We start from the raw sequence: 72089 nt of genomic DNA, 5'->3' as shown, positions 1-72089 counted from the left end.
TATCTCAGTATGCGTTTCAGATACTTGTAAATAAGAACAATTAGAAAAACAGACACCATTACAAGTGTTATATGTTATGTATGGCTTATTATAAAATCATAATATAATATGATGTACAAGTAAGTGGGCATATATTTATAATAATATTTAATCTATTGCAAGTAGGTATATATTTGCAGAAAACCTACGTCAGGACGTGTCAACTTCGAAATGTGTCAGATATTTTTTTTTACCTGAAAGTGAGGCACTTCGTTTACATTATAATATTCCGTTACATGACAGGTAGGTTTGATATATTATATGAATGTCATAATATTTTCTGTTGCTATGCAGTCTGAACTAGACAATGAACGTCCAAAAGCCCTAAAACTGTACTGTTGCTAACTCGAATTTTATTGATTAAAATCTTAGTCTACCTGTATTAATTTCACTAAATATTTTATCCGCAAATTATATCGCGCGTTGCATGTATACAGACGTAAAATTCGGCACACGTGTGTTAATAATGATAATATAATATATGATGGATATGATATAATTTTGTAGATAAAATCCATAAAACCTTATTCTAAAAAAATTTTATTCTAAATTCTAAATTTTTTTAATAACGATGCTACCGATCTGAATCATTAATTACACCATTAAATTAATCGTGGTCAGTGGACAATTAATGTACTTACATAATGTAAAAACTATCCGGCTACTTTCAGATATTTTCAAAATTGAAAATATAGTAGGTATGTTCAGATGGCGATGCAAGAAATAGTATGTCACACAAAATGCAACCAGAGTAGCCTGATGTCTCAGTCTTGCATTGGCATGTTGTTTATTAAATTACACTAATTTGTGTTACTGTATGGACTTGAAGTTAATGAGCCCACCAAACCACATCCACTCTGCACCACACCTGATCTCAATTGGGCGTACCACGGGACCCTACGTTTGAATGTGAAGTAATATTTTTCAATGACTGTGATTTGACTGAATTGACATGACTTTATGTTAAGCGTACATAAGTGAAACGGCAAATAATTTTCAAAAGTATGTGGAACGAAATTTCGCAGTCGTCGCCAATCGGAGACTGACAGTCGAGGTGTGAGCACGTCAATTTGTTTTGTGATGGCGTCGGAGAAGTATATTCTTAAATCGTGTAAAGATGACTAAAAAACGTTCCGCATGTACTTGAAAAAGAAAACATGTCAATGAATATACTATTATTATTACGAATATAATAATAAACATAACATTGAAAGGACGCATGTTGAATTTTTATGACAAATTATTTCGTTCGGCTCGCGTCATTTGCACAACCCGCGCATCGCCTAGCCACGATCTTTTTAGACCATGCCTCAGCTGAAGTATAGCCTTAACAATACCCATGGCAGAGAGGATCACTTAAAGGCAAATTTAAAATTGTACTAAGTATCAAAAGCTAAAATTTCTGAACAATCGTATTTTATAACGGCTACCAAATTGGTTACCCAGTGATTTCAATAAAAATACCTTTAAAAACGCGACCAAAGATTAATATCTCTCTATTCTTGATGCCCGTTCAACAAGTCCATGTGGCTACTGCCAATGTGAAGATCTCTTCGAATGTTCGGCAGTTTTGTACTAGCTTTCGCTGCTTACATTTTTTTTTATTTTTTTAACATAAATTGATGTAAATTCAATCAAAGCACATTTGAGTGCATGGCGACCTCAGACTTGCTCCTGAGCATTCCCAACCACATCAAACGTAGGGTCCCGTGATACGTCCGATTAAGAACGGGTGTGGTTGGCAATGATAACTGATTTGTATGTATTTTAAAGTAATCGGTTTTAGTACCTATAACATGGATAGGAAATTCATTAATAAGAACTTATGTCTGACCGTTTGTTTCCACAGGTTTTATGAAAGGCATTTTATTTATTGATTCACAGTTCCGAAAGCTCTGTATCACGCTGGTCTGTTGCTAGGCAGCTTTTAAGGGCGTTTTTATGCCTGTTGCCGTGTCTTAAAATTTCTCATAGCCTGTCACTATGCGGTTTCCAGAATAGCTACCTACACTCAGGTTTCGTGGTACTCTGACAGTTCAACGTCAAATCAATTTAATATTACACCACCGACTTAACAGCAGTAGTTTTTCAAGAAATTGTGTAACACCCTTTTTAAAAAAATATCAATAAGAAATGCTAAATTGTAGTCTTCTATGAGCGCTCTCTGGGCGAGTTTTTTTTGTGATATACTTTATATACTTACCCAATTACTTCAGACAAACATATGGAATGACAGTATTTAGACATCTGCGGGTCTATTCTATACACACGGCGACTATCGACCGCTAAAGTGATAGTATTTATTACATAATTATTTGTGTTGAGGTATTATAATTGTTACAATAAGTTAGCCGTCTAAGCAGTCAGAGCTGTCTATCTTTCTCTAAATTTTATCACAGTATAGAAATATGCTGTTAAAATATAGCACTTATTGCAATAATTACAACCAACTTATTGTAATTGTTACAATAATTGCTCATACTTTGATACAAACCTACCCTAGTTAGGCGTCGTATTTATCACTTTATCACTTTAGCGGTCGATAAGTATAGAATAGACCTACTGATACGTAAAAACATTAACGGAAAAACTAATTTTTACGAAACATGCTGTCAAAAATGGTATTATTATTTTTCCTTACTTTATTTGCTTTTTTTTCCTTACAGTTTGTCTACCGCCGCGGGATGCCACTGCGTTGCTATTGTAAATAATGTATTATTTCCGATAGTTCAATTAGTTAAATTAATTAGTAATATCATACAATGTCCACAGACATCGAAGATCTCGGAAGGCCAATTCTTGAATACTATGCCCAGCGCTCGAAATGGAATATTTTACGAACCGGAGCGTTCAATAATTTAACGAAAATATTAACATAGTTTTTTTTATTTTCTTTTATTTTGTTAACTGTCAATTCATGGTGGAACTGCATTGTATTGTTGTTTTTATTTAATAAAACGCATTTTTTTGTAGTACTTATTCCACTTTTAATCAATAGATTAGGACCGATTTCTTCCGCCTCAGAGGGACATTTTTCTGAGGCGGACGAAACCGGTCGTAATTTATTGATTAAAAGTGGAATAAGTACTACGAAAAAAATGCGTTTTGTTAAATAAAAACAACAATTAACATAGTTATCTAATTGCATGTGTATTTTATAAAAAATAAGTGTGTTAAATTTTTACATTATATGGAAAATCTAGCTGAGACGATCAAATTAATATATCCACGAGACGGAGCGATAATTTTGGAGATTTTACCAGCCGGAACGGCGCTACGGTGCGCTCCGGTCCATTTCGAGCCCTGACCATGCCCAAATCCTATGGAATGGTACAAAACTTTCATTAGTCAGAATTTACGTCATATTAATAAAGCATAAAAACTTCGTAACAAAACAACACAATATATTATTGTTGTATGTAGAAATATGTATGTACGAGCTGTCAAGTTGCTTATTAAATTTTATCAAAAATAATGTAATGATTTTCATGATTTTCGAATCGAAGCGCCATTCGGATTTCGGGAAGCGGGGCTGCGCTGCAACTGCAATGATTTCAGTAGGTATATTGACCGTTTCTAATAAAAGCCAACGACACTATAAATAGTTACAATAATATTCATTTATTTCAGAATGTTGGAAGATTATTATACATTTTTGTTTTCGGAATTTTAAGATATTTGGAACATATTAATTTTCTTTGTCCTTTGGAACGAACTGTGTGAGGAAAATTGTGGAAGTTTCACGGCCACTTTTATTACATCCATGCGGCACATTTATTTGAAACACCATGCCACTTCAAAGATTTGAATGATAGCTCTGCTCATTATTTGCGTTTTGGCGAGCTTTTTAAGGCTCGCTAAACACTTTATGGTGCTACCTCTTGACGACTTTTTCTCGAGTTCATATTGCACCAAAAGACTCGATGCAATTTGAACCCGACTTAAAAAGTCAATATTGAATCGTTCTAACAAATCGTTGTAGTAGGCCCGATCTTATGTTTATTTAATAAACGTAACGAACATGATGTATTCATAGGTACAAGTTGTGTATTGGGTAAATGGCGTATTTTTATTACTACTCCAGACGATAAAATATCTCGCCATCTTCTTTGCATACAAATCATACGATAATCAAGGAATCACCAAGAGGTTACCGAATTTCCTACCAACGCTATTTTTTTATTATATGACGTATTTATTTTATACCTACGTTGCGATTTAATGTTGTTCATCAATCTTCGTTCTCCTGAAAACAATATGCATAATTTATTTTAACAAAGTGTGGAGTGTTTGAGTATGGGGAATACTAGATTTTTTTAACCCTGCCTTCTTCCACCGCCCCAAAAATCAATAAAAGAATATTGTGATTTTTTATGAACCCCCAAACAATTTTTGCCTGTTCGACTAAGATTAATAATATTATTTTATGTCGCCTAAAATACGAGATTATTAACAGTTTTTATAATGTTTTAAATTTGAATTGGTCATATAATATATTATTGTAATAATTAACATTAGATCATCATCACGTTGAGCATCACTTTGTTGTTCTCCCAAAGGTGAACCTCTAACAAAACCTAACCTTCTATTGGTAATGCCAATTGGGTAGGCAATAACTGTGTTCAACCAAATCATAATATGATGTTTGAAATTTTCACGATCATTCATATAATATAATCGGATCTTTCGGTGTAATACATACAGTCTGCATTATATATATATAGCTGATAGCTCATATAGACGAGGTTTCACTTAATAATTCCGATAGCAGTCTGAAAATTTCTTAACTAAATTACCAACGTACATTTAAATTAAAGCGTTAATGATTTCTTTTAACCTGTCATTCACAAAAATAATATACACTATCTCAATTGCGTGATACCTTTCAAACAAAGTGGCAAAGACAGAATACAACATTATTAAAACCATCTGTATATTATTCAGTAATAAAAGATATAAATTTATATATCATAAGTGCAAGAATGTCGGCAATAATTAAATTTGGCTCATGCCGGACGTTTGTTACGATTAAGTTAGTAATGTAATTTACCTTAATCGAACACAATGTGTATTGCCCCCTGATTTGCGAAATATAAAGTACCTACCTCATATAAGACGTACCTATCTACTTATAATAAATAATTTGCATAAAGGCCATAAAACATAGAAGGATCGATAGCTTAAATGCGAGAGAATTCACCCAGAAAGTGAATGATTTTAGTTCGACTCCCACTCGAACCATTTTTTCTAATTAAAGTATATTTCTGAGGTTTTCAAAATATTTTTTTTTCCTAAATATATTATAAGTATGTTTGAACATATTATGGGAGAATTGTGCTCAATATAAAAGAAATGAAACTTCTCCATTAACCACATATGTCAGAAAAATGACACTTTGAATCAGTTTGGACAGTTTAAAGCACGATTTATATTATTCTAAATTTTTATTCTTGCCAGACCCGATTCGACGACTGTAGTCCACGATAGCTTACGAGGATGTTACTACCGCATCCTCACCGCGCGATCTGTCTTCTGACATTTGGCTTGTCGCTCAGGCGTTATTCATTATTTGAACAACGAGAATATAAATATTTCTACCTGACTCAGGATGAAAAATTTCAAAATGACATTTCTCAATCGTATCGGGCCAGTTGTTGTGTCTGCGAATCTGCTAGTAGAGTTTGGGTATATGTGACTCAATTTCCAAGGCGATAACGTCTGATACGACCAGGATAAGGAAATGTATTGAAATTTGGTCATTAGAAGGTCACAGAAGACGGTATCATGATAAAAAAGATTTGATTGTTTGGCATTGATTTCAGATGGAGACGAACATAATAGAGACCGGGATACTTAGACGAGGTACTCTCTATATCTTGCAATATTTGGTTGCTATGCCGGATACTTTCGCGAATATTTCTCTCACTTTACGACATACCGGTAGTATAAAAATGTTCATATGGGTGCAAAAATGAATCCTTATTATAAAAAGGTGCCAAATTTCCGAGAAATACAATAAGTAAAAACCTACCCACCTACCTACAAAATCTAAGCGATATACTTACTAGTAATTCAAGAACATATTTTATGTGATATAAAAATTTGAAATTCAAATTGTGCACGTATTTTTACGAGATTAGAAAACTGGGGTGGTAATTTTTGATGAAGCAAACGAGGTTACTGAAAAATGCGTATTTTTAAAAATCTGAGTATAAAAAATCAATCAAAATTTTTCAAGGAGGCTTGCAACGGTTAAAATCGCAGTTAAAATGAGTCAAAGTGCTATTTCTCATATACTTCATAATATTATGCGTTGCCTAAAGACGGCATATTATAAAGGGCGACATAATATGAAGAAACGTATAGGAATACTACAACTTTTGAGAGTAGTGGCGTCTGGTTTTCCGTGAAGCAGGCGATGCAGTTGTTTCATTAGAAAGTCTTCTTCTTCTTCTTCCACGGCGCTACATCCCGGGGTGGAATTTGGCCTCCTCCACAACCGCTCTCCACTCACTCCGGTCTCTCGCCACACTTCTCCAGTTACCGGGTCTTCCTATATGAAGCCAGTCCACTTCTACGGCGTCAGCCCATCTCCTTCTTGGACGGCCTCTGGGTCTCTTCCGTTGGGGTAGCCACTTTGTCATGATCCTTGGCACTCTAACTTCAGGCATTCTCTCCACATGTCCCGCCCATCGTAGTCTTTGGGACTTACAGTATCTTATGATTGTTTGCTGTTCAATCAGCTCTTCCAACTCATGGTTCATTTTTATTCATGAAAATGGGAACTACAGAATAAAAATGAATAAAAATGAAAGTGTTAAGTTCTTAAAGAGCTTAAAAAATAATGGAAGCATAAAAAATCCTGGATAAAGCGGGCCTCCGAACCTGTCAGCGCCTCAGACCTCCACGTACCTAAAAGCACCGCTGTTTGAGAGTATGTTTCATGGAAATGCTCTAATCCGTAGTAGATGGTGTGTTTGTCATGTCTTAAGGATTGTTGTTCCAATAAGACAGCTTAATAGCTAGATATGAACCTAACAAATTTACATATAATTTGAGACTAAAAATGAAAAGGGGCGGCATTTTGTCTAGGGCGGTCACTGAGTATGCATACTATGAAAGACCCAGTTTCTTTTGTGATTTGTCTACCTAAGACTAAAGTATACACGAAACATTATGATGCCACCTTCGAAAGTGGTCGTGGCTCCTACTCCTCACCTCCGTAACTTGGTACTTCAGGGATACCGCGCACACGCATTGGTTTCGTATAAATGATATGAGAGATGCATATTACACGATTTTCTTTCAACTCTCAGTAAGTATTGTGAGGTCAATCGGAAAACAGTTAGTAGTACTCTACTTAAGTTACCTATCTATGTCGACCTATGTCGCTTCTTACTTATGAAGTTTTATTTTAAATGTTGCCAAATTTACACATTATAACATTATTTAATGTTTAATAAATGGTAAAATATTTTAATTGAAAAAAACTGTTGTATTGCTTGTTGCAAAGAAAATTTTCGGGAGGAAAAATCTGTCTGCTTCCAGACCTCGCTGCCGGCAATCCTTGACTTCTGTAACTTTTCTGTAAAATAAATATGTGACTTTATTTAACCTGAAATACGCATCAACTTTTCTATCTCGACTTACGTCGTTTCCACTTAACTGTTGAATCACCTATGACGTCGGAGTATTGACGTATCAAATGATATCGAAATTGCTAAACCAAATCGTCCTAAGCGACAACTAGTAACGTCACGGGAGAGCGATTTGAAAAAAATACTTTTTTTGATTGGCTTTATAATATATTTTCACTATCTAGAGTCCTACAAAAAAATGTAACTTCGTCACGGAATAATATTATTGTTTGACGCAAAATTGGAACATCAAAGATGTCATTTTACACAATATAACTTCAAAATGTCACTTACGCCCTTTTGACTTAGCAACCTTCTTGATATATTATATTAAAAAAAACTAACTTCATAAAGAAATACGCACGCAAGAGTGATTTATAATAGTAATCAATCGTATGACAAAATACTGAGAAATAAACTCTAATCATGAGAATGAGATAAACTACTAATTCCTTCGAAGTGGTAAATTGTTTCAGCAATTATAATATTAAATGAGGTATCCATGTGTGTATATAATTAGCAGTTATTATTTATATGCAAGAGTTTTCCTCTTCTAGAAGTACCTACCTAACATGATTGTGCTTAATCTCCTTTTTCCATGACACAACGATACAGATAATTACTTATTCTTTGTATTTGACCTGCCAATAACTTTTCTAGTTCACCGACTTTTATATAAACTTACTGTATTATCAATATATTTCTCACTATTTGATGTCATAAAATACACTATTGGTTAGTACTTATCTGTATGATTTTTTTCCCTTAACCCAATGCTTACGGGCCGCACAAAATTGTGTTTTTGCTAATTACTTTTCAAATGCAAATTAACACGTTACTTACAAAATTAATTAAAAGGGCCCGTAAGCATTGTGTTAAATTCCATTTTACAAATCGACTATAGAAAGGAAAAAGGACGTACCTATTCCATACAAATTAAATTTTACAGGATACAAAATAGCTATAACCTTGAAGTGCATGATAATTAATAATTTGGTTTTTATATTTCTAATCTGATATTAATTATTGAGTCAATTAAATAAAAACCAACAAATATGATGGTCAAGTCGTTTTTCCCGTTTCAATTCCTTCTTTTTTTTAAATTGCCAGCTACATTTAGATAATAAATCGACGTTTGCAGCTTATATATCTTTTGGAGACAACAAATATTTAGTCGTGTAGAACGACATTATCCAATAAAACCTATTTTGAAAAAACTGAGGGTTACGTCCTTTTTCCTTTCTAAAGTCGAAATGATAATATAAATTATATTAAACTCTACAGGATATTTTTAATTCGATAACTATTTCGATCGTAACACCGATATCAAGACTAGATTGATCGATAAGACCTTTTTTTGACCATGTTCGATCATAAGAAGATCGTATGGGTCTCCACAGAGTGGAGGTTTGTAACGCAATGCCTGCGACTACGGCACCTCACAATAATACGTCGGTGAACATCCTTAGTTATACCATACCTGCAGGTCAGGTGTTTATCACTAGACTTAAGGTGTGGAGTATCTGGGTATGATGAATGTATCCGTAAGGTGGGGTAAATGTGGACGTCAGTGACACCTGCTAGATTTTGTTAACCCCGCCCTCTCCCCTGCCTTAAAATCAATAAAAAATATTATTGATAATTTTTCACAGCTGGTGTTGGCAAGCTTTTCAGACTTACGTGACACATTCAACTTTCTTTTTTTAATTGGCTCTACAGTCCTATGTAAATCTGGACCGCGAGGTTTCTTAACAGATTTTTGTTTTTACGAGATATGGATGTTAACCACTTGCTCAACGTATTAGGTCCATACTCAGGCCAGGATTCGAACCTGGGACCCACGACATTATAATCCGACACGTTAGCCGCTCGGCCATCGTGAGCAAGACTAGACTTTGCTACTTAATATTAATATTATTATTGATACGATAGCCCGGGTTGTTCTAGTCGCCACCAATATTAATTGTATGTCCACTAATTTGGATAGACGAGTTTATAGACTCTTTTTTTTACTTCCCCCAGCCACCGAAACAAGGCCGGATTAGTACCCTCATTGGCCCTAAACTATTGTTGCCCCCATATATGTATATATAACAACAAAAAAAACGCAAAAAATGTACACATTACGTATTGGTTTATAAATAGATATTTAAAAAAAACCATCTTTATGAAAAATATAGTTGGCATCGTGTCATTATTATCCTGAGTCGGTGCACGGAAAATTTCTGTGGTGCCCATTTCTCGTAGTGCTCTAAGCATGGCCTTATTGTGCTTATAGGTGTCGTCCATTAGTGAGATATTAATTAATAATTATTAATCATAGATATTTCAGGAAAACAAGGCTTCTCTTTTTATGAACGTTAATGCAACATTTAATCAAACAATTGCCTATTCAAATAATTTTTTTTCGGGACCTGGAGCCCCTTTAGAACTACGTTAAATGCAGTTCTGAATCTATCCAAACGTTTTTATGAGTGATTATAATACAGCGTGACAAAAAATATGACAAAAAACATGACAAAAAATCTATAAATAATCTAAGTGACAAAAAATAACAATTCAAAATTGTATTTCGTTACAACGCGGAAACGGCAGTAAATATGATCAATGAAACCGAAGACAATAATTGAAATAAAACGCCATAATTTGACGTTATAATATATTGTAATATTTGAGGCATTTAATGAAATAGATGTAATTAATAATGTAACATTATAATTTAATGTTAATTTGGCATTTTCGGACATGCTGTCTGATTCATTTGATTATTATCTCAGTCGTTCGATTACATATCATATTTTTAATTCACGAACTTGATCACTTTATTATAGCGAACATTCCTGTGGAAAGTTTTTTCATTGCATCAATTGATTGAATATCATTATAATTTAAGAAAAATGGGGAATCCCAAAACTGAAGTAAATATTCCGCTGTTAAAATGATTCATATTATTTTATTTCAAAATCACAAAATTTTCCATTATCAAATAATTTATTTATTATTCGTTAGCAGTGGCGTACCAATGTGTAGTAATAAACGTATCGAATTTTTAGTCACCTCTAATAATTTAATCAACCTTAGGCACTCACACGTGCAAGCCCCTTCCTCGCAACATCTCCACACCCTTTCAGCCGTAAACCATGACATCACAAATGAACAGCTCATTTCAAAATTTTGATGTGAGCTTCCCACGAAGAACTTCACAAGAAAAGAGTGTGTCAGATTCATATTTTGATGTCTATAGTATTCGGCCGAGTCTACTTGACAAGAGAAATTCTCTCTTCCATTTCAACGTATAGAGACATTCCTAGAGGATGTGTTTGCCATTTGGCATATTGACTGCGAAATCACCATGGCCAGTTGATAAATGGAAACTACAATGGTCTGGAGTTCGTTTGGTTATTTCCATGAGCTACCTAATATTTGTGAAGAATAAAACTGTCCGCCTGTCCTTACTGGATACGGCACAATACTTCTGTCAGGCCCGCAGTACGGTGCCATGTATCATTTTATGCATGGTCATCCTTCATTATAATAACCAGACTCAGTCCTCCAGTACACAAGAGTACACAAAGGTCAAAGATCCTCCATGAGATCGATGGGTTGATTAAATAATTAAGTTTTGCGGAAATACGTTACAAGTCCATGGATGAAGGAGAATGGAAAAAATGGAGAAACCTTCATCTAGGAGTAATTTGATAAAGGTTGCTAAATTATTTGTATAAGTACAGCTTCAACGAAAGGTTCCGGGTAACAGATAATAAAACAATGATCGCCCTGATAGTAACCGACCTTATATAAATAAAAATATAATATAAGATTAAATAAGAAAAAAAACTTTTAAATAAATTGAAATGGTCCTGCACTGAATAAACTATGATCTGATGAATATTAAAATTTCGATATGTTATCAATTAATTATTTGAGATGATTATTTATTACATTATATTTATATTAATTTTTGTCATAAATTTTCATTACCTACCTAGGACATTATTTCAGTATAATTTCATGATGAATATGCATTATTTTATAAAAAATTCTATCAAATTTCGTCAATGCATCAATAATTTATTTTTACGTTTCTATGAATGGACTGCTTATGTATTTTTTACATAAGTATTTATTTACCTGGAACATAATTATTAATTTGATATTCATAATTTACATTATACTGAATAAAATTTCAAAAAACATCAATAAAATATATTTATGTTTTTCTTAGTATGTAAATATTACTTAATATGTACACCGGTGGTATTCAAACTAAGCTAGGTATGCGGAGACCTGAGGAGCTGTACATAATCCCCAGGGGCTGTACATAATAGGTATCTCGATACAATCTTAATTCAGTGCACGATCAAAATCATTGTATATTTGTATGCTTTCTGATGGTGTTTTCTTATATAAAATATAATATGCTTTTCCCTCATTACAGCAGTTTACCATTTTGATCTTTGTTTTGGTGGAATGTCTTTTACTGACTGTTTTACAACTACATTATCCTTTATTTTGAAATTCGTATTTCATTTATATTGAATTTTTAAAAATGGAACAGCAATAACAAAAGCTCTCTACGTCAATTCTGGATGATTTTTTTCTAAATTTCTAAGTAAAAAAAATGGCTGGATGATGTCACAAATAACTATGTATGTACGATTTTTTCCTCAACCTGCGTTTCCATCTTTCAGTTTTTTTGCCTGATCTAGCATTTTGAATGCTGCAAACAACTTAAATTTATCAGAAAAACTATAATATTGCACCAGATTTGCTTAGAAAACGTACCTTGTATCAGTAGCGAAGGGTGGAGGTAGGCTGTTAAGATCTGACATAAATAGTCAACAATAAACTTGTCAGTCATACGTATTTGTTTTCATTAAACTAAGTCTACAATTTACAAATGGTGTTGGTGAGTTTTATTATGCCATTAAATCATACATAATTTTGGATATTTCTTTAGAGTTAGAATAATATTTTTCATCTAGGTAGGTACTATGGTTTGGATAGGCAGGGTTTCATGAATTTAAAAAAACTAACCAACATGCGGAATATGCGAATGAAACGCAACGAAAACAAATAATTATGAATAAAAAAGTGTACTTACACTATTTTGTCGAACCGCCCATAACATACAACAATTATTATGGTTTGGTTTAGGCAAGGTTTAATTGATTTAAAAAAACTAACCAACACAGTCTGTAAATTGTAGTCTTAGTTTAATAAAAACAAATACAAATGACTTATGAAGTTTAATGTGTACTATTTATGTCGAATCTTAACAGCCTACCTCCACCCTTCGCCACTGCCTTGTATGATAACATTAAATTAAATATAGCAAACTAGTTTTAAATAATAACCAAATGTTGTATCTACATTGTTTTTTTGTTGTATGATTTATTTTTATCAGTACCTAGCGTAACAAGAGTTTTTTTTCAATGTTAATGTCTCTGAAATTATTGTTTATAAGTATTTTTCTTCGTGTTTTTTTTTTAATTTTGACAAAACCTGTCATTTTTTCTATCTACTAGCTTATTTTTTATCCTGTCTGGAACATTTTGGTCAACGACATTTGGCAACATTATCATCAACTCATCATAACACCGACTGTATCATTAAATATGGACGAATTTATGGAAAACGAAGATCGATAATAATCGATTGTAATTATCGTTGTTATATAATAAATCATTCGCGTAAATTAATATGTCGTCAAGATATGAGCCTAAGCCTTAGGGAGAATATGAATTATTTCTTATGTTCTTTAATTAGTTATCATGTCATCAGATAGCTTTTAATGACAGATTATTACTAAGAACAAATCATTATCTTAGATGTAAGGCGCGTGTCGTGGCACGTAAAAACCCAAGCACCATTATCATTTATTATAATAATTAGTATTTTTAAATAAAATTTTATGTGTGTATCAATTTAGTGTAATAACAATAACTAATAATACTATTAATACATTATGAGTATTTAATTATGAGTATAATATAAAAATTGTAATTGGTGTTTATAATTCAATCAATTTCATATTCTAATAAAATTAAGGTTTTATTAGTGCTTTAAAAGCACTCCACGTTTGTATTTTGATCCCCAATGCGTTACCTGATATTGTACTGTACTAGAATGCATTTAAAAATAATATGCATTTTGTTTAAATAATATTAGTGTCCTACGTACTGGAATTTTTTATCTAAAGAGAAATATTCCTTTAAATTAGAGATAAACCACCCAAAACACGTTTAAAAATAGAATACAATAATATATAATGTAATATTGGATTAGACGATTTGAGAAACCAACAGAGAAAAAATGATCTGCTTTCACTTTGCGATGACTGATTATATCCATTCATCACAGCTTCTTTCAACATGTGTGTAGGTATTAGTTCGAATCATAGTTGTAATTTACTGTTAGAAATATTACTTTTTTTCTCTTTACCATCACCACCATAAGAATTAAAGTTATTTTTTTTACTTGTCTTGTACTAATTTTATCAAACATTTTTGAGATCTTTTTGTTTAATAATTAACGAATATTTATGATCTCGTTCTGACTGTATCAGATTTTATTGTAATATTTTAACAATAAATACCATTTTATGTAGGTATTCATATAAGTATGGTATATAATATATAGGTATCATTATGTAGGTGGGATATTATTATTTATTTATCTCACTTATTTTGGCTATAATTATAGGTAATAAGGGGGATAAAACTAGTAATTATATTTCATTTCTTATTCCTTTAGAGACTCATAAAAAATAATATTAAAAAATATCACCATAAAAATTTACATCGATTTGTTAATACTCATTATTTGAAAATTAGATTACTATTTGACGGTCCCAGCAGAGTTCTTGGATGATATCCTAATCATAGACTGTTTAGAGGTTTAGAGCTACACTGGTTTAATAGCATCGAAAATACTTTGAGTTTGTGAGCAGGTATGTCAGTCCTTTGTTGAAAGATGATATCTTTAAGAGATACAATAAGTAGCTTGTAACGATGCTACAAGAGCAGTGACGTCCCTAGATAAAATGCCGCCCCTAGGCAGCGCCAAAATGCCGCCCCATTTTTTATAAAGTATTTTTATCATCCTTTCATGAGTCCAATATCTAGCAAATGTATTGTATGGATACATTACTAACAAAATATCAGACTGTAATTACTCGCAAATCTTCACGTGTTGTTTTTGGTTACCAAGGACGTAGAAGGGCAACGGAAGTAAACTAGATGTTGCGAACCCGACAAAACCAGTGAGCTGAATTTTTTTATGATATTTTCGTTATTACTAAGTTTAGATAGCTATTTATATACATTCCAAATGATTCTCCTCGATTTGCCGCCCTTCGAGTAACTGCCGCCCCCAAGCGACGCTCAATCTGCCTACCCCCACGGGACGTCACTGTACAAGAGTGATCTACGCAATACAGATATGTGTGATCTTGTGCTTCCCATATTACTTGTAGTTGAAATGCGATATGGCGAAGTATCAAACTATGTAGTTAGTAAGTATTTGATAAACTTACATTTTGTATTTAAATATAAATTTTATAGTATATGCGTGTGTAGATGAAAGGAGCATCTTTTCCTAACCATTGATACCATACTGATTCAATCAGTGTTTCGTTACCAAAAAATAATACGGTTAAATAAATTAAACATTTTTCCTCAAGCTCAAAGCAACACTGTTAAGAGCAGTTATTTCCAACCGGTGTTCTGCGAGGGATTGCAAAATGTAGGTACAATGTGAAACATTTTTGAAACGTAATTTGGTGTTTTAAAGTACTAAACAAATTAAGTTTACCTTGGTTAGGTATCGCATCATAGCTAGTATTTAAATAGAAAGGGTTGTACACGGCAGGGAGAATTCTTGTAGTAAGTAGTAGGAATGAATGAACAAAAATCGATAAATTCAGTTGTCATATAAAATACGGTTTAAATATTAATTAATTATTGTTTAATAATCCTACATGCAGCGACATTTCTTGCCAATAGGCAGGTCGTACGCTAATATTTTTAAGAATAAATATGCTTGCTTTTTATTTTCGATCATTCATGTCATATTTATGAAAAATTTATTAGATTTTTAGCCACTTTCCATCCTATTTACACCGCGTGAATAGGCGTGCGGGCGTCTGCGCTAGTGATTGTAGGAGCAATACTGTGGATTGTGTATTGCGCGGTGTACAGATGGAAGAAAGTGGCTACGACGTGTGGTTCGCCATGGGCGGGCAGCCTTGGGAGGGAAATGTTTGACTAGTTTTGTTTTCCAACAATTTTTGTCTAGAAGGATGACATTCTAGTTTAGATAGTTTTCTATTGACATCCTCTGGGAATGTCTGAATATGTGCTCCGAACGGGAGGAAATGCTCAAGTCGGTCCAACCAGCTGTTGGGCCCATTCAACTTGGTTGCTACTAAGGCCAATTATCTTGCTTTTAAAAACTTCTCTGTCTTACTGCGGCGTGAAGATCTTTTCTTCAGAGACTGAAGGTTTTCTTTGCTGTATACACAACGTAACTTCATTTTCTTTTCGTAATCTCCATGTGCTTTTCTCTTCCTGGCACTTTGCATTAAAATCAACTCATTAAACTCAGTCAGAGCTCACTTTGAGCGTAGCAACCTACGTCTTGGGTATCTTCTCCTAGGACACTCCCAGTCCAATTGTTTCAGATGCTTCACATCACCAATTGTAGGGATACGCTCGATTAAAACAGAGTGTGGTGCGGGGCGGGTTTCGTTGGAGGGCGCTTAACTACAATGTAAAATACTAAGGTAGGTGTTTCAAAATTAAGATTTCTTATGTATAACAATATAATATGATTGTATATTTTATTCACAATAATTTACTGAAAACCCAAGTGTGCCCGCGGGAATGTTGTTGGAAAGTCCTGGTAAGTATAGTATATACGGATACATTTTGTAAAATGTACTCAATGAGGTAAAATTTCTCAGAATATTAATCAATTAATACATTAATTTTATAAACTCTAGAGTAAATTGTTTCACTTTCCTTATTGTAAGTGACATAATTATTTGAAGGGATAAGAGAATGTTCTTCTGATATCATTATTGAGAAAACAAAAGAACTTGATGACGTATGTTGGTAGACAGACATATAAATATTATTTTAATCGACGTGTTCCAATAACACTAATATTTTGTGATTAAAAATTAACAAGTAAGTTTTCCTATGAGATTAATTATTATTGTCCTTATTGAGAAATATTTTTGTAAACATGTTTATTGTTTTTCAGTGACCATATAAATAACGACATTCATTATGTACCTATGTCGGTAGGCATTTGACATAATATATTTTAAGAGGATTATAATAAAATTACAACGTAGCAAAAGCTTTCGCTAAAAAAATATCGTGTCATGAATTAATTATTGCAAGAAAAGGGGTTACAGTAATTCACTCATATTTAATAAGCTTTGAAATTAGATCAGAAACTGATCAATTTAACGTAAATATCTACAGCGTCGCGATGAAGTAGTGGTAAAGACATATCCGTTTATGAAATCATAAGTCGCGGGGTTAAAATCCCACCGCACAGTGCGTCTGAATCCGAAGCGTGGTCCTAAAAGTTTGTGCAAGTGGCCAACATCCACCATTTCGGGTGGTAACCATGAAACAAATTATCCGATAACTTTCTTACAGTTAATAATTATTGGTTTAATCGATTTTAATGAACAAGAATACAATTGCATTTAAGAACGACAGTACTCATATAGATCTGAGTCTGCCAATTTAAATTTCATTCCGCCAAAAACGAATAAATATAAATGAATATGGTTGGAAAATTATCTCTTACTATATTGCAATTAGGGAAATTTTTGCTGATTCATTTTCATATATACAGTGTTGTTATCCCATTCTGATAACGGGTGGGTAATCGCATGTTGTACTGTACAAAGCATAATGTATAAAGTTATAAAATGAACTCTACCTACGATTTTCAGCATTTAATTTCACTGATTCGTGGTAAATCCTTTAAGAACATCGTAGAGATTAAAAACAATTCAATTTTTTCAGTTTCTTCATTCAGTTAAACCTTTTTTTAATAAACCTACATAATCAGTTATCGAAATGTAGTTAAATATACATAATAAGAACGTTAAATAATACTCAATTAGGTATGATTATTTCAACAATATCAAATCGATTAAATCATCTCTATTGACTATTAGAAGCTCTGCACAATATATTAGTAAGTGCCTACTTAGTCACCTAATCAACAGGTGAAAATTGAGCTGGGTTAAGAATTATTTAATAGCATAACTACTTAATGTCACATCAATTGATTAGATTTGACATTTGTCTGTCATGTCAAAAATGTGTACCACGATTGCGTATAATCAAGGTATTAATAATGATCGTAATCAAATTCAATTATTAATCTTAATAACATAATTTTCATATACTTACGTAAAGTAGTATAATTACAAGTAAATACTTGATAAATTGTTAGTACCTACATACTATTAAAACTAGACATTGAAAATGTATTAGATCATTAACTAGTAAGTATAGTTATTTACCTATATTTTTTTCGATTTTTCATATCGAATTCTTTATGTAACTATTTATTTATTTATTAATTTAGAAATATATATATATAGTACTCGTATTATGGCATTACAGAGATTGGCAAATGCGCCATAATACATGATAAATAGGTACAAAATATTAAAATGATTTAATTACAAATAACAACCAATATAACATAAAGTAGAAGAGAAAGTATCTTGTAAATAAGTAAAATGATAAAAACAATTACAAATTTAACCTATTTAACACATTCACGAATATTATATTGTTATAAAAAATTAACTTTTATGGTGCCATCAAACAGGTTAATCGCACGATACACAGCATCATGAAACATCACATCCGTCCTGCAACGGGGTATCATGGAGACCGCAGAGTTACGAGTGATATTGGTGGGAACATGAAAATTAATATTTGCCAGTATATGCGTATTGTAAATGAATCCACTAAGAAGTAAAAATAAATACTTTAAAAGAGCAAACACTCTTCAGGTGGATAAGGATTGCATTGATAGCATACCCAGAAGAAAACGATTAGGAAAATTCTTTTTACTATTATTATCATAAGGAAAGAATCCATATGCCTTTAAGTATAGAAATCTAAGATATCTATTGTGGACTCGATCCAACTTCAAATAATGCTGGCATATTCGAGAATACTCAACACAAGTGATGATATATTATAATATAATATTCGTAGCACTCGGACATTTTTCAATGATCTTGAAACCTTCATAACAAAACCAAATATTTTGCTAGATCTAGTACTGATATTAAGAATATGCTGATTGAAAGTGAACTTTGCAATGCACTGGGAAATGGAAACTTCCCACACATTTTCTTCTGAATATATTTTCAATGTAATCCTCGTCTAGGTACTCAAACTATACATATGATTAAGCTAATGAACCAAATAATATATGAAAATAAAAATATACACACGATATTAGAGACAGTTTCACATATATAGGTACTCGTATTTAAGGGTGTCACAAGCTTTTACGTGCAGTGAAGAAAATGGTTCGTTATTCTACACTGTTATTCTTTTTCCAATAAATATACCGGAACACACTCTATTCCAGTGACGTCCCACGTGGGTAGGCAGGTCGCTTGATATTCTAAATGTTAATAACAAATAGTTGAAAATAAATAAAATAAAATATTTAGGTAATTAATTACAGATGAAAAATAATATATTTCGGATCATTTTAGTTAGCTATGACGTTCCACCACTGTTGCCCAATGCTTATTCAGTGACAAGTAAAAATACAACAAAAATGAGAATATTAAAAAAAAAGTGAATTCGATAATTAAAATTAATCTGTGGTGCATTGACCGATACCATGCAATCTCAACCAATTACTGCAGTGACCTCTTTGTCCATCGTGTAAAACGTCAGAATTTACGTAATGCAATACGTTAAAACGATAAAATTAATGAATTAATTATATTTTATAATCAAGCATGTGACATGACTGATAGGATTGCACGATACAACATTCTACATATTTTTGAATAAATTTAACGATTTTTTTTTAATATTGATTAAACTTTAAATCAATACATTCGAAATTTACAACGACATTCGCCTTGGTCGCCATTATTTTTTACAACGTTTATCTTAGGTCGTATTCTTATTTGTCCGGCGGTTGTTTGTCCGGTACAAGTCTTGCAATCGATTTTTAACTAACTTCCCGACTAGCTAGACATTTGAAACTTTTAGAATATATCAGAACACGATGCCAATGCATTTTTTAATACTTTTAGCCATCTTTAAGTTGAATTGAATTCATTTTTAGTTAATTCTGTTTTGTATGAAAATTTATTTCGATACCGTTATTGGTTGCTAGGGGGTCCTAGCAACTAAATTATTAAATAATATATACGTGCGTTGCTATGGAAATCAATATGAAATGACATTTCATTATTCAGTATTTCTATCTTTTTTTTAATAAAGCTTATCAAGTCAGGTTTATATGATTCAACAGAAAATTTAAAAATGTTGTATATAAAAAGTTCTTTTTATCTTGTAATCATTTAATGTTCACTTTAAATGTACTGAAAACGTTATTAATACATACTTTCGATAATTTAAACAATACCAGAGTGCGGTGATTGTCAACCGAGAAGCACACTCAATCAGTTTTTAGGGGGCCACAGTTAACTCCCGGTAGAGGCATAGACATAATAAAATATTGAAATTATAACACAAATGAAATAGAATTAAAAAGGTAAATTATAACACAATTATTATAAATTCATAAAAATATTAAATTTAAATATTTTTTGAATCCACCATCAGTTGAAAAAAAATAATAGGAGGACAATCGGCAATGGTATGGTATTCTTAATATTATAATAAACTTCGTAATCAAATCACCAACTACTTGTAATCAAAGTTCACTTAAAATCTCCTTTTCCGACGTCGGTGAGGAAATCGAGAAAATTTTTGGACGCCTATTTATTATGCACAGGGATTTTGTTGGTTACCAAAGGGTAATAATAATATTTGTCGCGTTGTTGCACTTTGTGACAAACAATTTGGAAAAGAGATGGATGGTACTAAGTGTGACTATTTTTTATCTGTCGGATATATATTAAAAAAAACTTAATTTAATTTATTAAATAATCAACAAAATTTAAAACTAGGAACAGAAACCACTGTTGGTTTTATCGGAAAGCTCAATTGTACTTAAGTAATGTTTCAATTATTTTTATTAAAATTCCATTTTGTAATTGTAGAAATGATAACATTTTACACATTACACAAGTCTTTATTTTTCCTCGAGATCGGCGGGGGGGTGCACAGAGAATTAATATTCGACTTAAAAGGAGACCACGGATCAAAAAGGTTGACACACATTGCCCCAGTGTGGTGTTAACCCATCAGCATGTTTTTAATAATTAAAAAATATGTTAATACGTTTATAGTTCATTGACACGAGAAGAAAAACTCTAAATCTGAGAGGAAATGTTTTAAAAACTTTCTAATTAAGACGATTTTGAGGTGTCGGGGTCAGGTTACGTGAGGTGAGGAGGTATTTCAAAACTGCGAGAAATATCAGTGGAAAATACTCTAAAAGTATTCTAGGTATATTATAGTATTCTGGGTATACTAGGTATATATATATATATTCGTTTGAGAGCATAATATTATGAATTAAATAAGTTTGCGTCTGAAAGTGTACCAAGTACATATTAATACCCTTTTTAATATATTTATACTCTGGTCAGGGGTTATCAAACTTTTGAGACAGAAATGTCAGTAGTACAATGCATATAAATGTAGGTATGTTAACAATTACGGGTGATTAAAATGAATTATGTATTATAATTTCGTTTGTCTATTAAGTGTACAATATTCTGGATACAGTTAAAGTAAACATCCAAAATAATATTTTGGCATTCTCGTCATTGCAAATGTTTATAATGTAAATAAACCACATAGGTACAGCACCCCAGCAGTGATTTTCCTTGACGCACGTGACGCAATCGATTCGTCAGAAGAGTTAAATGGGGCCTCGAAACAGTTCAAACCAGATATACAATATATTATTAAATTATACCAAAATCTTAAAAATATGCGTAGGTATATCTCACAAATTGAACATAAAATATTACCCAAAACATAAAAAAAATCCCTCATCAACAGCGACCTATTTATATTATAACGACTTAAACAGATACCTACGTACTTGTACTTAGAAAAATAACCATTAATATTATTATGTTTCATCACTGTCATCTTTAATAATATCTATTTATTTTTATTTACAGGATGTGATTCTAGGAAATATTTATAATATTTGATATTTTTACTAGGTACTTACCTACCTAGTTATGTTGATTTCTCTAATTTATAGTTTGCATTTTTTATTGTAGAGCACCTCAAAATCAGACAATACAGCACAAAAAAAAATAAAATTAATATGTATGATGACTTTCCATAAAATTGAAAAGTTTCTTTATGTAGGTAGGTATAGTATTTAGGTTGTACTCTTTGATTTCAGGCACTACCTCATGTTTTCATAGATTATTCGACTTCTTAATATTATAGTCATGACGACGTGTTCTGGTTAATGCTTGAACAAGACAAGAAAATGAATGAATGACGAAATAAATAATAACACAAATCCTACCGGGTTTTTAATGTAAACGTAACCTTCAAAGATTTATTCGTGTTTAAAAATGTACTTATATAGGTTTTGAAACTCAACATTGTGGATTTGAGTACGCTTTAAAAGTGTATCATATGAATTTAGGTTGTTTTGAAAAAAAATGTAGTATCCTGAATTCAATTGTATTTCCTTTTATGGCCCAAATTGGGTGAAAAAGAAATCGGCTATTTTAGTTTCTGATATCATTAGTTATATGAATATGAGTCGTAGGACCCGTAGGTTTTAACCATTTTGAATATGGGTGGGTTTTGAAACTTAATACAATTTTCAAGTACGTTATCATTGTATTACAAACGTGAATGAATATGTGTCGCGTAGATATTGAATTGGATCGACATTTTGAAAAAAATAAAAATGATCATTAAGTCGGGTTTTAAGCTAGGGTGCTCATATACACAATGTGTGTAAGTAAATAAAATCTATTTTAATCGTTATAAACGTATATGTAGTAAAAAAAACCGGGCGTGCAAAACTAAGAATATCCCTTGCTCTAGGTACCTACATAGGAAATAGGCGAAATAGTCATTTGCAGATTTACGGAAAGATAATTTTATTATTTATATGATAACACTATAATAGCTCAAGTGAAGTGTTCATACAAGGTTCCTAAAAATAAAGAGGTGATTTCTCACATGACTGCGGAAATTTTCAGTCAGTAACGCATATAACTATGTATACGAGTACCTATACTAAATGCTTGTATCCGTGCCCTTCAAAACTGCGGGGAAAAGTAAAATGATTTATTACCTCTTGATTGCTTTACCTACATAATTATGGCATACGTAAACCTTTTAAGAATTAATATTATGCTAATTTTGATAATCCACATCCGATGGCAAGTTGTCGATAACAATTAATCATAGTTATAATAAAAATAATATTTTGTCTACACTCTACAGTCTACAAGATGTACTGTACTATTTTATTTAAATTTTACCTTTTGCTAATTAGAAATGATTCTGTGGTTAACATACTTCTTAGTAGATCATGTGAAATCGGGTAATGATTAAATTTGCAATTACCAAGAAACGAATAATATTTAAGGGGGAGGGCAATCCTACTAATGGCATCTAACGAGAATGGCACAATACAATACAATCTTCAGACTCTAATCTTAAGATGTTAATATCAGTAAAAGAAGAATGCATATTTTTTAATTGAAAGATTAATATTACGATTCACAAAGTCAGGATTGTAAATGTATGTTCAAATTGTATGGTTATATTTTTTTATCATTAAGATGCTGTTTTATTTAAATGAAATTATATTGAATAACATAAAGAGGTTTTTTATTTAAATAATAATTCCTAGTTTTAATGTACCTATTGTTATTTCATTATGTATTTTAAAAGCATTAATATTTGTAAAAAAATTGTTTGACGTGAAATCTTTTTTATTAATCGAGCTTCAATAATATGATCACATAACACATCCTTGAGTTTTTAAATATTGTTTTAAAAAAAAATACGAAAAAGTAGAAAATCAATTGACCCATTATAAATATTTAGGTACACGGGTCAATGAGAAATGGGGCAGTATCAGGAATCAAAAACTAGAATTGAGATCACAAGGAGTGCCTTTCTCAAAATGAGATGCCTTCTTAGCAACCGAAACCTTAATCTAGGTCTGAGACTGTGTATGGTACGTTATTATGTGCTCTCACTTCTTTTCTGTGGAATGGAAGTATGGACGCTAATCCAAGAGATGTCACGAAAAGGTGAACTTTCGAGATGTGGCTGTATAGAAGACAGACGCATCCTCAAAATTCTTTGGACTGACCGGGTGACAAATGTGAAGATCTCAATCGATTGGGAAAGGATTGAGAAGTTATGCGTGGTATCAAAATCAGAAAACTACAGTAACTCGGCCACATTATGAGAGGACAAAAGTACAGCATTCCCCAACTTGTCATCCAAGGAAAGATCAATGAATGGTAGGCGTGGCAGAGGACGACGCCGCATTTCGTGGCTTAAGAACCTCCGTGAATGACATGATTGCAGCTCCGCTGAACCGTTCTGGGTAGCAGATGACAAACCTAAGATCGCCCTGATGAAGGCCGACCTCCGCTAGGGGATGGCATAATAAAAAGAAGGTAGCCATAGGAAAAAGCAATATTTTTCACGTTGACGTGATGAATTCATTATTTTTTTTTGTTTTATTTTCAACGGGGAATCAGCTGGTTGAACGAATAGCTGGGAAAAAGCTATTAAGATAACCTCCGCAGAGTGGGTAATTTGTATTTTTACTACTAAGACTTTGACCAGTAATGTAAAAAAAAGAACTCAGATTAATTTAGATTCTCTTAATTAATATCAATTTTTTTTTAGTAATGTAACGTATATTATTAATTTCCAAGACGATGAGTCATTTTCCACATTGGCATGAATAAAAATTAATTACGCAAAATTATACTTTTTTGTCAAAATCGAAATTAACTTCCTCTAAAGTCAATAGACACTGAATTTTTCAAAATAAGCCATAGATTTTAATGCTATATTAAGTCATTTTACCAACAAATAAGGATGAAAAGTATTAATGAAAAAATGCGTATCATTTTACGTTCGTCAGTAGGTAACTTGTTTTTTGGAAGCTCAGTATGTATTTATTAATCTGGAATGTGTGATATCAAATTCAAATTTTTCTATTTACAAATAATTATCTTTACAAATTCAATACGTTCACAACATGACGTAAAAAACAGTTAATATCAACTGAATATTCAAAGGGGTTTGGCTGACAGACCAATGATCCAATTGGCATCACAAATGAAAAGTAAGTTCTGTATCTCGCGGTAACAAACAACTGATGTTGCCGATTTCTAAGTTGTAAAAAATATATGGCCAAATATAGATATCTGCTATCGTTAATTCAAGAGTGTGTGTTTTTATTGAAAATTCAAATATAACTCTGCGAAACCAAGCCATAATAGATAATAGTCAAAAAATATTCATCTATTTATAAAATATCTAAAATTGTGCCATTGGATATTTTATTGATAGACGAATATTTTTATATATGGCAAGGCTTAATGAATTTTAAAAAAACTAACCAACACCATCACTGTTATATGTATTCTTAATTCAACGAAAATAAATAAGTATGACTGAAAAATTGTATACTATTTTGTCGGATCACACATAACATACCAAAACTATTATGGTTTGATATAGGCAGAGTTTAATTGATTTTTAAAAACTAGCCAACACCATCTGTAAATTTTAGTCTCAGTTCAATAAAAACAAATACAAATGACTGACATAGTATGACGGATGTTAACAGCCTACTATACTTATATTAATCGTGCGCCCTTTGAAATGTCAGTTGAATAACGTCCACCCTGTTAATCATTGTATTATATCAATCAACCTTGAAATACAGACTTCCTTTATCACAATTACGCATTAATTACGATGTGATCGTGTCAATCACGAAACTGGTTCACTAGCCGCCATTATTAATTAGCAGATCGGAATAGCGTTGCCGATCTAACCGCATTTCACTGGTTTCATTTCAACAAAAACGCAATAAAGTTTATCAAACCTCAATTTTGTCGATTACACAAACATTGATAAAATACTGTCAAATTAATTACTTCATAGACTATTACAATTAATAAAGACAAGTGATACGGCAAAAAACAACAAATATATATTATTATTTACCTAGCTACGTTTTTATTATAATTGTTTAATATGCTTGCCATGGCCCCCACAAAGGGGGGGCTGACAGGGCTCTAGCCTGGAGTCCCGGACTTAAAGGGCCCCCCGGCGTAGTGGGTCGAACAATTAAATGACAGAAAAAAACAAATTTTCTCTAATAATAAAAAAAATCGTATAGAATTTTATTTTATAATTCATTATCATCATCATCAGCCTGAATCTATCCACCGCTGGATGAAGGCCCCTTCAAGCTGCTTCCACTTCTCTCGGTTCTGTGCGTTGCGTGGCCACGTACTTCCGCAGAACTTTATCATTTCATCGATCCAGCGGCCTCTAGGTCTACCTTGCGGACGTTTTGTACTTCTTGGATACCACTGGACGACTAGATTTGTCCAACGATTGTCTCTTCTTCGAACTATGTGTCCAGCCCATCTCCATTTAAGGCTTTCAATAAACTCTATTACATCGCAAACCCTTGTCCACTCATTCCTCTTTTTGTCCTTTCGCGTTATGCCCAGCATGCACCTCTAAGTCTGCTACTCTAAGTTTCTGGATCTCTCTTTTACTTAGGGTCCATGTTTCACACGCAATTTATTAGAAAATATGTGGTTGTACGATGCAATTTGATGTTGATGTAATATGATGATTGATATACTGAAATGAAAAGCACATGTAGAATGTTATTTTATAATTATCTTTAGTGTGTTTTCTGACTAATAAAAATGGCTATTTATCCAAAATGGCGAAGAGTCGCATATTATAAAATTCAGTACTTCATAATATGCTCTAGAGCTCTACGGAATACTATTTAGGAAATACTAGAGTCCGTATTCTTTAAGCTGGCATTCACGTCACGTTGCTTCACGGAAAGCATTGTATCATCGCGATTCACTTTCTCCTCGGATTTCGGACCTCTGACACCGGCCAGTGTGGTGCTAATCCCCCTCAAGAAGAGGGTGATCGATCCTCTCGTTTGGACGTGCAGATCGAGGGGTCGCCCCCCCGCGAGCACGACAAGCGCGTCTGTGGAGGTAGTACGGTAGGCTTTAGTAAGCGAGATCAGCGCCGTCCTCTGCCCGCTTAGTAATACGCGATGTACGTTTGCTAATGAGTTAACTCGGGAATGCCAAATGTTGGAGGCGTAACCGGCGATTCCCATGAAAATTGCGCCGTAAGCAACCTTAAGGGCTCTAGGTCTAAGTCCCCAATTACTGCCCGCCATTCGGGCCATCTTCTGGAAGGTCATGTTGGCCTTGGAGACGGCCGTATTGGCATGGTGAAGGAAAGACAACTTATCGTCAAGAATGACTTCCAGGTACGTCACCCTTTCGGAGAAGAGCACTGGGCTTTGGCCAAAACGTACCGTTGGCGGCCGACGGGTTATATTGACCAGGGAGCTGCCCCTGAGGAGGACAGCTTCCGTTTTGCTCAGGGCATAGGTCAGCCTGTTCAGCAATCCCTAGTTAAGTATTTTACCCAAGGCGTCCTAACGAGCAGGAGCAAATCATCGGCGTACGCGACGAGGGTGCAGCCCGGGGGCAGCGGCAGCGGCAGCGACAGAACGTCGTCAAACAGGATGTTCCACAACAAGGGACCCAGGATGGAGCCCTGGGGCCCATGGTGGTCCTCCTGCGTATGAGTGTGGGGCTGGAGTCGTATGTTATCTCTTTGTAGAAGAATACGATACGTATGCGTGTTCCATCACGTAAGTATATAGGGTGAGGCGTAGTCATTCTTAAAACGTGCGTCATTGGGAGAGATTAATGATTTCCGCTGTCAATCAATAATTATTATTGCTTGGAAAAATTATGTTGAAAAATTAGATGGAATTTTTCAAACGCATAAGGCATCTTGCTGACACCCATATCAGTCCTTATCACTTATCACACACTGATTGTGTCAAAGTTTCTACAAATTTATCTTATCAATACTAAGCTTATCATGGTACACAGAGAGGTCATTATTTATCAAACAAAACTACCCTCACTGTGGCCAATGTATTGTGGATTCTTTAATCACATCTTTGGGTATTTCAATCATTTTTTTCAATTCTCATATAAATTCATCCATACATCTTTCATCAATGTCAATAGTATACGGACATAGACAACTAGTATATCTCAAGATAACAGGTAAACATAATTACGTAGTCAACAGTTAATATTACTCATCCCATGGTGCATTTGAGGGTTTGGGCCTCCATAGAGTTTAACAAAAAAAATCTACATGAGGCGGCATGTCAAGGTGTCGATTTGCGAGGCATTATCTACTGAATGCACACACTAAGTAGTAACGTACCTGATCAAATGTTTGCTTTTCATTTGAGAGTTTTGCAGCGTCGTATGGAGAGCAGGTTAATCAGATTGATTCAGTATGCAAATACAGAGGATACTTAATGTCACCGAGACTAGCTGAGTCAGTTCAACACTTTCATTTTCTAAAAATTCTTTCTTTTGGCACCACGCTGCATCGTTGTTACATCAGTCCCGTGCGGCTCCGCATCGAGATAGTAGAGTGCACATGTAAAATCAAGTTTTAAGCGTCATAGAAGGCAGCCATGCATATTTACGGCTGTACATACATGACGGGTGAAGATGGGGAACCTAAAATGAGATTATTTCGAAAAGTGGATCGAAATCTACACAGTTAGTGCTTTCATTGGGTTAACTTTTTGTATCTATTTATATAGTCAATCAGATACTGCACGTATTCTGTGTTACACGATTATAAACCGATTGAAATTGCATTCAGCAGCTAAATTTGTGGCCGAATGGAAATCAAACGGTTTCTGTGTTTACCTGTTTATCAATGTCAAGTCCAAGCCCTCCGCAATAGGCGATTTTAGTGAGTCATGTTTTAGCAAGTGCATAGCCAACACGCCGCGAAAATCGATAAACTGACATTGTACCGACAACATCTACACGAAAATCGGAAAATATGCCGTCTTGTGCTATAAAACGATGTCAAAACACAACTAGGAACCAAAAAAAGGAACATGGGATTACTTTCCACTTGTAAGTCTATAATCTAAGGTCAAGGCATAAAAGCTTTGCTCATACAAATAAATCGAAGGAAATACAAGAAGCTTTGAAAGAACTTGGAAGTGGATAACATAGCTCACTTATGAAGAGTAATAAAGTAAAAGGACAATTTTTAATTGAACCACTCTCCTACGGAATATTTGTTCGTTCATTCATTTTTCTTATCAGTCGTATCAGTTATCACATTGTATTTAACGCATATTACCACGAAATTTACACCGAGCTTTACTCATAAATCAAAATTTATACAAAACGCACGTGATTCGTAAAACAATTTTATCATTATTCAACATCGTTTTCAATGACCTAAAGATTCCACTAACAATCGTCTCATCTTATTTAGTAGGTAGTAATTATTATGATGTCATCATTCAATATGCAATAGTACAACTTTCTTACAAACAATATTATAATAAATCTAAAATGAAATTATTACTAGTATGCTAATACTTATGCCATAATGATTGTGTATTGATATTTCAATCATAATTTTCAAAAATATGTCATTATTTAAAAATAATCTTATTACACTTAAGTACTAAGTACCTACTAAACTATATAATATTATAATAATTATAAACACGTTGACATAATAGATTTAATGCTTAATTCGTTTAGCCGTTTGTCGTAGTATTTATTATCTTGATTTACACAACTTATCATTTTGTCACCCCGTTTATCACTTTTTTTCTTTTCTTTTTTATTCTTTTATCAAATTATCATTATAGATTTTTAAAACGTCATAGTAACCATTTTTTTCTGATTCCCACCAAAATTGACATTTGTGTTCATTATTGTATTGCAAATCATCCTGAAAAGATACACAGCTGTACCTACAGCATATACAAATTGGTAAAATTTATTTATTATTCAATGTAGCATTAATTTAAAATGCAGAATAATCAACTACACGTCGTTGTCAAGAACATGGACCTTTACTTGGCACTACATGGAATATTATTTATAGATTTGCATTTGAAGGCATACAAAATATAGTTAATACAAACGCTTAAACCGTTTAACCGTGAAACATTTGGTGCGTCGAAAATTTGCTGATTGGGCTTTAGAGCAACTTGAAACAGACCCAATATCTCATGAAAAAATCATCTTTGGTTAAATTGCTTCGTAAATAAGCATAACTGTTGCATTTGAACTATTGAACACATTAAGAGTTTGGTGTAGTTTATGGTATGGAGGTGTAAATGGACAGTATTTTTTTTAAAGAAAATGGCAATTCAGTTACTGTCAATGGAGAACGCTACAGAAACATGATTACTGATTTTTTTTGGCATGAATTAGAAGATTTTGATCTGAACGATATATGGTTCCAACAGAGGGTGCAACACAATGACATTATTCATGACATACAGCTCGTGAGACAATCAACACATTAAGAGAAAAGTTCAGTATTCTATATCTTATTGATTTAATTTAATAAAACACAAAAAATCTTTAGTACTTATTCCACTTTTAATAAATAAATCTGGACCGGTTTCGTCCACCTCAGAGGGACATTTTTAAGTAGTAGTCAACTAGTAGTAGTAATAAAAGCGGAATAAGTACCAAAAAAATGCGTTTTATTAAATTAAATCAATAATACAATGCATTTCCACTATGAATTTTATTGACAGTTTACACAATAAAAGAGATATATTATTTCTCTTGTTTGATAACCCTTTATGTGGGATTTTTACGTATATATACGTATTTGTAATTTGAAAAGCAGGTCACTAATCACTCGGTAACAACGTTCAAAAAGTATAATATTAGAATCGCTTATAACTTTTGAATATTTGAATTTGATACGTAGCGAAACAAAAATTATGCTACCGTGTAGAAAGAGTCTCCTGGAGAAACGTCAGGTTTAAACCAGCCAGACTCTCAAGCTCGGTGAGACGTGTTAGGGAAAACAGATAATAACTGCATAAAGATATGATAGTTATGATATAAAAATATAATCGAAATAAATGCACCAATTATAAAACATGGGTTTTTAGCTTACCTTGTCATTTCGTAGTCAAAATGTAGCTATACCCACATAGCAAGACGTGAGCTTAATTCACTTTGGAACCACATTTCATGACGAAGATGCCGAATGTCGTGTTTAAAAAATCTCCGGGATGTATTCGAGTCGAGTGCAGGTCTTACGAACTGTTCCGGGTAACAAACGATAACGTGAGAATTGCCCTAGTGGTGTTACTCTTCTTTCCTCTCCCTGGAAATCTCCGATGTTATATGGCAGGTACAAGAAGTATAACGTAATAACCAGGGAACTCAGAAATAATGGGAACTGAAATACCCAACGGGTAAGGCGATAGCAGGTAACCGTCTCGAGTAAGGAAGAATCCGGGTTAAACTTACACACGAGTCAAGAATACGTTGTACGTCTAATACTGAAAACTGCTCTCGGTTTATGCATTTACGCTCATTTAATGTTGGTGTATTACACACACTATTGCACGTGCATAATGCGTGCTTCATTTTCGTAGGACACTCACACATTCAAAAACCCTGCTTCAACGTGCGGCGTATTGAATATAGCCAATCGGTATTCTATTTATTATCTGTTCTGTGATAATAACTGTACCCGAGAGCCAATGTATCCTAATTCTAAAAAGAATAGGTACTTCTGGAAAACGGAATTTAATGTTTTAAAAGCGCTGATAAAGTTGGGGTTTATAACATCAGTGCGGCAGGTTCAGGGGGCGGTTTCTTCTTCTTCTTCTTCGATGACATTAAATATTCATTTATAAATTCTGCCATGCTTCAATAATATATATCTATCGATTTAGACTCAGAATGTTATATTATTTAATTGGTAAAATATCTCAATATGTTGACGACAGTAAAAATATATTTCTTGACTTGGAGCGGCTCAATAGTCTCAAAAAATGAATTGACTCTGAAAAATATGTTAATTTAGTTACAAAAATTGTGTTGCCTTACATACTGCCTTGAAGTACGGATATAAACATTTAAAAAATCCTTTGCTATCTATTTTGATATAACTGTCATGTTTTGTAAATGTTGTGTCATTGAATTATTATTCGCTAAAATTTATGAATACCTTCCCTTTCTTGAGTCGATACAAATAGTATAGTAGTTGTCTCCCGTGACGACTACGCGTAAAATTATATTCCACTCATTGCATCATAATTGCATCATAATTGCCGCATGGATAGAATAGTAAAAAGTGTGCCTGGTTTAATATATTTGCAGTATCGGTAACTTTCTTGGTATTCTAGAAATGTTCAAAGCTTATTCTGGGAAAGAATAAGTGGTGCGGTGAATTCTTTACGTGACTTGTTCCACGTACGAGTATAATATACTTGTAAAATAGTATCCAAACGCTGCGCCGTGACGTTAATCATGTTCGAATCCAATCAGGGTGGCATTAAACCTTGCTCACCTGTCAATCAGAACGATAGGTTTCAATGTGGCCCAATATAATAAGGTTATACTTATTATTAATACAAAACCATGGGTATTAATGGCGTAATCGGTGAGTGACTGCACATTGAAAGTGTCAAAGGTGAAAATCACGGAAGATGGCACTTCACGAAGAGACCCAACTGATTTTAGGTTACCCATCTCCACCCGGCATGTACATATAGCTGTGGATATCCAGGGCCGCCTTCCATGATGCTTAAAACGTGTCTGTCCTTGTCCATAAGGGCTATATGCATTATAATTAATTATTACCTATTGATTTTTAATGCAGTGGGAAAGGGCAGGGTTAAAAATGTATAGCAGGACGTGTCACTGACTTCCGTATTAACTCCGCCTACTGCTTATAGCTTTTCGTCGCTTCAGACCCTCGTATTTTTCCAGGTGCATTCTCCATACCAGACTCTTCATACGTTCAGTGTAGCAATGTACACCTATCCTGCGGCTATAATTACGAGTGCTCACCTACGAGTGGCTTAACAGTCATAATAATAAGGATAGTTATTGTCCAAGTGTGTCGTCCATTCTGTCTTGTCTTTTAGACATGCGACATCAGAATATTAAAGCAAACATTCTATGCCCCAGATAGCCGAGCAGATAACGTACGAGTTCGAATTCCGGATCTGAAAAAAAAATCACATGTTGGTTCCCAGAGTATGGACCCAATAGGTTGAGCTAGTGGCTAAAATCTATTTCTTCGTGAGGCAGACAAGATCCACATCTGATCGTATGTATAACCAATTAAATATATTTATATTGTATTTATATATTACAACTTCGACAATATAATGAAGCTAATTTATTTCGTTCATCATCGGTACTATAACCTAATATGGGTCTTGGCCGCCTCCAGGAGATGTCTCCACTCCCAATTGCTTACCGCAAGACCCCTTGACTGCCTTTGCCTCAGGAATACTATGTTAGGTATATCTTTCTACACAGTCTAATGCTCGTGCTCCATTAGCACGCAAGTCAGACGATTTACAGTGTTCAAACTTTTTTTTCGCGTAGTCACATCAGTGAACTTTTAAGTCCGCAGACCAGGTCCGTTGAATTATTTCAATCATGTTTGATATTATTTTACTCTCCGAATTGCCAGAATTCGTCCCTCAATCACTGCGTAAATTCGATCTGACATTATTACGCAATCAATCCGACCGAATAAAACCTGTAATCGTTGAACACTGTTCTAAACATTTTTATTGATGATTAAAATGAGAGTTTTATAAGTTATTTTTTTATTTGAATTTATAAAATTTGTGTTAATTCCGCTACTCTGAAATTCTTAAGACGATACTTCAGTGAAACAGCAAATAATTTTCAACTATAGGCGCGACGAAATTTTGGACACTCTAGAGGTGTAAATACGTAAATTTGTTTCGTGATGGCGACGGGGGTATTAATTCTTAAATCGAGTAAAGATGACTAAAAACGTTACCCATTTATTTTAAAAAGAAAACATGTCAATGAATATGTTATTATTGTTACTAATAGAACATACGTTAAAGTGCCCACCACCACCCGTCATATATGCACAACCGTGGATATGCACGGCCGCTTTCTATGACGCTTTAAACGTGTCTGAAAGAAGTGATTTTATGTGCTCATTCCGTCCCGAGACGGAGCCGCACGGGACTGATGCTGCAACCATGCACCGTAGTGCTTAAAGAAGAAAGTTAAGAAAGAAAATTTTTGTTTTTTGGACTGGCTCTGCTGTCCGCTGACGTTAAGCTCCTTGTGTACCCGTACACTGAGTGTCACGAATACAATAAACAGATCATCAAATGGACGCATGTTGGATTTATATGACAAATTATATTTCGTTTGGCATGCGTCATTTGCACCTGCGACCCACAATCCGCGCATCGCCTAGCCACGATCTTTTTAGACCATGCCTCAACTGAGGTATTATAGCCTTAAGGGATGCCCTGCATCAACAGCATTAAATTTATGAAGAGCACGTTACTGGTATATAGGTATTATTAAACGAATCATACTATAGTGTTTGCACATAATATTGCTCAATATTATTTATTGTTTCGTAACAATAAAATTATCTTCTGAAGGTACATCGAAAAAATTACAATTGTATTCTCATTGAGTGATGATGAGTCATAGACAAATATAAAGAGCGATGGTTCCGCGAAAATAGACAGAACGTATTTTAAAACTAGTCTGACTTGTTCTAAGAATGCCCGGGGCTTAGTTTTTTCATTCACTCTTCATAGTAATGGTAAGCATGATGAAATAATTGTTAGAAATTGAAAAAGCCGCTAGTTTGTTAAAATAATTTGATTCTCTCTTTATTAATAAGTATTCTTAAAATTTCACTAAGTACCTATTGTAAAAAGTATAAGTCATGAATTTTATTTCAATCTTATTTATAAGTAAGTAAATAATTTGTGAATCCTTGGAAGAGATTTTTCAATGCTTACAGTAACTGTCAAAATACAAATTTAATTATACTCTAATCCAGAGCTTTCAAACTGGTGTAATGCTTCAAATACACTCTATGACGATCGGTCATATTATATATGTCGAAAAACCCGTTACTTATGTTGGCGTCCTGTGTCACAGAGTGTAAACGATGTCATAGCTGTCATACAATATGTATGTATAAATGTCGGAATGGCATATATTTGATCATAGACACTAAAACGCTCTTAGCATATATGTGCCCGATCGTCATATAGTCTATTTGAACCATAGCACGTGCGATTGAAAAGTGTGTCGCAAAATATTGTTACATACAGTAAAGATTTCTTTACCATTTGCCATCGTAAATCTCTATGGTCTCTACCAAAATTCAAAAACGTTTATTAAAATTTATTAAGTAGGTATTACTACCAACTCTTTCAAGTAGGTAGATATCGTCGACCCAGACATAAAAAATATGTATTCTCTGAAAAAGGCGTAAGTTAGTATACCTACCTTGAATTGAGTTTGTAATTTAAAATTTGTTTAATAACGGTCCAATAAAAAATCTAATTAATTGAAAAAGTAAATAATAAAATAAAATAGATAAATTATTAATACGAATAAATGGTAGGTATTTGCTATGAAGACGGAATCACAACGCTGGAATATTCGTGCTTAAGTCATGAAATTATTCACCGTCCTTTGATTTGTCTCAACATGTAACTTACCAACAACACTAGCGGGAAAAGACGAGTGGTCAACATTTTGTACAAAAACCAAGTAAGTCATGGGATTCCTAATTGGTATAGAACTATAATTATTGTTTTTAATATTTCTATGGGTTTATAATATAAATACACATGTATTTTCCATAATATAAATCTTACATTCTTATATCATGCGAATGTTCAGTAATGAATAAAATAATGTAATAGTTCATAAGTATTTGAATTATATAATAATTACAAAGCCTCTTTATTATAATTCTGTTGAATCTTATCTGAATCATTGTATTTATGCAAATAAAAAATATATACAATATTATAATATGTATTATAATTATACATACACAAACCAAATCACTGTTTTTCTGATAATTGTTTGTTCCGATATCAATATAGGCATTATTTATAATAAATTTGTGGCTGTATTTTAAAGAGATTAATTTGTTTGAAAATACGTCACAGTGTATTTTTTTGTGTATACAATAATTGTATTTATTTACTATAATATTATAATATAATATCAATTTACGCATACTTGTTTTTTTTGTTATTGGTACATGAATGAAACTAATGACGAATGACAGACCATGCTCCGGAGACTATATCAATACTACTAGGTACTATTGGAATACGTTTTAAGAATCAGTCCTGGTCAATATTATATTTCCATTTAAAGACTTTCACAAACCTTATTAATTATTCTGATTGTGATGTGTGATTCTGAAATATTATAATATAATCCAATAAATGGCCGCTATCTTGGTATTTTATCGGCTTCCAATCGCAAACTATCAAGTTAAACTTCGGATGAGCATTCAAACCCATAAAATAATGCGTAAACTGAATATCAATAAAAGCAGGCGATAATTATAGGAAAAATGAAATTTTTACGAACATCTTGTTTTACCTGTCATCGACTTAAACGTTAAAATTGTAACTGTGCAGACAACGTGTGCGCATTCAATTGTTGACTGGTATAAAATTATATATAAGATACATACTTAAATTGAATCATTGATGATACGTGACAGTCTTGACAATTATTTTAATCATACACAACTCAATTAATGATATTATTTATATTACCATAATAATATCACATCTCGCTTTTAAGCAGAATAAAAAAAATATTAAAATTTATTTGAATTAATTAAAATTCCATACATACTCATAATTTTTGTAACATATATTTTTAGGGAAAGCAGTGTTTACACTATGTACGTTGTAAACATGTCAAAAGTTTATATTTTTAAGTTATCGCATCATCATTGATAATGTCAAAAACACGAGTGTTTTATTTATGTCGTTTGTAAATATTTTTGTTGGGTGTCTTTACGATAACAAGATAAGGTTGCCAAGTAAAATACTACGAAAATACGGCATGGTCGCATATTTCCGACATTCAAAACAATATATTATACACACGGAGAGCGTAAAATACGATGAATCACTTTATGGAAAATAATTAATTCCCGATATAATTTCAAAAATCGTGCTTGGTACAGGGAACACAAAATATTAATTGTTTCAATCTGGCATGCATTTTTTAAACTTACATGAATACGGTGTCCTGAAATACTTCTATAATCTATCTATTGGAAGTACCCATACGGCGTACATAACTACAATCTAACTGCGCTATAAGTTAAGCGACGCTGGCATGTCCTGGGAAGGCGCGAGAGGATTGGTGGACAAGGATTCTTGAAGATCTATTTTCACCTGACAAACGGACATGGACTGGAAGAGAAAAAAGAACCGATTTACTCGATAAACGATATATAAAAATCAAATGTATCGGGCAACATCGAACTCGAAACCGTACAATGCCATCATACTGTTTTGGCCATCGGCAGAGTGTCAATTTGTATATATTATATTAGGTATATATAAGAAAACTAGTATTGTAGACAGCAATTACTGGGTGTGCGGTTGTATAACTTTGGGAATAATACTCTTCATAGAATATTTGCGGTGGAGCTAAGGGATGCTGACATGACCTGAGAGGACGCAAGAAGTCTGGCAAGTGACGTGGATTCTTGGAGGCGCCGTGTGGTGTCCATATGCAACATATAAGGGGTGCCGCCGCAGTGGCGAGGGGTGGAGGTAGGCTGTTAAGATACGACATAACACACTAAATTTTGTCAGTCATACTAAATTGTTTTCATTGAACTAAAAATACAATTTTCAGATGGTGCTGATTAGTTTACAAAATTAAATTAAACCCTGCCTAAACCAAACCATAATAGTTTAGGTATGCTATGGGCGATCCAACAAAATAGTACATACTTATTTATTTTCGTAGAATTATAAATACATATTATTACAGATGGTGTTGTTTAGTTTTTTTTAATTCATTAAACCCTGCCTAGCCAAACCACAATCGATTAAAAATATTGTTCTATTTATAAAATATCTAAAAGTATGTATGGTTTAACGGCATTATTTTTGATATTTCATTGATAAACGAATATTGTTCGATTATATTATCTATAATTGCTTGGATTAGCAGGATTCAATTGAATTTTAACACCAAACAAACACTATCTACAGCAGTGGTTTCCAAACTTTATAGTGTCACTATGCCTCCCTTTAAAAAAATCCAATCTTGGCGCCTCCCCCCTTTATTTCATTAAATAATACAGACACCTTTTTAAATATCATCATACTTATATCAAAAATTATCATTTAAGTATATCAATCATCATATCACATCAAATTACAACGCATAACCACATATTTAAAATATTCAATAGCTATGAAACAAAGCAGCGCCGCAGGCAACTTTTTCTTACTATTAATAAAATAACTTGAAAAGTGCATTAGCAAACTAACCAAGAACTCAGTAAATAGATTTTTGTTTGCTTCAATGTATCTGGCGCACATATTATTTAAAAGTGGAAACGTGGCGAACTTATTTTTTTGTAATGTTGATTTCCAAATCTCCAATATTTTATGAATATCTTCCGTCTTTTTAAATCAGTTAATGCATTGGTGGTGCTTGCATTGATTTATTCACTCATTTTTTTTTTTTAAATTTCAACCAAATAGACAAGTTTAACAACAAACTTATCGTTCCTAAACAAATTTGCCTCAAATATCAACATTGTGATTTGACCTTTTTATTTCATTTTTTCACGAGAGCCAGCGCGCTTCACAATATAGGTAAGTGAGGTATTATAAAATTAGTCTCCATATTTTCAGACAGGTTTGCAAACAACCTTTTATAGGACTGTTTTATGTAGTTTATATCTAGCGGCCGTTTTATAAAATAAGCATTTGCAAACTGCGAACATGTGGCTACATTAATTGTGTGAAACTTTTCGCGCCTCCATTCGCAACACTCCGCGCCTCCCCAGGGAGGCGCGCCCCAGTTTGGAAATCGCTGATCTACAGAATGTGGTCTTAGTTAAATGGAAAGAAATACGTTTGACTGACAAAGTTTAATTTAATACATTATATCGGATCTGAACAGCCTACTTCCATCGTTCGCCACTGAGGGGCAGACATGGTCAAAGAAATAAGTAGAAAATTCTAACTATAAATTAATAATTATTCAACTTACATTGTGCAGTTTTCTCACTTTTACAATTGTATGTCAATTTAAAATACATATAACTGGTAGGTAACTATAATCTATGTGTCCGATAATGGAGAGCGAAACAAAAAGTTTCACTATTGACAGTAAAGTTAACGACATTAAAATTATTAATTATAGTATCTTTGTAAGCTTTAGGTTTATTCGACTAATATTAATTAATTATATTAATTATCAATCAATAGCTTAGGAAGGTCAGTCGCATCTGTGGAAAATCAAGGCTACAGGTCAGGTCGTTGGCATACTGTTTCTACTCGTAATTCAATCAGAACTCAGAATGCATTCACTGAGTTCAAGTGTCAGTGACGACACTGGATGGATATGAATGAATAATTCCCCCTCTTTGACTTAGTTTTACTACAATGCGTACAGTATGCATAATAATTTTACTCAATTCTTATGCCGACAATTTTTCAATATATTCAATGAATTTTCATTAATGGTATCATTTTCTACCAAACCAAAGTATCAAATAAAATTTATATATAAATAAATATACTTGACACAAATGTTAAGTTTCATGATTCAGTGTAGGGAAACATAATAATATAAAAAAATTGCACTGGGGCAACTGGACACCAGGACAAGTGGGTGCCGCACTGTCGAATGAAATAACGTTCATTAATGAGGTAAATAGACGTTCTTTACGATGTGATACAGAAAGTAGACGAGGAAGTTTAATAAGTTAATATCTATTACTGAGTAGTTTTAATTCATTTCTCTCTCAACATAATGTTTTTTTGCATCATAATATTTGTTATAAAGCATCATCATCAACAGGCGTTGATCTATTCCTGGGTGCAGACCTCCCGTAGTTGCTTCCGAAGGGCGTGACAAGCGGGGTGTATGGATGGATTTGGGGGGCGGCAAAAGTTCTAAAAAACATTTTTATTGATTTTATTTTAAATAGATATGTCATTCAATTACATCAACACAATCGTATGATGAAATATATGAAGTACCAATATACGTTGGCAACTGCCGAAGGGCGGCACTCACCACAGGGCGACGAATCGTAAAATCAGATATATGACTAATGCATCACAGTTGTATAAAAAAAATACCGGAAAGCATTCTTTCAAAGACATATGATGGGTCAGTGTCATTGAATAATAAACAAAACGTAAAAAGTATGACAAAGGGCGCCAGAAAATGAATTAAGTCATACAGGTGCGTGCATTTTAAGATTCATTTCATGAGTTTGCTTCACGGATAGTAAGAAGTCGCCAGCGGCGCAATTTTCTCCCATGTCTTAAAATATATTTTTAAAATGTGCTGTCGATACAATATATCAATGATTTCAAGCCGCTTCACGTTGCCGCTGCTTCCACTGTGTTCGATGGTCCATAACTTGATTAGTACCTACGTCGATTCATTAAATAATATTAAGGTGACCATATCGTGGTCGCGTATATTTTTTTCTATTCTGGTAATTCGGTGTAATGCCAACATACACATGCACATGTGCTACTGTTCAATTTCGCATTTTACTTACATTCTAATATGTCCATGTTTCACTTAATGTGAAATAATTAATTTGTATAGTATTTTTAAAATAAAATATATATCTAAGAAAAAAAACATTTTTATTGTTTAAACATATTTTATTTACTTATCTTAATTGTAAATACTATATTTGTTATATTATGTATACGTGTATTTTATAATTAATAAGATTAGATATACATATTATGTTCAATGAAAAAAAACATGAAAGAAAGGTATGATAGACACTAAGGGGGGACATGCTCGTCGAAGGTCAAAATTGAGTTTTTATTGTATTTTCAAACCATGATCCTGGACACTCCTTAAACGTTGTAGATAATCTATTTATATAATTTTGAAGCCTTATTATCCTTTATAGTTATTTTAAACATTTGATGACTGCATGAAGTATTTTTGTTACATAAAATAGTATTCTTTTAAACCTCTCGCTCTAATGTTTTAGAATATAGTCATATTTCGGTACAGAACTGTGCAGTGGTGTTAAGATTTTTTACATTTATTAATTTTTAAACGCATTTATAAAACCATTAGTATAATTTATTACGAGATAATTTTTGTAAAATATTCACCATACAAAATTATTTTGATAATCTCTGTGATCCCAAATTTGACAAGAATTAGGCATTTTATTATTCAAAAAATCGGCAAGATTAACACATTTGAAGATAATTCTAAAGATATTTATTATAAGCTATGTCTTTGACCATTCAAGTGTAATAAAAATCTTATGAATAATGATTGCTTTATAATAATTATTGACCTAAGAATAAGGTAGTGTTTTTTTGAAAAACGCCATTTCTTTTGTCATTCCCTAGTGGTTAAGCTACAACATACGGCCGTAGCCATAAAATGACAAACTATAATTAAAGTAGGGAGTAAAATTATGTTAACGCGCGTGTTTGAACATGTACTTAACCGAATTTTTTTTTATTTTTTTTTAAACGGTACATGTTCAAACACGCGCGTTAATATCATTTTACTCCTTACTTAAATTATAGTTTGTCAATTTATCGCTACGGCCGTATGTTGTAGCTTAACCACTGGGGAATGACAAAAGAAATGGCGTATTTCAAAAAAACACTACCTTATTCTTAGGTCAATAATTATTATAAAGCAATCATTATTCATAAGATGTTTATCACACTTGAATGGTCAAAGACATAGCTTATAATAAATATCTTTAGAATCATCTTGAAATGTGTTAATCTTGCCGATTTTTTGAATAATAAAATGCCTAATTCTTGTCAAATTTGGGATCACAGAGATTATCAATATAATTTTTTATCGTGAATATTTTACAAAAATTATCTCGTAATAAATTATGCTAATGGTTTTATAAATGCTTTTAAAAATTAATAAATGTAAAAAATCTTAACACCACTGCACAGTTATGTACCGAAATATGACTATATTCTAAAACATTAGAGCGAGAGGTTTAAAAGAATACTATTTTATGTAACAAAAATACTTCATGCAGTCATCAAATGTTTAAAATAACTATAAAGGATAATAAGGCTTCAAAATTATATAAATAGATCATCTACAACATTTAAGGAGTGTCCAGGATCATGGTTTGAATATACAATAAAAACTCAATTTTGACCTTCGACGAGCATGGGGGATGAGTTTATCATGAATGAAGGCACACACAAAATCTTTTTTCGTTTTTATTAATATTGTTATCAATGTACCTATAGTAATTATTTTTGAAACAGGAATTAAGATTTTAGGACTCCAGCACACTACTAGTTTTTAGTAGATGACTTTGGCCAATGTTATGAATAGGTACCGTCTAAAATAGTATATATGTTTTTTTTTGATTTTAGGGCAATACCATAGTCAACCAAAACCGCGGACGTGTATAAAATACATATTTAAATAATAAATGATAATATACAGTATGTTAATTTATATTATATTACAAATTATTAGCATCATCGTCAGCCAAGGTCGATACACTGCTGCATGAAAGCCTCCCATTCTACTCTTCTAGGTTCCCAGTTAATCGTTGCCACGTACATCCACCGAACTATATGAACTCGTCGATCCAGCGGGGCTTGGGGCGTCTTTGTGGTCGTTTAGTGCCCCATGGGTGGTTATGTGCAACATGCATCTTTCCATGCCACGTTGGGTTATTTTTTGTAATTTTTCGATTTCTCTTACATTACGTGGACATACATCATACGAGGGTGGGTCAATAATTCCTTAGAAAAAAAGCATTAAAACAGTTTTTATTTTTGTATTTTTTTTTTATTTCTCAACATAATCTCCTTGGAGCTCAATACACTTGGTAAGACGTTTCTCAATTTTTTTTAAACCGTCAGAAAAATAAGTTTTCGGAAGGTCCTCAAAATAAGCATTTGTCCGATCGATGACTTCTTCATTTGAAAAAAAACGTTGTCCACTTAGCCATTTTTTTACGTTTGGGAAAAGGAAAAAGTCACTGGGGGCTAAATCTGGCGAATACGGTGGGTGGTCGACCAATTCGAACTTCAATTCTTCAATTTTAGCCATTGATCGTAAACATGTGTGAACACGGGCATTGTCCTGATGAAAGAGGATTTTTTTCCTGTTTAAATGAGGCCGTTTTTCTTCAATTTTGTTTTTTAGCTGGTCCAATAAAGATGCATAATAATCCCCTGTTATTGTTTTTCCTTTTTCCAAATACTCAACGAAAATAATTTCACGTGAATCCCAAAATACAGTAGCCATAACCTTACCAGCTGATTTTATGGTTTTCGCCTTCTTTGGACATGGTTTGCCTTCGCAATCCACTGCTTTGACTGTTCTTTCGTCTCGGGAGTATAGTGGTGTATTCATGTTTCATCTACAGTCACAAAGCGACGAAAAAATTCATCCGGATTGCGTTGCATGAGCGACAACAGGGCTTTAGAGGCCACCACCCTATTGCGTTTATTTTCGACTGTGAGCAAACGCGGCACCCATCTTGCAGAAATATTTTTCATGCCCAATTTGTCATGTAAAATAGAAATGACGCTACCTTTTGAGATCCCTGTAACCTCAATTATCTCACTCAACTTTAATCTTCGGTCACTTAACACCATATCGTGGATTTTATTGATCATTTCTGGTGTAGTCACCTCTACAGGACGTCCTGAGCGTGGTTCATCCTTTGTTGATGTACGACCACGTTTAAATTCATTTAACCAGTTATAAATAGTTGCAAGTGAAGGAGCAGATATGCCGTGAACTAAATCCAACTCATTTTTTATTTCCTTTGCTGTAAACCCTTTTATATTAAAATGTTTAATAACAGCTCTAAACTCAATTTTCTCCATTTTCCATTTTTCCATTTTCCACATTTTTTAAATGTACGAGAAACACACAACAACCCGACCAATCTGATTGAAACTTCGCAGCATACTGAATCGGTAGTGCCGCTGCATGAAAACAAACCGCTTACAGTACTAGTCGCGCCACCTGTCGGCTTTTCTAAGGACTTATTGACCCACCCTCGTACATGTACCACATGCATACGTGAGAAATGGTAGCATACATCGGTTGAACACTTTTGAAGACACAATGGAAGGTCACTTTTGAAAATACCTATTGTTTAAACGATATTAAATATATCAATTTAAAATAATACTTATTTGCTTCTTCGTCTTTATGCCCCATCCAAAAAAATGTGTCTTATTCTCCACTATCTTCTTCTTTATCATCAACTGAAGTATATATTAATTGTCATTTAGCATTATATGTGGTCGAAGAATTCCAGTTTTTGTTTTCTCATTATTAATAAGATTCGTGGCCCTTTAAACCTATTATTTCTGAAGTAGGTAATAAATCTTTAATAATATGATAGTTAACTAAATATTAAATACACAAAAAAATAGTATTGGAACTATGCAGGTATGTATACCTATTAAAAAGTTTATCATAACTTTCAAATTGCTCAAAATGTATTGGCATATTATTGAAAATTGTCACCATGTAAATTTTCCATGTATCTAATTTAATAACTAATGTACTTACAAGCTAATCTTTGGCTAACAAATTATTGTTAATTATATATATAGATAACATTAATATGGAGATTTTTCTCTATTGCAATGCCCCAGAGCAAAAGATAAACGATTTGTGCTATCAATCTAGAGTGATTGTCTATGTAATTACCATTCGACATGAACAAGACTTTATTTAACTTTAAGATAAAAAGAATTTAAAATGAAGATAAAAACGAAGATAAGTCTAAATGATTATAATTATATTAATATAGTCTGCAAGATTTGGTATTTTTTTGTTATATAAATTTGTTATAGTTTAATGTGTTATTATGTGTGAATTTTTCGTTGCCGTATAAAATCAATAATAAAATGAATTGAAGTTGTTATTTTTACTAGACGAATACCGCACAGATACTAAAATAATATAAGTTAAATTACCATATCGGCGGTGGTGCTAACAGGCCCTTTTAATGAGAATGTAGGTAATATATCTTAAATAACGCCTAGGATTTTAAAAACTAATGATTGTTGTTAAAGTTATTATAAAATCAGTTTTATTTTATTGTAGCAATATTTATCAAATTTAAATGGTACTTAACACTTTTTTTCAGTTTCAATCTGTTCTTTTGACCATGTTCTATAGCTATCCTAAGAGAGTCATAATGGGCTTCCACATAGTAGAAATTTGTATTACTTAACAAATTTTTGTTTTTACGAGAAATTGATGTTAACCGCATGATCAACATATTAGGTCCATGTCCTGAATCCAAACACAAATTGAAATAGATACCCAGGATTCGAACATGGGACACACGATATTATAAGCCGACGCATAAACCAGTCGGCCATCGTGGGGACAATTACAATAACAAAAGAGTTTACATTATAATAAATCATTAATCTCGTTACAAAAAATACAATACTCACACTACGAGTATAACAAATACGACCTAATCAAGGTTCATAATTTAAAACCATTCTTTTACCGTTTAGTGCAGCTCGTTATTGACTGAAAGCTCTATTAAGAAAGCTTTTTTTAAGAAAAACTTGTAATCGCACTATAACGACAAATAACAGACATGGGATAGAGTTGATTTCTCATCACATCGTGACTTGGTCAATCAACGTATGTAATACTGTAAAATCCGTATTAAAAGAAATGATTTTTTTTCAGTTAAACTTTTTTAACTGTATGTAATATAATATTATATTGCATATTATAAAATAGTAGGTTTGCAGGGAAAATGCATATTGTCTGAACATCCAAACACATTTCCTACCTGTCAGTGAATGCACTTCGTTCGTAGAGTGCCCGCACTCTCTTAAGGGGATCCTTATACCAACAGAGGCACCTAGCGGAAAATTACGAAGCTTGCAATTTGAGAAATTTTTTTAATAATTTACAATTTCAACTGTATTAATTAATAAATATTTATCTGAAAACATTAAAAAGATTTATTTTAAGTCAAAGATAAACTTACAATTCTAAAAAAATGTAATAAAATGTGAATTTCTTGCAGGGTCCCATCTTATTATTACATTATATTTTATGATAATCTTTATTATTAAAATTTAGTTTATTAAGTTTTCAATTATTTAACGTTTAGATTTTTGACTAATTCATCGTTTTAATATTTTTTTATATTTATTTTAAAAAGCATCGATTTTTATAAGAATATAAATGTGTATAACTTGAAATCCTTTTTATTTATGTCAAATCAAGCTTCAATATTGGGACCATACCTAAAATAAAATTTGATATAAATAAAAAGGATTTCAAGTTATACACATTTATATTTTTATAAAAATCGATGTTTTTTAAAATAAATATAAAAAATATTAAAACGATGAATTAGTAAAAAATCTAAGCGTTAAAAAATTGAAAACTTAATAAACTAAATTTTAATACCTAATAAATATGACTATAAAATATAATGTAATAATGAAATGGGACCCTGCAACAAATTCACATTTTTTTACAATTGTTAGTTAATCCTTTGACTTAAAAAATCTTTTTAATGTTTTCAGATACATATTTATTAATAAATACAATTGAAATTGTAATCAAAGGCTGTTCGGTTATACGGAATACAGCGGAAAACACATTTTGAAAATACCCGATATACTGGATTATTTGTTAGTTTGGGTTAGTTTAGGTTAGGTTAGGTTGGGTTAGGTTAGGTTAGGTTAGGTTAGGTAAGGTTTGGTTAGGTTAACCTAACAAATAATCCAGTTTATCGGCTATTTTCAAAATGTGTTTTCCGCTGTATTCCGTATAACCGAACAGTACCAAATAAATGAATGTTATACTGAAGACATCGATAGTATCTAAGATGAAAGTGATGTGTGAATTATCAAACTATTTCTCAAGTTTAGTATCGTCGTTAGTTAGCCGATCGCATGACTTGATCGGGAGGGGAAGCGTAGGCGCGGGGCGGGCGAAGGAAGGGGTCCCACTCCATTCTATATAATCTCGGCTCGGGAAAACTCTTGCAACCATTCTCAGTTAAAGTGTCAGACAGTGAACTCGCAGTCGCAAGAGAAAAATCATCTCTCACTAACTCCCTATCAAGTCTCACCCTAGCTAAGAAATAAATCAAACTTGTATTATAAATAATCTATATAAATCGCCGGGAAAATTTGATTGCTGCAGCTTTTGAGCTTTTTACGTGTTTTTTCGGAAAACTGTTGAAGAATTGACATGGCTTCGAAGAGTCTGTATAGCTGGATGACCCTCGCCATGGTCAGTCTGGCCATATTCTTCGTACTGGTGTGGCCTGCAAGTGGAGCTACTGTCACCAGAATTCAGGTAAGATTTTCAATATTTTTCCTTGGTGTTAATTTTCTTTTTAAGTAACATATTCATGTTACATATTGTTTAGCAATACTGTCGTTTTACAGATAGTTAGAGATATATTTGGTTTATTTTATTCTTAGGTTTTTTCGATAGTAAAGTAAGTAATTGTTATTTTTTTTTTAAATAAATTACCAACTTTAATACTTATTCGTTTAGATTTTAATACCATTCAAAATATTTACGAACGTGTGTTTTTCGTATTTTAATTCTTGTTTTCCAAAATTTAAATAAATCATGGGTTTCGACGATTTATTTTAATATGAATGATTTAAAATAAAACCACATTGCTTTAGACTATTACATATTATAAAACTTAACTTAATTTAACACATTTAAAAATGATCATCTCTTTTCCAAATATAATTATTAGTGGATAGTTATGTATGAAAGAATCGTCTCTCCATATCTTAGAGGTATTTTATCAGGTTTTTTTGATGATTTATTGTAAACCATTTTATACATGCCTTGTGTGGATAACATGCCCTGGATTCAAATACTTAAGCAACTGTTTTAATAAAAGTTAAAGTCTAGTTACCAACGGATTCGAACCCGTAACCGATCTTCTATTCTCACCCGTTGCAAAATTGTACAATTTTTCTACTCATTAAATAAAGTATGATTCCACTGTCTCATAGAGTAACTTTTTATTGTACTATCGTGTTATCATTAGTATGATGCAAGAACATTTAAAATGTGCACATTGTCATTATTTTGATAGTATGTACATCAAAATATTGTAAATATGATTGTACAACTGTCAAGCCACCGAAATAATAACGAACTCTGGGCTAAGGTCGATGTTTTACGTCAATTCATTAAATATATTGTTTATATTTTTATTAAATTACAAAAATAAATAATAAAACATATACTTATTACAAACTCTAAAATTCCATGAACTTGTGACAACACATACTATTTGATAACGAATAATATAATAACATCTTGTGAATGGGATAATAATTCTACTTCAAAAACTAGTAAAACACATTACTTTCCAAATGAATTATTCATTCAATGATACATTATTTACTCAAATTCATTACGTTTACTTGTATATCTTAAATATATACATAATTAAATAAGTGGTACATCTTGTAAAATCATTTCATGGTACGTCATATCATTAATTTTAGAAAGTTGGAAAATATTGCCTACAGAAATACTCACTAAAAAAAACAAAAAAAAAATTAAATAGTTGTAGAAAATGATAAATATCACATGAAAATTTCAAAGAGAAAATTCCATACATATTATTATCTATCTCTCATGAAGTACTAAAATGCTTTTGCATACGCACGTGTATTCTCTCACGTGCACGTAAGTAATAATGATATTATTGGATCAATATATTAACTGCATTTCTATGTAATTAGTTAATAGTAACAATATATCGTGACAGTATTTGTGTGATCATCAATAAATCTTTAATTATTACCAATATATCTATTAAAATCCTTAACTTAACTAAAATTGGTTAACTCATTATGGATACCAAATTATGAGAATAATATTGATAATGTTACGGCGGAAAGCTTCGTTAGACTATTTTATGAAGTCTACTAATTAATATTAAATACATTCATATCATACTATCGAGTCTGAGGCATCTATCGTATTTACTTATAGATACCTATTTATAAAATCCATTATAATTGTTTACGTTTAATTTCAAATAAACTTGTTTATAGTGTTCTAATAAAAGCTCAGCCTTCACCTGCGATGTTTACCTTGAATTTTAGGCGATCATCTTCGGAGACTAGTTTGATTTTTTTCAAATATGATTGATATTAGAAATATAATCAACAACATTAAAAAAACTAATCTTGCTTGTCTACAATCATAATGCATATAAACGCCTCATATAAATTAAATGATGTTCACTATTATAGGTAGGTACCTACAATAATAGGTATTACATGTACCATTATAATTATAAATATTTTATATATTATTTTTCTAAATAAATTTCTTCATCATGAAATGACATTTTGTTTAAGTATTTGTTTATATATTATTATTATAATTGTATAGTTGAACCGTAGTATGTTTGGGTTTAGTTCAGATTGGTATGTATAAAAAATATGCAATTAATAATTGTGTGTGTGTTTAAAATATGTAAATACCTATATTTATTTCGAACGGTATGTATAACATCAAACGCGTATTAGAAACCTTTCCTAAGGTCCATGATAGGTACGTATATGAGATGACATTATTATTTATTAATTATGTTTCCTATCAATAACATTAATTTGATTCAAATAATCTGCTAGATTGATTTTGATTTTAATAACAAGAAATTGAAATATATTATCGGTACATACCTAATTATCGAAGTTATGTGTAGTCAAGTGTTGCCAACCATACTATAATTAAAATTATAGTATTTGTACTATAATTTTGGTCCGAGTACTATGTACGATATAAAACAGATAAGTACGCCCAAAATACTATAATTTTGAATATCGGAAAAAATATGTAAAAAGTATTAAAATTTCGATATTTCCATTCGATAAATTGGTGCAAAGTTCTATAATTTCGCAATATAAGAAGATTTGGAGAACTTGGAGGAAAAAAATGGTCGAAAAATTGCGAAAAACGTAAAAAAAATCCATTGACTTTGGTTTAACGTGAAATTTCTTGAATTCTTCGGCAAGCATTTTTGGTCGGAAGAGGTACCTAAATAAAAAGGGGTCTTGTAGTTTCTCAAATTATCCGTTTGTTTTCTGAGAAACAAAAAACCTATACAATTTCAGCAGCTGATGATAACGCGTACTGTATTTTTTCCCCAAATACTATAATTTTAGAGGCTCTGTACTATAATTCCACTTTGAAAAGATGGCAACACTGGTGTATTAGGTAAACGTATCGTCACATAATTTTAGCTTGTTGTAAATACGATATCTTAATTTTGAATAAATAATCGAATTAATATAAGTAGGTATGTATATATTATATAATAGGTACCTATATATTATAATATCTTACATTAATTTTCCGGGTAGCAAAGACTTAAGCCAATAAATATGACAATAACTTCTATCGAAACTACACACATTTATTGTGATTATTGATCATTTAAAAAGTGCTGTTTCCTTTACAGATTGTTATAAACGCGGTATCGATATGTGTGACCTAGCTAATGCAATTCAAAATTATACCTAGTTTAAAACGCCTTATGCTTTATTTTATAATACCTAGGTATTTAATGTATCTCTGGTAAAGAAAGTCCCACGGCGTGCATACTGCATGTGCGCAAATCAACCGGTTGGTTATAATTTATTCTATTCCGACGTGCAGTTAAAATATCCGTTGGGTGATGCAACAACGAAATCTATTTCACGGCAGCCGGTGTGCGCGCAGACTAGATGTAGACGATACTACGTGCGAGGACACGTGCTGACTGCGGTGCCCGCGTCCCACGTGGAATAGCGAGGTGAGCTTCGCCGCCAGCCCGTCTGGATCGATCATGAAAACTCTCGGCGTTCTATTACGATCTAGAACCTACAGTTGGGTAACAAACTGAACATTCACAACAACATGCATCTGCATTTTTTACTTTAAACAACATTTTGGGGACCACAAAGATTTTAGACAAATTAAATAAATGAAAAATCTGTTGGGCACCTACCGACCTATCTCATTAGTCATCATCTACTGAGGATTAGAGCATTTCCACGAAACATAGTTTCGGTCATATTGTGAACATTTTTCCTTTGCGATAAATCGCCATTAGGTATTAGAATACAAAAATATGAATAATATGATAGGTTACCAAGATTTTCAATGCTTCCATTATGTTTTAAATTAAGATGTCGGTACTTTTCAATGAATCGACTGCATTGTCTGCTTCACAGAAAACCGCCACTGCTCTCAAAAGTTATAATATTCGTATCCGTTCATTCGTTTATCGCACTTTATAATGTGCTACCCCAAAGCAACGCAAGACCTACCTACCCCCACGGAACGACACTCGCTGACAGATTCACAACAAAGAAAATGAACTAAATACTATCATATATATAGCAAAATAAACAGATGAAGTACCTAGGTATTTGTACTACAAAATAGTTGGCCATGAAATGTAAGCTAATCATAGAAAATCGGAATACGTTATCGAGATATTCTTTTCATAACTGTCGATTCGTCACTACTATGCCAGTCAATGAAATTGGCATACTTACTAAAACTTGTTTCATTTTCAATCGATCGTTCCGTGAAGTTTTAATGTAAGTATAGCTATTATTCACTTTTTACAGTCCAAGTTTACTATTCAATATTGACACTTCTTTATGTTAGTATAGTGCTGGAGTGATCATCCCTGAAACTAGTGAAACTATATGTGCTGGTCCGAATCCCGCGTTTGTCAAAATTACATGTTATCTTTTCAATACGCGTTTGATCCTTAGCATGGACATACTGGGTTTGGCGAATGGCTAACAATCACTCCATTCCTCGTAAAATTTCGTTTTACATATTGAGACCCATTAGCCCACCTTCCTGGCGATATTGCTTATGCATCTACTTTATTTTTTAGCTTAAATAATTACCATTTAATAGTCTTCATAGTAAATAAATAATTACTATCTATGTAAAATATAACCAACCATATTTTTAGAGAAAATATCTGATAAATCTGCCATTTTTTTTTAAATTATGTACCTGGTCCTATGGCTATGGGTACCTAATCAACTTTCTGAATTTTAAAATAAAATCGTAATTTTTTTGAGAAAATGAACATTGGCCAAAAGCTGCAACCTCGAAACTGATTACGTGAATGCTTAAAATCGTTCCGATTTACAAATTACAAGAACAGGTGACTTCTCGCAGTGGGGCAGACAGATACGACCGGTCGGTGGGTAGGTGCCTCCGAGAACCACGTGGTTTTTACTCCACTAACCACGTGGTGTCCAAAAGTGAATGCCCTCAGAGAGCGTGGCACCATTACGATGCCGGCTAAGGTCAGCCCACAATAAACGGTTATCAATTATCATTAAAAAAATAGATAATATTTTTTTTGTCAACGTATTGAATCGCTTACAAAATGCATTTCAATCATTATTTTTTGGATAAAAAAATAATTCAATAATTAAAAATATAAGCTATGACAATATACACATAACTTAATTAATACTATCGACTTTAGATACTTGACGAAAATTGAATTTTAATGCTAATTGATTAAGTTTTGTACTTTTCCATATTTTGAATAGTTTTTTTCGACGTGGCAATTTATAACCCGAAATGAATTACGTATCCAGTGTATTTTTGTTTATTAATTTACTCCTAATGAAATAAAAAGTGCTTACCTGAGTATGTAATATACCTACATAGAATGTATATATATTAATATGTACCTACATATTTCATAAATCAATTAATATATTTATCACACATAATTGCTTTTCAATTTTTTTTCTTTCTCATCGCCCTTAGTTTATAAATATTTTTTTCACACCCCCTTCCCCTTAAGATGAATTCTATTAATGTCCTAATAGTTAATCTGCTGTTCACCATGCAGTTTCTCAAATATTCTCTTAAAATCAAACTAGAAACAGTTTATGTTACCCTCATTTTACCGCTACACGATAAATTATGCGTTTTCAAAGAAATTGTTTTTCCTGCAGGCTGAAACTTATTCCACCAGTTTCAGAATGTGCACGTTGCTTGGTTCCATGATAAAACAGAACAGTGACAAAACAGAACAACGATAAATATAACTAGTCCCTTTAGGAAAAATATAAATTTAATATTGAAATTGTCCTATCTCTATTATGTTGATAGATTTTTAATAGCACCGATTTTCAATTCGCCATAATAAATCAAATTGTATACCTAATTTCTGCGTTCCTAATCGTTCGAAAGCCTCAAATAAACGGGACTTAACTCGCTGTTGCCGGCAAGCTTAGAATATCTCATCTTAATCAATATAATATATTATAATAATTCAAAACGATTGGGTGACTAGGTACAACGTACAACGTAATAATGACCTAACTTAACTTAACCTAAATAGATTCCACAAAAATTAATGTGTCATTTTTCCCCTGGCTGTTCTGTTTTGTCACTGTTCTGTTTTGTCCGGTTACCATCTACTCTCAGATTTTCGTATATCTCCCCGATAAACGTTCGATTATAGGTACTAAACTAAACTTATAGTAATTTCCTTAAATATTTTTTTCGCTTATCTCTTCTCTCTCTCTCTTCTCGATATCAAATCTATAATAATTAATAAATTAAAAGTAATTTTAATCTTAATGCAGTCAGTCCCGTGTGAACTGCACTTTAGCAATTAACGCATCAAGCAAGAGTCAGCCGATTCGTGCTTGGAAATAAGTTTTTTTTTCTTCTCTTTGTAACTCTCAGTCTCGTTAATACTATGTCGACGGTTTGTGATTTTTTGCACGTCCCATCGTTTCCTACTGACTCACGATTTATAGTAGGTGCACTTCAGGTAGATTAAGAAAACATCTAGGGTTGCCACAAAATATTATCGCGGTAATTATTTTATCACCATAATAATTTTAATATTCATCCGACAGACAGCATTAGTCTAAAAATAATAACATTAATAAAGATTGTTCCGTTCGATTAGCAATTCATTTTTTCATTAAATTATTTAAGTAACTTAATCTGAGAACTAGATATATAATTTAAAAAATATATAATTTTGATTTGTATGGGTTTATATTATATAAGTAGACCTACTTATATTATTGTACGAATAATAAAATATAAATATATGTATTACCTTATATTTTACATTTTTTTCTAATTGAATCATCTTTTCATTAATTTCTGATGTTTTCCGAATTAAGTACTTACGTCATATGAGAAATATATATGATTGATTTTATAAACAAACAGTTCTAATTTAATATTAATTAAACAACTATGTAGATAATAAAAAATAGTTATTTATAGGCAGTATTAGTACAAAAAAACATGAATCCGTGTTTATGTGTATAACTGTGTTTATAGCAATTAAAATAATTTAAAATTTAAAAAAAGTATATACATACAATACTTACGGTAGGTACTACAAATGAGTGAGTTCTACAAACAGTGTAGCAAGACGTTCTATAAAATATAGAAATACTTAACTAAAATTATAAATTATCAAGAGTTAATGAATTAATGAATACATACAATTATACAAATACAGTTAATGCATAATATGCCAGAATTTATATAACAATATGTGTATAAAATTGCCTTTATCTCTCTATAGATGTTCCCTTTAGAGGATACAAGTTCACTATCATATGTAAAAATAAATAAGTTTGAATTTGAATTTAGTTTGAATATCCTTATAATTTGAGGAATATAAAATTCACATTTATATCTCCCATTTAATTTCAAACCCATTTTCCAAATATATATAGGAGAATCGCGATCACACCTCAGCTTGATCTATCGCCGGGTTCATTATAGTTGGCAATATTACAGAAAATTCTTCAAACTCCGAAATATATTATATGCTCCACCGCCAATGTTTTTTGCGCAGTTGTGCCCTTTCCAACTAATACCTACACAATAAATGCTTTTAGAAGTCACCTGCTAACTCGACCCACTTAGGAATATTACAAAAGGTGGATATTTGCAAGTAAGTACCTACCTATTTAAGTTCTGCATTTCTCAGAAAAACGAAAGCGATGAATACCTAATATTTGTCCAGTTATTTCACGCCCCTTTCTCGAAACTATTAATGAAATCAATCGTGGATAATAAATAATGAAAATATTATCACCATAACGTTTTCACGCTGTCTGTAAAAAGTAAAAGATGGTAATTTACTATTGGTAAATATAAAATCACATCACTATTACATTACGAAATAATATGTTTTAATACTCCACTAAAGTATCTCATTAAATATGTAATTAACTCAATGTTTGCAAGGTCACATATATTTTCACAATATTGCCGAGTGGAGCGTACGGCTCCGCAAGCCGTAATGTTGATATGGGTTGGTGGGAGGGTTGTTTAATTAATTATTAGGGTTGACTCAACGCCCAAATTCTGGCAATCGGAATAAAGCTAAACTGTGTGAAGAATATCAGAAATAACCATTACGTGATTCAAAATGCAGGAATATATGAAAAATGGTACCCGTAATATACTAGATGTCGCTTTTCCTAATATTACAGCATTTCGAAAACAGAATAAGTCATAATTATCAAAGAGAACAAAGATTAAAGAATTATTGATTGTGTCCACTACTAATAAATGCAAGAATTAATGTAGGTACAAAATTTAATCATTACTTAAATTTAATGTTGTATTTAACATTAATTTTTTGGTAAAATATGAAGTACAAAAGGCCAGCATGTTGATTTTAAAGCAGGTATCGCGGCAAGGCAAGCGGTGTCGAAAAGCGCCAGATGAGAATTTTTCAGCATCCCATATCCGGCAAGAAAACGCTAAATTGACATCGCTGTAAGTACCTAATCCGTGTTTGAATGGAAACGTAAATGGTGACTATAATATCCAGCATGAAACAGAGCAAATAATAATTAATAATCTTGAATGGTTGATGTGTAATAAATTAGTAATTATTAAACTTAATGAACTAAATGAGCTCTACAATGAGAACGTCAATTCAATTTAGATTGTTTTATTATTTAACTTGACGTTACGCGCCCGTCGTAACCCTGCAAGTCATTTTACGAACACTGCCATCTATTATAATAATATTATAATATACGTAACGTGGTTGGATCTCGTTAACTATGAGAGTCTTCGTCGGTTACTGTAAACATAATGCATTCCTCGGATCATACGATGTTTCTATTATTGTTGTCGCGTGCTTTTCCGTTACGTTAGACTGCGGCGATCAGCGATTTCGCTGAATGTCGTCACTAACGACCCGTATCCACGTTTTCCGAGCGGCAAATTAGCATAACGTACCAATTCACGTATGTACGTTCCAGTTTAAACTATAAAATGTTAAGGTCGGTCAGGACTCAGGAATGAGTAACATTAATCAAACCACTGGTGAAGATTCAACGAGTATTTATAACTATTAGTAACGTTAACCTTGAAAAATAACGTTTGACGACAACCAAAATTAGTAACCCTCAGTCGCAAAAAGGTTTAACATCGCTACCATATTCTATATAATATGTAAGTATATTTAAATAATTCAAGATACCTATCGTAATATATAACATTATTAAACTATAAAAAACAAATATTTTAGTGTTAATATTGTATGGTTTGCACTATTAAATCAAATTGAGTAGCTTGATATCAAAGTAGGCCAAACGCCATTTTTAACGAAATGTATGTTTTAATTGATTATTGTAGTGCAAGTGATGCCCTTTTCAAAAAATCAACCAAAAGTATGAAAAACGGTAGTTTTCATGGAGATTTTTGAGTTTAAAGTTGGTATGTTATATGAAAAACGGACACTTTTCACACATGTTTGTGAACCTCCTGTAAAATTTTGTAAATGGCGTTTGGCCTACTTTGATATTATCAAGCTACTCAATTAGGTATAACGTGAATGCTCTAATTATTTTATTAAATTATTGTTTTCGTATTTGTGTTGGAAATTATATTTGATAAGAATTATAATATTAAGTTTTACTAGTGTTTAGGCCCCCAGGCTATGATGTTTGGTGGGGCCTCTACCTTTCGCCAATGTTAATGACAGTTTGATGTTCTATAGTAGAGATCCCCAAAATGGTTTCGTGGAATAACCCAATTTCGCGAGGTATAATTAAGGGTATTTCGTGTAATTTTAGCGACTTTTTCTATTTTTCAATAAATCCATTTGAATTATTGAATTGTTGGCACTCGACAGCACAGATCGTAACCCCCTTTTATAGAAGCCAAGTCACATGCGACCATTCGCTATATTGTATAAATAGCCATTTGAATCTTTTAGTCAGGAAACACACATTATTATAAAATAGTATCTATTCGACACGTGAAATATCATTTAATTATATCAAGCATACCTCATCAAGCATCTGCATCTGCATCGCACAGTCACATATGTTTAAATGTTAATATCTCTCGAAGTAAAATAGCGCCGCAGGTGACTTTTTTTACTGTTAGTGCAAATTTGTGGTGTCTGTTTATTGAAATTTGTCAATGTAAATTTTAGTATCTTATGCAGGTTTCACATTTAAATGTATTCCGTACTTCCTGAGAATAATATAAAATAATGCAAATACATAATAATAATTATTATACCATTAAGCAGTAGTCTTTATACAATTAACAACATAATAATTAAAGTGTAGATAACTAAGGTAATTAACATTCTCACATTTCTGTCTAGTCAAGTAAGACTTTCAAAAGGCCACAATTACCTGCGAAGAATTATTATTCTTATAAATTAATAACATGAATTACGTTTATGTACGTAGCATGTCTTGTGGCCATTTTTGCAATCACTAGCCTGACGCAATCTTGATGCCATATTGACAAAGCTTTATAACCAGTGTGGCGTCAACATTATAGGTACATTCGATTACAATTTTTAAAAGCTCGGAATTGGAGCTTTTATCATAGATTTTATATATCATTTAAAGGATATGTATTTAATAAATTAAATTATATTATTCGCTAATGATATTCAATACCTGTCTCAATTAATAGTATTTAATTCATAATACAGGTATGTAGGTATTATGGTAGCGAATCACACTCGAAGTCTCTGAAAAAAAATCTCAATCGGTTGACTAGGTTTCTTTGAGATTACATTTTTTTTGCCTGCGGTTTATTTTATAAATAGGTTCTAATTTATTTACGATTTTGTAAAGGGTTTTACTTTACTTAGGTGAGTTTTACACCACAGATTACAGAGATTCCACGATTTTTTAAAACCCTTAGTTTAGAATACTTTTTTGGGAAAAAAATATCTAGAACCTTAGACTTGTAGAACTAACGATGTGACCTATGTGGGAATAGTGTCAAAATTGCATGTAGTTATTATGTTCTTTAATTTACGCCATAAATAACTTCTGCATGACTATTTGACAAATCTTTGACTCTTTGACTTTGACTATGGCTCGGTTGAGTTTTTCACGGTCAGCTATTTTTGTTTTTAGGGCTTTTGTAGTATGTTCTTCCCCCTTTTTTCTAGACCCTTGGTCTGATCTTACATAACACTTTAAATTACTACTTTATTATTTTCTTATGAATAAGAAAATGTGGCGATTACCTCGTCAATAAGTACACATAATCTGAATATAAAAAAATCAATCAAAGAATACCCGGAAACATAGTTATTAATATAATATCGTAATAAACCAAATGCACACAATGGCGGGTTACCATACTAATAAACTTTTGCAAGGGGGCCTTCAAGCAGGCCAAAATCTCAGGCCTGCACGTAGGTACCTAAAACCGCCACTGGCATGACGGCAGAGAAAGTCAAGACTCTTTTTATTTTCTAAAACTTTTCTAAAAAAAAAAATGCATTGTTGCTAGGTACATCAGTCCCGTGCAGCATCGTTTCGGGACAAGGAAGTGTAGCAGTAAAATCTTTTCATTCTGACACATTTCTAGCGTCATGGAAGGCGGCCGTGCACAAGCTGCGGCTGCATATATATGATGGGTGGAGATGGGGTAACTCAAACATGGCCTTTTCAACGATCCCGAAAGTTTAAGGAAAGAAAAAGGTTAAAAACCGAAATACCTCAAAAACTAAATATAATATCTAATTACATGGCGTTTGTGAATTATTGGGTAGCCTAGGTCAATGATGCTGGGAATGTGCTCAATAGTTAGTGATAAAATTGACAAAACGTCAATGCGTCATAGTGTGATAAAGAGAAACCTTCAAAATAAATTTTAATGCCTTTATTTATTTTATATATTGGAAAGAATTATTCTAGACATAGAAAACGAATATATGTATCAACTCTTTACGTGTTTAATTTTTATATTTAACCAGCAACAATTGATCATGCGCAATAACCAGCAATCTATAATATAACATATTTTACGCAGGAAATAATATATGTTAATTTTATTTAGTTATTCGAATCACTTTCTTGTTAGGTTCTATTAAACGTTAGTGACAGTTTTTGCGCAGCGGCCGTAGCCTAACCACTTGTCGCTTCTGTCAAACCGAATTAACATTCTATTTTGTATTCAGTGACGTCCCGTGGGGGTAGGCAGTTTGAGCGTCGCTTGGGGGCGGCAGATACTCGAAGGGCGGCAAATCGAGGAGAATTATTTGGTATTATATAGAAATACCAACCTATATTAGTTATATTATAACCAGAGCGTTGGAGATGTTTTTTTCCGGAGTTTTTTTTTATCCAGTACTTACCTACTACAGTACAGATTTTAGTATGATGTCACCACGCTTCGCGAGGAATTTTTGTTTTATTTTTGACTGCTCGGTTTCATATACAAATGCCAATAAAAAATAATTTTTACTACTCTTGGCATGTAGACACCAAAAACCCATAATAAATCAGTCATAATAATATAATGTCATTTACTCTGATTAAAGAGCTCCTTTCATAAAAGTGATATTATTATGTAGGTATATGCGCAAAAGCCAATTATGTCGCGTCATAGGTGGCGCCGAACAAGCGACGAAGGTAGGTATTGAAACAAAATAATATTACCTATATAGATTTCAACGTTGGTGACGAAACAAGATTTATAGGTACGAGTAGGTACATACTTCCGTATTTTTTAATTTATCCAAATATTTTTGCCAGTCACTCCCGAGATTTAAAAGTTGCCGGATGTACCTATTGCAAAATAGACATTCATAATGATTATTAATCCATTGACATTTGACATAATCAATTAGTATTCGTGCATATAATAGGTATTTACGTTAAGTACCAGCTAATTGTAAAAAAAATGTACACTAGTAGGTACCTACCTAGATTGTATCGTATTTATCGTGCTGTGAATAACAATACCTTCTTTTAAGTCGTTTTTTTGTAAACATATTTTGTGCTGATAATAGTGTGGATTTGTGGTTTATTTCAGTCATCAACGGCTGAGTATTGAGACTATTAATCAATAGTGTATTTATGATTAAAAATAGGTTTATATTAAATAAATAATGAGGAAAATTATTCTGTTTACATATTGTAGGATACAATAATAGCATAGAAAAAATGGTGTAAAAATATTATGTCTGCGTAGGTATTACTAAATGATACAAAACAAATGTGTCAGACATATCAACCAAATGGCATCTCAGACTCTGGTGATTTGGGTAAGTGTTTAACTAATATTATAGCTGTTATTCGTTTATTTATTTATTAATATCTTAATTTAATTATGTATGATTCAGCTTAGTGGTAGGTATATATTTTGTTAGTAATGTATCCATCCATACCATGCCCCACACAAGGGGGGGCTGACAGGGCTCTAGCCTGGGCCCCGGGCTCGATAAGTGAAATAAACACATATCACAAATTTGCTCTAATAGCAAAAAATTCGCCTGCGGCGCTATTTTCTTCAATAATATAATTTTTTTAAATTATGTGGTTGTACAATACAATTTATAATTGTGTAGCGATACTCAAAAACTCCATAATTCAAATGGGTGTATTAAAATCAATGACATTAATATGGACGAATCATCTGGAAAAGAAAATGACACTCACTGTATTGTCGGGTCTGCCGAATGGCATAATCTGTTCTAACGCCATTACAATAAAGGTGACATTGTTATAAAGTCCTGATGCTTTTTGTTGGGTCTGCCGAATGGTTCGGTTCGAACGGGTTTGCTCAAATGAACATTGACATTAGAAACACTGCTCTAACGCCATTACAATAAAGGTCATATTGATATAAATTCCCGATGCGTGATATCGCATAATGGAAATTGCGTGACGTCTACCTATACATGCGAATGCGCGAATTTACTTGCTAGCTACTGTATTGAGTGCGTCGTCCATTAATAATGTCATTGATTAAAATACACAAAAAAACACTAAATATACACATCAATTTTAACGCGTACACCTTTTGGAAAACATTACTGTAGAGTGTCACACTGCCTTTATGCTTAGCGATAGGTAGGGGGGCTGCCAAAGATCCTAGCCTGGGGCCCCGCTTCAGGATGCGGGGGCCATGCTTCATACAACACATTTCTTAGATATTGGAGTAATGAAAGGATGATAAAAAAATGGGGCGGCATTTTGACGCTGTCTAGGGGCGGCATTTTGTCTAGGGATGTCACTGTTTGTATTACCTATTTTGAATATGATTAGTGCCATGCTTGTTTTGGTTGACTGACCGATACGATGTGACGTGAATAACATCTAGTAAACATTACCAATAGTATACATATATATTATAATAATATACATACGTATACATGTACGTAATTTGTTTCTATGTAGTTAACTATTCAAACCAGCGTTTTTAAACATTTGTTTTGCTCACGTTAGAGCTCGAATTGAACCGGAGCGGACCAGACCACAGCTCCGGTTCTTGTAACCCTTGACACCAGTGTTGCCATCTTTTTCTATGCTGATTATAGTACAAAGGCGTAAAAATTATAGTATTTCTAAAAAATATATAGTACAGGAACATTTTTCGTCTTGAATCCTTTAAAATTATAGTATTTTGGTATATTTGGCGTAAAATTATAGTATTTTACATTTTTCGCGGTCATAAAATTATAGTATTGTACTATAATTATAATACGATTGGCATCACTGCTTGACACTATAGTTCCGTCTCGTGAGAAAATTAAAAATTACGTTCCAGTTTGTAAATTATTAAAAAAAAAAAAATTCAGTTACTTACTTTATAAATGCTATAAGTATTTAAATTTAACACAGAATTTGTCAGACGTAAGATAAAAATTATTTGTCCACCCCTATTTCTTTTTACAAACAATAATGCATTTTTGTGTTATTTTCTTGCATAGATTTTTAGACGATTTAATTTTTTATGTAATTTCAACTTTCAGCCACTGTCATTAATAAACTAACTACTTAATTAAATATTCTAAATAATGTATTAGTTATAATTACATACTAAGCAGTGGCGTCAGAGGCAGGTCATGTACTGCTTAGGGGTGGCAGATGGTAGAAAGAGAATAATACAACTTTTGAGAGTAGATTTAGTAGAAATGAGATGTTTTCTACTGTGACTTTTTGCTTGCACTAATCTTCAGTACCTAGGTATATGTGCATATCGGCGGTTTAAATACTGTTATTCCATTTATCTGTCCAAGGTGATAAATAACAGACCATGATTCAAATTCACAGTAATACAGAGCAGTGTTGCAATAAAGGGAGGGAGAAACTTTGATTGGAAATGGCAATAGTGTAAACTGTAAAGTGTAACATTACAATACAAAAGATGAATAAATTATCGATAAAGAAGAATAGCAATAATGTAATTATTACTATAAGTTATTAAGTAAAAATTATGTTTCATTTGTCAGTTTCTTGTCAATCGTTCGCGTATCCCCGGTTCAATAATAGCAGACATGTCGACAACTTTACTAAAGGTTCAAATATACTATATGACGATCGTGCACATATATGCTAAGAGCGATTTAGTGTCTATGATCATATCTATGCCATTCCGACATATTATTATACATACATACTGTATGACAGCTATGACATCATATTTACACTCTGTGACACCCTATGCAGTGACGTCCCGTGGGGGTAGGCAGATTGAGCGTCGCTTGGGGGCGGCAGTTAGTCGAAGGGCGGAAAATCGAGGAGAATCATTTGGTATATATAGAAATAGCTACGTAAAGTGGGTACTTAATAACGAAATCTTTCCTTTAAAAAATTCAGCTCACAGGTTGGAAACAAAATGTTAACTATTAATTAACATAAAAGGTTAAACAGGACAGTAACTTTTTGTCGGGTTCGCGATGTCTAGTTTACTGCCGTTGCCATTAGACCTCCTTAGTGACCAGAACGGATGATAAAAAATATTATATAAAATAATGGGGCGGCATTATGGCGCTGCCCAGGGGCGGCATTTTGTCTAGGGACGTCACTGACCCTATGACACAGGACGCCAACATAAGAAACGGGTTTTTCGGCATTTATATGACCGATCGTCATAGTCTATTTGAGCCACAGCACTTACACCCACGGCAGAGCGAACACCCATGTATGTTCTCAGACGAAATTATAAGGTTATCATAATTCACCCAAGCAAGACTGCATTTTGTGGCCCATTTAGCCAAGAAAATAAGTGGCACCCTTGTCCGATCTTTTTCATAATGTGGAAGAACGTTGGCTTAAGTCTAAATATTCGGAAAATTAAATAATTAAAATCTTAGCTGGTGTAAGATAGTCGCAAGAAGTTGGTGAATATTCAGCCATTATTCAACCTTCTGTACACAACACACCAACGTAATAATATTTATTTAATAGATTGTTAGTATAAAAGAATTTGAATGAATGCAACTATGTACTTATAAAAAATACTCTACGAAAAGATTTATTTGGCTATAAACCAATTGAGCATAAGTGTAGTACCCTCTCAGATAATGGTGGCAATATCAGCTATTCACCCACGTGTAGGTAGACCATTTCCGCTCAATTTCCTCGATGTCGAAGCGTCCGCCATCTTGTCTTCCCGCCTAAATATGTCAGGGTCGTTCGCGGCACAACAAAATAAACATGTCAAAACTAATTTCTGCAGAAAAATTGCCTATAAATAACGCTGTTATGGCGGCCGGTTCCGATCAACAAACCGAGGTGGGCATTATTGCGACGCTGGATCTGTCTTGTCACTCGTGACGTCACACCTCCATAGATTGAGGACAATAATATTTACGTGATCGAATCAATCACATCGTTATGTCAGCGATCCCCCATTGATGCTGCGTATTCGCATGAGGTCAATTGGCCAGGTCTACGCTCTCTGCGTTCCAAGCTGTAGTATAGTAAACACTGGCCTTCCACAATAGATTTCCTTAATTCTTAGAAAAATAAGTGTATGTGCTGATTTCTATTGACAACATCATCGTCATTATGATGTCCGTAATTTTTGTATTTATCTAAGTAGCCGATGTGCATTGATGATGTACATCCCCTTCCAATCTCAATGGAAGCTATTTAATAATCAGGGCAGTTCCCACAAAGCACGTCGCTTTGTTAGAAAGTACCAAAATATTAAAAACTTGTGTATTTTACTTAAAAGAAAGTTTATAGAAATCCTGAAAACATACGTATGTACTATGTACGAATCAATGGGAGATTATCATATAGGCAAATTTTTCACAAGGGGACCCCCGCGGACTTAAATGTAACTATACATAAATCATTATACAGTATCACCATAGGCGATTTGCGCGTGTATTGGGTTGTTTTCTGTAGGTACCTAATGCATATTTCAATGCTATGAAATACCATTACAAATACCACTACAACTGCAAGCCGCTTGTGTTACAGTGCTACTGTATAATAATTTATCTACCCAATATTTTTCGTTACTATGTCATTTTTGGGAAATTGCTTATATTCTGTTATTATATAATTTGATTGTATAATATCCGTGTCATTATAGCGATATAGAGCATTACCAGTGAAGTCCAGTGGGAGTAACAGGTCGTGCGCTGCTTATGAGCGGCATATTCTATGAGGTGGGAAATTAAAGCAAACATACAAATACTTACAAACCCTTGAGAGTAAATTCTGTGGGTCTGACGAGCATTTTTTCCGCCTGCTGTACTGAGTGTGTCATGTACATAATATATTTCAATTTAAATGATATTCATTACATTTATACATTTAAAAAAGTTACGTATCACTAATATAATTATTAATAAATTTGCTTTGGTAATTAAGGTGGGTATTAAAGGCTTCTGTTACATTGTTAGCATTTCTTGTCTGGTAATTTGCGATACTTTTGAAATTGTAAAAATATATAATTGAACTTTCTGTATTGCTAAATAAGTCGATATGTCGATACAATAATATAACAACAGAACAAAAAACCGCTACCAGTACCTTTGCCAATTATTCGTTGAAACGTTTCCAATCCATTTGATCTCCGTTAGGTTTTCTTTAGAATCTGGTTGTAAAATCACTGAAATTCATGAAAATTATATTTATATGCTAGCGAATGTAGTATTTCTATTTTGATAGTCAAGAAGGCGTTGGGTAAAAATTAAAATATCGAATGAATGAATACATCTAACACCATTCACAGAGCAATGTCTGAGCTTTATTTATCTGTATCCGGTTTTCAAATTGCGTTTGACGTAACCCAACAACGTAGATTGTGATGTGTGAAAATTTGTTACGTGACCATTAGATATCCGTCCATTAAACTATCAAAAGATGACAAAGCCATCTTCGCTGTATCAACTGACAACTTACTCGAACTTACTTTATCCATTCATGAAATTTAAAAATAGAAAACTTACGAGGGAAATTATGTGACAACATTGCCACATTCGGGATTTTAATTTTCCACTATTCCTTACGCATTCATGTATCAAATACATTAACAATATTACCATACCTACTTACCTAACAATATCGTAATGAACAATTCCTGTCTAGTTATCAAAAGTAAATTGATAAGGTAAATTAATTAACATTAAGTAGGTATCGGAAATTAGAAAACGGTGTTAATATAGTAAATGGTTAAAAAAAACTGATCAATATTTTAACTTTTATTGAAATAATAATATGAGGGACGGGGAATTCAAGAAGTATAAGTAACAACTAAGTTTCAAATAATAGTAAGAAGTAGATAATATAACATGCACCCACGGATGCATAGGAGTACAAAATGTTATGAATTTCATGTAATTCTTAACATTGGTTTAAGCCCCATGATATTCTTGTATTCTCTGAATGTCACTATTATAAAATATAATAATGTATACAATTGCTACCTACATATGTATAATTTTTAATTTACAATAGTCAAACTTAAGTAAATTAACCGAATTCGGTCATTCATACACTTAGGTCCAGTGGCGCACCCAGGGGGGGGGCAGGGGGCCCTGGCACCCCCCAAAAATGAAAATTATCAGAATGATTTTTAAGCATTGAAATTGAAAGCCAAGAAACTATAACCTTTGGGCTTGGACAAATAAAAACACGGCATAAAAAATGATTTGTAATAATTCTCCAGCGCCCTTTTTAGAAAAATTTCTTAGATTTTAATTTCTAACACAAAAATTTCGAAACACTAATGTCAGGTTTTTTTAGAAACCCAATCCCTAATGTAACTGTCAAAAAATTCTCGGTGTCCATCCGAATTCCGGAGTGGTGTAGGTCATGGCTGGGGAGGGCTAACAGGGCTCTAGCTTTGGGGGCCCGGGCTGTGGAGGGCCCGGCATGTCAGGTTGACCAGATAAGTGAGATAACCATACATCATAAATTAGCTTTAATAGCTATTATACTTCATGACCATGAATATTTTCAATTACTTATATAATTGTGAAATATATTTTTTGATTATTATGTGTCGATACTCAACAGCTCCATTATTAAAGTAGATGTATTAAAAATCCCCAATAATTCACCATATAAGTACCATTAATTTGAACTAAAACACAAATTGAAAAACGTTAATGTAGTGTTTCACAGTGCCTTTAATCTTAGCGGTAGGTAAGGGGCCCACCAAATATCCTAGCCTGATGGCCCGTTTCAGGATGTGGGGACCATGGTATAGGTACACCGAGTGCAATATACAAAAGACCGATAAACGAGAAATTAGGCTGTGAAGAAGAAAAAGAGCCTATGGGACTAATTTACATTCTCCTCCTTGCCCCCCCCCCCCAATATTAAATCCTGGGTGCGCCACTGCTTAGGTCCCTTGTGCTCCGAGCCCCTGATAGTAATTACTGAATTCAAATAGAGTTGTTTATATTTAGGTACGAATATAATGCTACATTGGTAAAATATGAATAGGTTACAATAGCAATGTTTTATTTGTCAATTTTTCAATTAAAATCAGTAAATATTAATACATCTATTAACTGTAAATAATACATAGGTACATATTATTTAAAATATTACCACGTCATACTGATACATATTATGAAAACGATAAAATTAGGTATCTACCTATCATAATAGAATTATATGTACATCTAAGCATAAAAAATCTAGCGTTGTGTATTATTGGATCTAATTACTTATTATTTAGAAAATCTACGTTTGTAAATAAATACTAATGTTCAATGAACCCTGTTATAAAGAAACAAATTTTAATATTTGCACAATTCCGTTAAATAAAACATTGCTGAATTTCATAATGTAATGGAAACAATCATACTTACGTAAATATATCATTTGTTTATTAATTATAACCCATATATCTAAATATTATTGTAATTTAACTATTATTATTTCAGTGACGTATTTAATGTTTCATAATAATCCAGTTAAATTTTCACACATTGCTTCTTTCGTAATTTTGTCATCAACGAATATCGGTACCTATCTACTGAAAACAAAGAAGTGTAGAATGTAATGGTTCCTAGTGCCTGTTTCATACTTACCTATCGAGTAAATTTCATTATTCAGTGTAGGTATTATAACTTTTTCAATCGGTATTAAACATATTAAATGTAACTGCGGCTTTATTTATTTTTACTTTCATTGAGTGTGACGGCAGCTTTATAACCATAACCCGGGCGTTCAATAAGGCGGTATGTGCCAATCAAAATAATGTGTCCAGCCTCTTTTATATTATTATTGAGATCTCATCAGTCATCACACCACCGGATTCTTTCAATGAATGAGTCAATAAAAATGTGCGCGTTACGTCGACACTCCAGCGGCGAACTGAATATTTTGGCGCCAATGACCACGGATCCATAGATAATATTTGCCGCCCACAGTTAAAAAATACTTTCCTACTTTGATATTAAATAATAAATACGTTATCGAGTGGGGCATACGTACATGTAAAAATTAATAGTCTTATTTTCGCGATACAAACTTTATGAAAAAAAAAAAATTGACAACAATATATCCCACACCTATTGCTGATTACAGGGTACCTACATTAAAAAGTTTGTTTTCATTTTGGTTCGCAAACTTTTAAATTTACCATTCTGGCATCCAAACTTCTGTCCCATTTAAAAAATAATGTGTTGTGCCTACCTATATATTATAGGTATATTATCCATTTCGAATAGGACATACCTACTTACATTCGAGTTCTATAAAATCATAGTTAAAATTATCATTAATAATTCAATATTTAGATCCAAAAATTGTGACAATGTGATGAAATTTTTTAGTTAGCTATTAATATTGATAACACCTCAAATGCTATTTGTTTGGTATTGTGACCATAAAGCCTTTTTGTATGGTGACAATATCTTGATTCGATATAATTAAAAAAGATTTAAAATTTAGCACATTTTTTTTAAATAAGTATAAAATATTATCATTAATAACAAATATCTTCTGAATAAAAAATAATTATTTTAAATGTTTTTAGATACGTAAATTATTATTTGAAATGGACATGTGAATCAAGCATGGATGCTTTTAATGAAAAGTTTTAGTATGCACTTACATATATTAATTATGATCATGATTACATCCCAAATATTATAATATCATCACAGTGATAACATAGATGTCAGTGGAAGAATGATGCGTTAGAGTCTCTGCCAATCTATTATAATTTCTATTATTTGATGAGAAATTATCACACCACTAATAATTATTGTTTCTTTATTTTCAGAGAGATACTATGCCTGTCAGCTCAGACAAAGCAGTAGAATCCGTTTGCAAGGAATCGACGCCATGCGGTTGGGCTGTTTACACCCCATTCACTCGCCGGATTGATTACTTCATGAAAAATGCGTATGTATATTATTATATTATCAAACTATCACCGACCCTCAAAGTTTAAAACGAATACTTAGTAGGTACCCATGACACTAAAACATTAACTTCATAAAGCGAAATAAAATTGTACAAGCATAATACCCCGTTTATACGTGCATGGATGTACTGTGCACAGTAAGAAAATGTATGGGGAAATATGTATTATCCTGCAGTTGGCAAGATTGCGAGCATAAATCAAACAAGATTGGAAGATTCCAAATTGTGATGATATATTGCGCGCAAGTAAGATTATTTTCGATCTGCGCCTGCGCAGTAGAGCGATAGAGAGCGAGATAGCGATAGAGAACATGCCGGTAAAAAAACGAACTACTCATTTTGAGCTCCGATTTTCAATATGACCTGTCAGATAGTAGTATAAAATGACAACCTCGAGTCTCGCTTACTCTTGAAGAATGAGATTGGAGAGACAGTCAGCACTTTTACGTGTAAACAGTTATTGTCATGACAGTTTAAAATAAGCACAATTGCCGACAGTAATTCCATGCATGTGTACAGGCGCTATAAGTACTAATAATATATACATGAAACTCTTTTATTGTAAATTTGGAAGAAGTACAATTATTATGCTGATCTAAAACAGATATTTTTTACCATTGGTGCATTGATTTATAAATCATAGTCGTGTCAGATTGTAATGATTTAAAGAAAAAATGATTTGACTGTGTCGATATTTTTTAATGGGCAGCCGATATGAACTGTTGTAATAACAGATTTTTGGCCGCAGTCGCAAATTCATATAGAGTCCGTATTCTTTAAGCTGGCGTTCACGTCACGTTGCTCACGGACGGAAAGCATTGTGTTATCACGTTTGACTGTTGCAAGTTTTCAATGTGAGGGAACGAGAGGGAATGCAGTGTTAAGATGCTGAAGCGGGGGAAACCGCACGCCAGCATAAAGAATACGGACTCTAATATATGCCTGTTTATATCTAATAACAATAATAAAACGTCAATAGAAATGTCGATTTATGAATCGATCATTAACTTTTGTAGTTTTAAAACTTTTAGAAATTAGAGAAAAATATAATACAATATATAAATTTATGTATATACTCTCATCTAGCACTATTTCTTAAAGCTTAGAAATGTTAATGACTGTTCACAGGCGGCGTTTAATAAAATTTAGCCAATGCTTTAAAATCTAGTAATTGCAACACTGATAATTATTCTTTTTTAGATTATGTAAAATATTGCTTATTATTGATTTTCAATACATTCTGTCTCAGCCTGATACTTGGTCATTTCATTACAATAAGGCAATATATTGATTTTATTTTTTTACCTTTTATATTAATGATTGTGCATTTCTTCCACAGATGCTCCTGTCCTCCGGATGAGCAATGCGTAAGGTCTTCAGACGATTTGTCAGTGAGTGCGTACGTGTACCATTGCATACACGAGAAGACTAATAATATCAATTCAACTTCGTGAGCCTCTACCGTACTGCTTGATTAGTTCCATGAACACTTGGCCAAGAAAGCAGCTGAAGAATTTCCTTTTGCGAAGCGAGGACGACTCCCTCTACAGGAGGAAAATAGATTCTCATACTGAATGGTATTGTCACATTGACAATCACATAAGGTTTACGGTATTCTACAATGCCAGGATCATAATGGCGGTGATAGCTCGAAATTAAAATCAACTATTAACACTTGCCGACCATGCAAAATCACCGTTGCACAACAAATATTCCTATACCAACTACTAAATAAACCCAATCAAATGAAATAATAATTTTACTACCTACCTAAATATATCTTCTGAATAAAAAAACACAGATAATATTCACTACTAATCTTCAATTATTGACCATTCAATATTAATTATTACTATTACCAAAAAAATATGCTATTTTAGATTAAATCAAGATTGACCAAAAAAAAATGTATCTATATCTATACCGGTCTTTAAAGTGTTTTGAAATAATCATCAGTCCTAAATTGCTAACACTTAGTGTCCTTCCTGATGAGGAAACTGTACAGTATTTGTGAATCATACATATTGTTATGTTCATAGCCTACCTTTAAGACTTTTTTAATTTATTAAATATCATATTAGTTATTTATAATTATCGTTTAAGATACATTTTTATAGTGCCAATTTACTTAATTTCTTAGATATAAGAAGTTACAAAATAATGTATTTTATAAATGCATAGATATTGTGTAAATCTTTTTAAACGATTTACCATGACTGTATTATATTATACAAAACAATTAATTCATAAGTTATTTTATACATTATCATTAATTACAATGTGAAAGGAGTTTTTTATAATTAATAAAATAAAGATATTTAAAATATTATTTCTTGTTTTATATAATGTCAGTCAGTGTTTTTTGATAAGTATACATTAAATGTAAAGTTATTGTTACTACTTAATCATCCTTGAAACTGAATCCAGTGTACCTTTATAATATTATTTTTTTCTTTTTCTTCTTTCGACCATGTCCGATCCTAATAGGATCATATGGGCCTCCACAGACTGGATGTTTGTATTGACAGATTTTGTTTTTACGAGAAATGGATGTCAGCCACTTGCTCAACCTATTAGGTCCATGCTCTGACTCATACACAAATTGAAAAACAATATGTGTACTTGTCAGATCCAGGATTCAAACTTGAGACCCACGACAATATG

At 32.6% G+C, this 72089-nt stretch overlaps 1 protein-coding gene across 1 annotated transcript; it reads left to right on the top strand.

Moving 5' to 3' along the window:
* Positions 1–47271: 47271 nt before the first annotated feature.
* LOC147073779 (uncharacterized) lies at positions 47272–71727 on the top strand. Its single transcript, XM_085944553.1, has 3 exons — positions 47272–47586; positions 69283–69404; positions 70765–71727. Exons 1-3 carry the CDS (start codon positions 47479–47481, stop codon positions 70877–70879), a joined length of 345 nt encoding a protein of 114 aa, XP_085800679.1. The 5' UTR covers positions 47272–47478; the 3' UTR covers positions 70880–71727.
* The last annotated feature ends 362 nt before the right edge of the window (positions 71728–72089 follow it).

The sequence above is a fragment of the Rhyacophila brunnea genome, unplaced genomic scaffold (assembly GCF_057557595.1).
Source record: "Rhyacophila brunnea isolate RB1 unplaced genomic scaffold, BYU_Rbru_1.0 scaffold_17, whole genome shotgun sequence".
Classification (NCBI taxonomy): domain Eukaryota; kingdom Metazoa; phylum Arthropoda; class Insecta; order Trichoptera; family Rhyacophilidae; genus Rhyacophila; species Rhyacophila brunnea.
This window is presented reverse-complemented; position numbering and strand designations above follow the sequence as displayed.

Coding starts and splice junctions, on each gene's coding strand:
- LOC147073779 (XM_085944553.1), top strand. CDS start 47,479: ATGGCTTCGAAGAGTCTGTATAGCTGGATGACCCTCGCCATGGTCAGT. Junction 47,587..69,282: donor CTACTGTCACCAGAATTCAG/GTAAGATTTTCA, acceptor CTTTATTTTCAG/AGAGATACTATGCCTGTCAG. Junction 69,405..70,764: donor GATTACTTCATGAAAAATGC/GTATGTATATTA, acceptor TTTCTTCCACAG/ATGCTCCTGTCCTCCGGATG.